The sequence below is a fragment of the Lissotriton helveticus genome, chromosome 7, assembly GCF_964261635.1.
Source record: "Lissotriton helveticus chromosome 7, aLisHel1.1, whole genome shotgun sequence".
NCBI classification, from domain to species: domain Eukaryota; kingdom Metazoa; phylum Chordata; class Amphibia; order Caudata; family Salamandridae; genus Lissotriton; species Lissotriton helveticus.
The window spans coordinates 1586225827-1586297915 of record NC_136068.1 but is presented as its reverse complement, the minus strand read 5'-3'; the positions used below and the strand labels follow the sequence as shown (position 1 = coordinate 1586297915).

Here is a 72089-nt window from a genome sequence, read left to right as displayed (position 1 = left end):
CTTTAAACTGCAAACAACTAGATTTATTATGGTTAGGCGTAAGGTGACAGTAGCCCCTGGGAGGGCCGCAATAGGCACCTCCTCCTCAGTGACCACTGTGGTTTCGTTCCTCCAGTGTGTTGCAGCAGTCATGGACAAGGAGATCTAGCTGGTTAATCGGCGTCTCTCCAGTTCTCCTGTGACTGCCCCACCCCCTATGCACGCAGACACACACGTATCACTGGTTAGCGCTGACGACGATCCCCTCTTTCCTCAGAACAACACTGGGCTGCACGGCATTAGTGGACAACTTGATATTCCACAGCCCAACGTCAACCCCTTTCTCCTGCCATTATTATTAACACCCATGGGGTATTGAAGCAAACTCGATTCAAGGGCAAGCAGCAAGTGGCGCCGGTGTCTAACCCCCAGCAAGTATATGGTAACATCAAAAGTATCCAGGCAAGGGAGCCTATTAATGGTTGAGCCAGGTGGTTCCGGGGCTGGGACTGGGACAGGCACCAAGAGGAAATCCCAAACAATGGGGTGCAAAGCCAAATTATCAAAACTTAACCCGCTCCCCAAAGACCCTGGTATCACGCCAACATTGTCCAAGTTAGATTTGATGGGTGCACTGGAATCCTTCCAGACAACGTTAAAGAATTTGTCAGACTCGAAACTGGCCCCAATTATCTGTCGTCTGGCATCGATTGAAAAGAGTCTGTCGGACCTTAATTGCCTTGCTCCCCCTGCTTCAACTGGAGGGCCAGTTGTCCGACCAGGGCAAAGCACCCTATCACTTACCACCCACTTGGACAGCTTGCCCACAATTATTAGGGGTCAGCCCCAGTAGAGACAAGTATCACAAAATCATCCAGCGCCTATTTACAATGGAAATCATAACCCATGAGGCAGATTGACTACGGAGTCCCAGTTACAGGAAGAGATCCACCCAACAGGGGTACGACCACAGAGGGGAGGGGAAGTCCACATCCAGCGTCTTTCCGTTATTCACTTGCCAGCGGAATCTAACCCTTATGGAGTGGTACTGGGGAACGTGCCAACTCTTGCACGGGGCACAAAGGAGGATTTTCCCCAGTTAAAGAACAAAGTCCTACACTGGTTATCGCATAACACATCATTAGGAATAAGGGTGGAGAAAAATATCAATATGGTGCAAAGAGTGAGTTGGATCGGTAGCTCACACAAATCATACACTGGGGATTGTGTCATTGTAAATTTCAACAGGCCTCATTTAGAAGAGAGAATCTTGTTTTCAGATCCATATCTCTCCCCCTTTTGATCCAAGTTGACCATCATGGCCTTACCACTTGGGTTTTTCTATAAACCAGACCCAGCAGGATGTGGGTGTAATCACAAGAACTTTGCCGACATAGTCCCTTTTGATGGCCCTATGCAGAGAACTTTAACCAACAGGGACATTCATTCGAATTTGCTCCAACCTAATTTATCCTGATCGGATGCCCATGCCTCGGCAGGATCTTGGTCCACCACCTCTGGAGCTGTTTAATAGATATACCTCCCTGACCACACTGGATGATTGTGACTGACTGGGTTGTTTACCACCGATGCACACAGTGAATCTTACAATTCATCAGGACTCTTCAGGGAAAAGCCTTGGGGGTTTGCAGGTATATGACCATAATGTTATATCCTGGAATGTTGCAGGGTTGGCTAATACGTTTTATGACCCATTGTGGACTGTATTTATGAAACAATTTTCTGTGATTTATTTGCAGGAAACATGGTTAGCAGATTGTAATCTATTTATGGAGGGTTATAAATCATTCTTTGTTCCGGCTTCCCCATCCACGGCGGGCAGACCCAAGGGTGGTCTGGTTATTTATATTTCAGTAGCTGTAGATTGCCATATACAGGTTTTGCCTCCACCGAGCCCATGTATACAACTCTTGGTGTTAAGAAAAGGATCCAACAATCTGTGTCTCATCAATTTTTATAACTCTGCATCAAATCTTAATGGATGGTGTAACATCACCCTGTTGGGTTCTTTTTGAAGGCAACTCTGTACAGATGAACCTCAAAACTTCATGATTGCAGTGGACTTTAACTTACATTTATGTGGAGACTCCAGGGTGTCAAGATCGGCCGACCTAGGTTGCTCTCGTGTGAGGGGAATCCATTTAAACACTCTGCCCAGGGGAATGTTATGAACACCCTCCTAGATGAAATTGATCTAATGTCCCGTATGACACTAATTGATCCTCATAGTAAGGCAGCCACCCTTTCTTTCAAAGGGAGAGGTGGTGGAACAATTATCGAATACATATTAATTTCATCGCACTTACAATCCTCCTTTCCTGGGTTTACTATACAAGATAGTCTCTTTAGTGACGACAATCCCTTGTGTGACAAATTTCGTTGACCATTACGGACACGTAAAAGGGGAGTTGAGCAAAATGGGTTAATGATACCAATAGACGGTAGAAGAAGTCTAAAGTGGACACAGATCTCCCCGGATGCCTTCTATAAAATGGTTACATACATCGCCCAGCGAACTAAGTATCTGTACTTCACTGCACTCTCCCCCGGGGGAGGTCATTAGCACTTTTAACAGTATTTCTGTTAGAGTAAGCAAGCTTTTAAGCGTCTCGGCCCGCAGAACTATCTCCCAGACCCCCGGTTAGACTCTTCCTGCTCATTGGCAGCAAGAAAGTTGCGGGATGCTCTTAACAGGAGCCCTAGAAGTCAGACCCTGGTTAAAGCATGTCGCAAAGACTACAAGCTGAAACTGGGTAAGCACAAGTCAGCTCTAAAGTAGAAAGCACGGAGGGAGCTGACGGAGGCAAGCACATTCAGAAATTGCTTTATATTTTGGAACATTAGTTAAAGACCCTTTTTAGAGCTTGTAGAAAGCAATGCAATAGGTGCGCATATCACAGAGGATGAATGGGTGCTCCATTTTAAAACTATGTTTGAGAGCCCGCCCGAGCTGATCTGTCAGCCAGGTCGCAAGGTAGCTACCCCCGCATTGATCATCGTGGTGGGGAAGTCGAGGGGGAATTGCCGGGCTTACAAGCAATAAGGCTCCAAGACCTGATGGCACCCCCCCGGACCTCTTCAAATATGACCCCTCTTTCTGGGCCCTGGTACTTGCTGCCATATTTAATGCGGGTGCAAGGACCGGATGCCCTGAGCCTTGGGCTACATCGACCATAGTGCCAGTTTTTAAAAAAGGCGACCGGGATAGCACACACTGCTGCAGACCAATATCGCTATTGGATTCAGTTGTCAAAGTGGTGGGTCATGTGCTTTTAGATAGGCTGACTAGCTGGGCTGAGGAACATGATATATTATCTAACGTACAGTATGGGTTTCGCCCAGGCCGATCCACGGGGGCTCAGTGCCTCAACCTTACAATGATTCTCAGCAAATACACGGTTGCATGCTCCAGTACCATTTATCTCGCTTTCATGGACCTATCCTTTGCGTTTCGTCGCATGAATAGGACCAAATTGTGGCAGTCCATGAAAGACTTAGGGGTAGACAACAACATCGTCCTCTTCCTAGAAGACCTCCACTGAGCAACCAAGGCTAACATTAGATTCTCGTAGGACCTACGTGTGTCACAGAATTTTAATATTTAAAGGGGTGTACACCAAGGGTGTATTCTGGCCCCTTTTTTAAATCTTTATATTAATAACTTAGATAAAGCCCTTCTAGCAACAGGGGTCGACTTCCTGCATGTAGGCTGATGTGGACCCCCCATATTATTCTATGAGGATGATGTAGTACTTATATCTAGGACCGCTAGGGGGTTACAAACCCTAGTTGATGCCTTTTCCGCCTTTATGGCAGATCGGGACTTATACATTAATAACTCAAAGTCTTATATCATGCAAGTGGGGAGATGCTAAAAAAAATGGTTCCAATTCAGGGTAGGTTTGGCCAAGGTACCCAGTACAGACGTCTTTTCATATTTGGGGGTTGTGTTGGACGACCATATGAAATGGGGCCCACTCAAACAAAGAAAGAAGGGGGACCTGGTGCGGGTGAATGCGGCCATTTTTAACTTTGTATCTAAGCTGGGAAACAGACCCATAGCAGCACTGATGAAGATTTATCAAGCTAAGAGTGTAGCGATAGCCTCCTATGGAAGTGAAATATGGGCGCATGTTACCACAGATGATCTCCATGTAATTGAGAACAGCTTTCTGAAGCGTTTATTGGGTGTTCCCCGTGGACTATCTAACTTGGTGGTACACGAGGTAATAGGGGTGCCTTATTTAAGTGACATCTTGGCACATTTTCTGGTTACAAACCTGGTTGAGCGAGGGATTCTCATTGAGCCAGTCGATCCTTAAAGAGTGCATGACCCTTGATCATGCGCTCAGATACATCAAGCGTAGCTTTGAAAGGTTAGGACGAGTTGAACTGTATACCAATCCTGAAGCAATCCCCAAACAGGATGTGGAGATAACAAGGGAGTCCTTTGGCAGTTTAAGGAAACTGGAGAGGGAAGAGCTGGAAATATGCAAACCAAGTGTCCGTAAATTTCTATTGCTAAAGACAACATCACTAGCTGTGCCTTACCTCCTGGGGTTATTAACTATTTATGAAAAAATGTTATTGACCAGGTTTCGCCTGGATCTCTTTCACCTCCTGCTTGCCATACCAAGGGGGAGCAATAGAAGGCAGATGTTAGCACCCTGTGGCTGCGACAGAGAGTCTCCACAGGATACTTTGAACTATTTTCTAAATTTTATGAGGTTCCCCGGAAGTTTTTTATTGTGCCGATTTTAAAGAGGATGAATTTTAAACATGCTCGCCCAGCTCTCCTGTACTTTCAACTGTTGAACGAAAATTGTCTTTTTTTTGTTCTTGGCTACTTGAAATCTGCAGTGAAGTCTAGGGCTTGTCTTGATTAAACATTAATAAGGGTCATAGTTTAAGTCCACTTTTAAAATACATACAGCTATCAATTTTGTTGGGGGGTTTAACGCACGAATCATGATTGTTGGTAGGATAGGATAGGATATACGTTTATAAAGCGCGCAAATGCGACAGCGTCTTGGCGCTAGTGTAAGTGGGAGGAATATCACGTGGTTACCAGGCTATATTGGTGAGAACAGCCAGGTTTTTAGATCCTTCCTAAAAGATAGATGGTTAGGCTGCAGTCGCATGGCAGTTGGCAGTTTGTTCCACAGCTTAGCTGTACGGTGGGAAAATGTTCTTCCACCCCATCTCACTCTCCTAATGTTGTCTACTTGCATGAGACAGGCATTGCTAGACCTTAATGTCCTGGCAGGGATATAAGGCCTAAATAGTCTCTGCATCTCCTTGGCCCCTCCCCATAATACACTTTATGAATAATACATAAGGCCTTGAATTCCACCCTTTGCTGTAAGGGGAGCCAGTGGAGAGCTCTGATTCCCTTAGAAATTAAACTGCCTTTGGGAATGTTTAACAGCAGCCTAGCAGCTGCATTTTGCAAGGACTGTAATTTGTTCCTCTGGGCTTTATCAATTCCCAAAAGCAGCACATTACAGTAGTCCAACTTAGAAAGCAAAAGACCCACTACCACTGTCTTTTGCAGACCCTGGCAAATTAAAGGGAAGATTTTTCTCAGCGTGTTTATAAGGAAGAAGCAGGAGGATGTAAGGCTGTTTACATGAGCTGAACAATTGAGCTGACTGTCAAAAATCACCCCCAGATTTCTAACTTTAGGCACCGGCTTAGGGCATTCCCCTGCACTTGTTGGCCACCATGAGGAGTTCCACAGGGATTATCCATGCCCAAATTCCCTGACTTCCGTCTTATCTGTATTGATTTTTAGGAAGCTATGGTTCATCCAGGTCAGAATCTCCAAAAGGCACCCATGGAACCTAGCAGCAGTGTCCTCAGGTTGTTTAGCCAGCGACCTGATTAACTGAGAATCATCTGCATAGGATACCATAGCGAAACCGTGCTTCCTGACAAGTCTAGGCAATGGGGGTGACATAGATATTAAAAAGCATCTGTGAGAGTGCTGATCCTTGAGGAACGCCACAAGGGAGACCAAAGTCATCTTATTGCAATCCCTCCCAATGCAGTCTTTGTTCTCTTCCTTCAAGGAATGATGCAAGGAGAGCCAAGGCTGAACCCCCAATGCCAATGTCCTGTAGCCGTTGGACTAACACCGCATGATTAACGGTGTCGAAAGCTGCCGACAGATCTATAAAAAAGGGGAATCGCTTTGCCCCCTCTGTCGACAGTGTTCCTGATCTCCTCAGTTGCTACCGTAAGGGCAGTTTCTGTAGAATGATGAGATCTGAAACCGTGTTGGGTCGAATCCAGCAGATTTTTAGTATCAAGGTACTCTGTTAGAGTCTTGTTCAATGCGTTCTCCAGAACTTTAAATGCTATGGGAAGGCCCGCTATTGGGCGATAGTTTTTAAGTCCTGAAGGGTCCAAGGTGGATTTCTTCAGAATAGGTCTAATTATCGCTTTCTTCCAAGCAGTGGGGTATTTCCCAGACTCTAGCACCTGATTAATCAGAGGTGTTAATTGACTTCCGATTTTTCTAGCCGCTAAATGCATAATTGTTGGGGGACAGGGGTCAATGAGGGAACCTGATTTTATCAAAACTAGTATGTCAGAAATCTCCTCGTTTGTGGCTGCAGGGAAGCTAACTAGGCTGGAATGAACTGGTTCTACCTCAGTTTGTAATTCGTTATCTGTGTCTATACGACTCTTCAAGAGGTCATCATAGATAAGGTGGACTTTATTTTGAAAGTATGTGGCCAGGTTGTTACACATATCTTGGTTCGGCTGAAACTTATCAGCTTGCTGAGGTTTAGATAAAAGTGTAATTGTCTTCAACAATTCTTTGGCAGAATTACCAGCTTTCTCTATCTTATGTATGTAAAACAGCTTTTTTGTCCTGATGATTGCCTCCTTATACTGTATAAGGGCCAGTGTATATATCAATTTACTGTCCTTATTGTAGTTTTCCCTCCAGAGTCGTTCCGCTCTCCTGCAGCTGACTTTCAAGCCCTTCAGCTCTAGGGTGTACCATGGTGCCGAGGGCTTGAGCCTCCTGGCCATCACCAATTATTTTGGGGCCACAATATCTGCTGCTGACAGAAGCCACTGAATAAAGGCTGCTACTGCCCTGTCATTGGTCTCACCTGCCCAACTCAGTGGTTGACCCAGCGCAGATTCTAAATCATTTGTTTGGACCCTATTCCAGCATCTGATTTTTGATTTCACTGCAACATTCTGCGTATGACGCCCAGGCAAAAAAGTATTAAACTTAAAATAGACTGCTTTGTGATCTGACCAAGGGATGGCACTAACCTTGGTCACATTGATATCTACACTATTATAGAAAATGCCATCCAGTGTGTTGCCCATCTGATGGGTGGGTTCCATAACCAGTTGGTCAAAACCGAAAGCTTCCATATTATCTAGTAGTCTTCCAGTATCAGTATTATTGGCTAGTTCAAGAGGACAGTTGAAGTCACCGAGAATAATCATGGAATCAGAGTCAATGCAAGATTCCATATGTGTCATCAAAGCTTGTGAAAAAGCAGCTCTGGGCCCCATGGACGATAAATAAGAAGTCCCTGGAGCTTCCAAAGGTTATGTACTTTTATAGTGAAATAAAGTACCTCTGCTGGTAGGTCTGTAACAGCTTCAATATGCAACTTTATATAATCACGATATACAATTGCTAGCCCCCCTCCTTTGTTGACTTCTCTGCCCTGGAACATCACAGCATATCCCTGTGGTAATGCCATGTTCCAGTCAGGGCCAGAAGCATGATCGGTCCAGGTCTCAGTTAAAAAGAGAATGTCAGGCGTGGTGTTTTGAATCACATCCTCGATTTATGTTTCCCTACTGATCGTACATTTATTAACACACACTGAATCTGCTGTGTTGTAACTTGCATATGTTTCCCGTGTGTGTCGAGGATTAAGGTATTAGATGTCATAACTTTGCCATCACTTCTTTTAAGAGTGGCAGGCAGTACTCCCACCCAAAAATCCCCCTGTTTATGGGCTTGGCCAGATCTATTGGCTCTATCTGCTGATCCAGTGTTGAGGCCAAATGTGCATCTAATGCAAACTACCTGTATACTGCACTTTATCTCAGACTTTTTTTTGTTTGCTGGGAAATTTATTTTAACTGTGATGAATTGTGTCGATCTTATGGTAACTTTTATGTAGTGTTAACTTTTATGGTTTTAATTTTCTGAAACCGAATTAAGTTGAATTGAATTGAATTGACCCTAGATTGCTGTCAGGCAGTTATGGGGTAGGTCTATCCTGGTGATATTTTGGGCCTAATCTTGACCTTGATTTATAGGTGAGGCAAAGGAGTTTGAACAGTGCTGTTTTCTCTATGGGGAGCCTGCGAAGTGCTCTAAGTGTGGGGGCTGTGTCCTGAAGCTGTTGGAAGCTGGTTCATAATGCAGTATGATTTTGTTAGTATGACTGTAACTTTGACTTGCCGGTTACACAAAGATTTCTACAACAAATGTATTAACCCAGTATCGGGGACTTAGGTAATACATGCATTACTGTGGGGCAGGCAAATTTATCCTCTAAGTAATTTCATGATAATTCAAGCCTTTGACCAGTGATTACACATAGCTCTCCTAGCAAGTGCATTAACTATGTGATCCATCTTATCAGTATTATACCTCGAGACTGCAAGCTCCATATCAATGAATTGAGCCTCTATAGTATTTGGTATGTGGCCAAATAAGTAAGCTGGGACAGTTTTACTTTTTTCATTAGCAATTTACTTAGGGAGGCAGATTTTGTTAAAATGATGCATAACTACTACTAGTATGCCATTCATTCATCTGCTCTTGCTCATGGCGCCGCCCTTCACCACGACTGCAGCCACCTTGATTCTGACCTTCATAACACTGCGCCTTATCTTTTCATCAAGAAGTATCTGAGTTCCCTGAGTAGATTACTTTAATTTCCAGTACTGTGAATCACAACACTAAAAAGCTTTAACTGTACTTTAGCTCAAACTGTTGGTTTTGTCAGAGCATGTTTTCTTTAGTGCTAGTTCTTCGTTATAGAGGTCTGTAATGCTTTTGTAGTGATGATAGTTCACACAAAAAACAAACTACCCTAATCTAAAAGTATCTTAAGCTCAACTGTGGCACTTACAGATATCATTCAAATGTAAATAAGGAATGAAAGTGCTGAAATAACACACCACACTAATTTTTTACACATTTTTATTGTAACTACTCATGTAGATTACTGTCACAAATCATTTCACAACTTGTCGTTTCAAATCAAACCATGTGAACAGTTCTCTGAGTCTTTAGAACAAACAAACGTAGGCAACATATAGCCCCGACAGGACCAATGGACTTTATTTGAAATTCAACCTTGTTCGTTAAAAGAAACGTACACGTATCATTTCCTGTGTGTATTGGTTATTGTGTGGTTCTTTGTTCACTGACGTCACTGTGCACACAGTTTGATTTGAAACTATGTGATATGAAATGATTTGTGACATTCATCTACATGAATGATAACAATTAGTAGAAAATTAGTATGGTGATCTACAAATTGGAGAATCACATTAGATGCTGTGTGTTACTTTAGCACTTTCATTCCTTATTTACATTTGAATGATACCTATATGTGCCACTGTTGAGTTTAAACATTCATTCCCAGGTCTTATGGGTTTATGGGCAGCTCTTGTAGCAACATTCCTAATCTAAAAGTAGGTCAGCTTCAAAAAGATTTAATATGGGAATAGTGGTAATAAAATGTTTGGGGTCCATTTACTAAAGTTTGCGTGGCTACTTATACAATGCAATGTAGCACTACGCTTGCAGGCTTTTATAAGGTATGATAAATCGGGCCCTATGTTTCGTGGTGTCTTGCGCAATGCAAGCGCAGAATCTTAGTAAATAGAACCCTTGGCATTAACATTGTGTAGATATTTCTCTCTTTCATGGAACTTTCAATTATAGGTAGTTCTATTACCATGCTCAAAGGTTTTCATTTTATAACAGTAGGAAGGATGAAAAGCGGAGTCGTCCCTTGAGTTTAGGATGATGAAATTATATATCCTGCGCTACTGTGCCAGTGTTAAAGTGTAAAGGGAAAGGACACAATCGGGGCACAAGGCGGGGGTACATGCAGGTAAACGGCGTCTACCCACTATTTTCATAGGGTGGACGCCATTCCCCTTGCCAAGAAGTTAGGCCTCACAGAAATATGTTGAATTTGTCCCAGTGTAAGACACCGGGACACGTTCCGCAGCGCCTGTACGTTGTTTCCTTTCCATTCCCAGCAGAAATGTGCAGGCAGTGAGGGAGCCTTTTTTCACCGCCAGCTGGGCCGAAGTTAAGGGGCCATCAGGCCTCCTTTTAAATATATATGCTGACTCGGGCGGCATGGAACCTCACACTTAAATGTACATTTTGCAGTGGGAAACAATGGCACGCAGCTTGCCTTCTCTTCACAGGTACTTAAGAGAGGCATGCTTTTGCCTTTGCTCTGTCCCTATATATTAAATGCAGACACTGTAAGACTGTCGGATGGGTTGGTCTGTCCCAGTATTTACACAAATAATTTAAATAGCACTATTTTATTTCTTTTATAGCGCTATGTCGTGACTCGTGAGGTCATGGTGTCATTTTGCATACTGTCTTACTTGGTCCGTCCCCCCACTTCTTTTTATGGGACTTGTGCCCTGGGCACAATCCTACATATCTTTAGCTGCTGGGGTGGCCGGAAGTGGAGTCTGTTGTAAGGAGCGTTCAGCATATTAGGTTCCTTGTTATAACACTTGAGATGCTTTCAGAATGTTGTCATTTGAACCAGGACAACTGGATGGGAGGCCTCGACTAAAGGGGTCGCTAGGGGAAGTACATCAAGTAAACTCCATAAGTATATCTCATGTTTCCTGTCATTACTTTGAGGAGAGGAAACCGCAACATGGTCCAGACCAATTGGTAGGAAGTGTGTGTGATGTGTATTTAGCCCACACTTTGATGGTACTGGTCCTCACAGTGTTGGTAAACCCTGACAAAACCAGACAAACACAGGGACCGGTCTCCATAGCATGCTTAGGTACTTTTGACCGACTGCATAAAAAATACATAAAAGAGCAAATATATTTGCTTTGGTGTGCCGCATAATGAGATGGAGAGGGAACATCCCATCGCCCTAACCGCACCTAGCATTGGTCTTGTGCTACGAACAGATGGGGTGGCTCATTTGGGGTAATTCACCTCCAGCTGGCTAAGCTGGGAAGCAGCAACCCTTATGATACCGCACCCAAATCCTCTCAGATTTCGTTTGCACCTGCAGAGATCTGTTTCCACGCTGCACTTACAAGTCTGCTGGGACCGATCTGAACGTTCATCCGACAGAAGAACCACCATATAAGATCTTCTTCACCATTAGACATGCAATAGGACTGGACTGTCACAGTGATGGTGACAATTTTCATCGCGTGTTTTTGAAAACAGCTGAGTTATGCTGACTCCAGTTCTGCTGCCCTTGCTCCTGCACTGGCAAGATTGAGCCAGATTACTGAAGAGAAACACGAGTCAAGCCACTCCCGAGATCTGAGCCGGGATGAGAAGGGAGCCTCAGGTGTTCGGGTTTCCAAAACACTAGGATGATGTGCAAGAAAAATGCTGAGTCACCATGAGAGGCCTGACGTGCAGATGAACGAGCGCCTCTTCTTATTGGTGGGTAGCGCTGTCAGTCCCTTTCTCCCACCGCCCCTCCGGATATAAATACAGGCTCCGGGGGTTCTCTCTTCAGACCCAGCTCTGAGTTGTGTTCTTGCTTCAACAGTGTTTGAACGGAACGTGGCTCCTAGTCCAGCGCTCTCCTGAAAACTTTATCCATCTTTCATCCATCTACAAGTACCGCCGACAACCCCACCATCAGCAACGCCATGGAGTCCCAGGTGCGCCAGAACTACAACCGCGAGTGCGAGGCGGCCATCAACCGCCAGATCAACACCGAGCTGTACGCCTCCTACGTCTACCTGTCCATGGTGAGTACAGGCGCCGTCTGTCCGTCTTTACTTTGCAATGTGCGCTCTGTCTGTTCTTACTGCATGTTTAACACCAACCTGTCCGTCTCGTACGTCTACATGTCCATGGTGAGTACAGGCGCCGTCTGTTTGTCCTTCCTCTCCGTAGTGAGTGCAAGTTCTGTCATTCCTGCACTCTCAACACCTAGCTATACGCCTTCTATATCTACCTGTCCATGGCTGGACAAGTCCCCAGAAGTGGGGAGAACTAACAAGGTTAGGCAGTATGCAAGTGAAATCATAACGTGTGCCATCACATTGCAAGTGACATCACAGGAAGTAACCTCACTGGAAGTAACCTCACAAGAAGTGACATCAGATATTAAGAGCCCACACATATGTTTATCAGGTATATCATGATTACATTTAAGCGCATTATGAGATTTAACAAATGAGAATTGGAGTTGGGGTTGTACCAAAAAAGGTGGCGCAATCAGATGCAAAATCTGGGCCTCAACTAATACATTTATTTTTTTAAGCCCTACCACAAAGAAATTGGCAACAAGGAGAAGTATGTTAGTAGATTGTTTATGCTTAATTGGTTGCAAAGTCTCCATTTTAAAATATTTGATTGGGTTAATGCATCGGCTGAAGGTGCCCAGAAAATCTCAGGGATTAGTAATAATGGTGAGATAACTCTGGTGGTTAATGCACTTGCTGGAGAGATCTGTGTTTTGTAAAGTCCAAGATTTGAATCAAAGTAGTAGAGAAGGCAAATGTGTCTCCTCCAAAGCACATCATCTAACACGCAGATGACAGATTTGTATGTTATGTAGATAGTAAAGTGGGTTACTGCTTTTTAACACGGAGATCCTTTTGTTACCTGCAGTTCATAAATTGTAATCCTTCTAAGAGACCACAGTGAGGTATGAAGGACATGTGACTCCTACACCTTGTAATCTACGCTGTCTCATGTAACTCATCTTGTACATTGATGTACACATGTACATGATCTACTGTCAATGTATCATGTGTATGTTACGTAAAGCGCTCTGACACCCTGCATTGAGTTGCATAGTACTATCAAAGAAGTAAAATAGTGCTACTGAAATTGTTATTTGTGTAAATACTGGGAGAGACCAACGCACCAGACATTCTTCCAGTGCATGCATCTCTTATATACAGGGACTGAACAAAGGCAAAAGCTGCCTCTCTTAAGTACTTGTAAAGAGATAGCAATTTGTGTGCCTATGTGACATTTACATTTAAGTGTGAGGTTCCAGGCTGCCTCCAGTCTGGATATTGAAACACAAGGAGGCTTGATGGCCCCTTACCTTCGGCCCAGCTGGAGGTGAAAAAAAAGCTCCCCCGCTGCCTGCACATTGCTGCTGGGAATCGAAAGGAGACAACGTGCAGGCACTGCTGGACGTGTCCCAGTGTCTGAAAATTACACCGGAACAAGTTCAGCATATTTCTGTGTAGCTCAACTTCTTGTTAGGGGGGGTGGCGTCCACCCTATGAAAACAGTGGGTGGATGCCGTGCACCTGCGTGTACCCGCAACTTGTGCCCTGGTCCTTGCTGAGTACAGGCGCTTTCTGTCCTTCTCCATAGTGAGTGCAAGCTGTTAGGCAGTGCATGTGTAGCCCTACGCCTGTCGCTTGTGCAGCCGGTAGGTGCTGTCACCTGTCTCAGACTGCCAGAATGGCACCCACCTTCAGCGGGTATCTCTACACTAGGGGCCATGTAGCTTTGGGGGGTGTGGTGCTTTGTGTGGTGCTTTGACCACCTGCAGCTCCTGTGTAAATGACGTTGGTGGGATGTGTGCACTGAAGTGACATGTTGACACAGGCAGGAGTGCACTGGTGCTGTTTAGTGCTGCTGTTGGCTGACTTTGAGAAGAGTGCCTAGAATAGATCAGCGCCTCACGCATGAACCTGGTAAATATAATTGCTCTGACCGTGTAGGGGTGAGTGGGGTTTGCAACAATGACAAATGGATAAAAACTTGAGAGATGGGTAGTAGTGAAAACTCCCACGGGGGTCAAGCTCGAGATAATCTAGGCCCAGTGGAGTAATTACTGCAGCCCTGGGCAGGAACAGTTACTTCATTATTGCAGTTCAAATCTATAGTTCTAGTTGTACTTTTCTCTCTCCTCCTCCCACCGCAACCCCACTGCCTTAATTATGTTTCTGCAAGTCCACGCCAGCCCTGTACTTCGTGCTTCGTCCATGGAGAGAGGATGATGTAGCCATGGAGGGCCCTAGGTCCTTGCCTCTGTGTCTGCTGCGCCACAGTCGGAGAGCAAAGGCCTCTGATGTGCTTATACTGCATCCGGGTGTGCAGGAAGCAGATCTGTCGTCCTGCCCCGCCTCCATGATGGATTGGGACCAGCACTCCCATCAGTGTCTGCTTGTACCTCCCTCCCTGTGATAGCGTCAGAAAGAAGTGGTATGATTACACCTTCAGAATATATTACAATTTGTGAAAAACTGAAACCCATGCTCAAAACTGTGGGGGCAAATGAGTTGCATGAAATATACGGTGAGACGCCAAACAGAATTATTTTAAGCCCTCCACAAAGTCTGAGAGGAAATACAGTAGTAGATCAGAGGGCAGATTAGGGTCGGAATGCAAAGCCATTAATTTAGTTCATCTTTAGGGGCAGTATACTATTTAGAGACTTAGATTATGAACCTAGCAAGTGCTAAAGAAACTGCCCTTGTAAAGACTGTCCGTGAAACTTAAAAAGGGTAGCTACAGTGAATGCACTAAAGATCCCCATAGGACTCCAACTCACAATGATGCAACTTTTACACTCCTGGTTTTCATTTGTTTTAATTGTTTCAAGGGCATAAGTCCAGTGAGTTCAAATGGACTGAACCAATAGGAAGAGCGATAAGAGTCTATTTTAGTTAAACAAAAATAGGAGATATTGACCCTGAGGAATGAGACGTATTCCAGGTTTCAAGGACACTGCCTTGAGACTACCACCCTGTGACCATTCACTCAATCGATGCTGTGATTGGCTTCTGACATTCTCTCTTATTTTCTGTCTCCAGTCCTACTTCTTTGACCGTGACGATGTGGCCCTGAGCCACGTGGCCAAGTACTTCAAAGAGCAGAGCCACGAGGAGCGCGAGCACGCCGAGAAGTTCATGAAGTACCAGAACAAGCGAGGGGGACGTGTGGTGCTGCAGGATCTCAAGGTGAGTGTATAGGAGGACTGCATTGGTATACAAAATTCATTGCTCATTCTCTCAAATTACATCCAACTGTAAACCTAGTTCTGTGCTTCCGCAATACACCCATTGCTATCTGGTATGGGTCTCAAATACTGAGTGGCCACAATATTGTGACCAAAATATTGGCAGTTAAGTATGTATATATTTTCTATAGCTAACTGTATGGAAGTCTTTCTTGACGATAGAAATAGCTCCAATGTACCTAGATATGGAGTTAAGAATAGTAAATATATACTTACCTATTAGTACTTACCACCTTAATATTTTTGTTTTTGATGTTTTGGTCACGATACTAGGGCCACTGATATTCGATACTCTATGGTTTGGACTACAACTCCGTCATTCCTTTCCTTAGACCTAACCATTAATCAAATTCTAACTTTACCCTGATGCTAACCCTCGACCTAGTACAACTCTACGCTGTACCTTAACAGAAACCTTTGTGCTGAACCTAAATCTAACTTTAATCTTCATGTTAATCCTAAACCTATATCTGATTTTAACCGATATCCCAACCGTAATCATTACATTGACAACTACAAAAATAGTAAATTTACCGCAAAGTTAAATCGACTTCCTTCTATTGAATCCTCAGTGTGGTACATTCTTTTTATTGCTTGCTTTTGTTGTCCTAATATAATCCCTATTGCACTTTGTACCTGCATAGAAGGAATGTACTTGGACCAAGAGAGCCAGAGCGATCTGCCTGGTCACAGGAGTGTCTTCTGTATGTGCCTTTTTGGGATCTTCCATCACCTCTTATGCTAATCCTGTTTCCCTAACTGGTTCTCACCTGAATCCCTCCTCACAACTTCTTCTATGAGCACAGTCACAGCTTGTGGGGAACCAAGCTAAACTAACTCACTCTAAAACTATTACAGAAACCAGACCGTGACGAGTGGAGCAACACCCTGGAAGCCATGCAGGCGGCCCTGCAGCTGGAGAAGACCATCAACCAGGCCCTGCTGGACCTGCACAAGGTGGCCACCGATAAAGTCGACCCCCACGTAAGTATCCATGCGCTCACTTTTCATTAGGACTATGGACTTGGTTAGTGTATGAGTGAGGCAATGCACTTCTCCCCCTTACCCTCCACTGAGCACTGCATTGTCGTTGGGAGACCTGAAGACCCTTCAAAGGACTTCCCAGGTCCAGCTTCCTTCCACCCTACTCTTCTGACCCCGTCACCCGATAGACCCTGAAAGAAGGCACCATCTCCTCGTAGCTTGGTCTAGGAAGCATTTACTGCTTATTGCTGTCAGGTTCTTTCTCCCAGTAAGACACCACACAAAAGGCCTTATTTGGTATATGCCATTGCACCAATGCCAGGGCTGGAGCACCTGTAAGGAAGCCACCTAATGGTTCACTCCAAGGCAAGAAAAATGCCTTTTTTCCTTTGTGTGGAGGAATGCTGCAGTATTAAATCCCAGGACTGTTGTTGGCGTTAACAGCAAGGAGATGACCAATGTCCAGTCACCTCACTCAATCTGTCGCAACCTGAAAACGTCTTATGTAATACATGCCGTGAGGCCAATGACAGACCAGTCTTTTGTTGCCAGCACACTAATAAGCTCCATCTTTTTCAATGCCAGCCAATCCAAGCGACTCTATGCGATGTAAGCTTCAGCATTGTCGCTTAAAAACTAAACTTCATAGGCTTGCACGCTCCCTCCCTCCCCCACCCCACCAAAGTCATTGCAGTGGTCGGTTATCCACAGTACTGGTGGGCTGCCCTGTTTAAAGAAGCTTGTAGGCTATTTACTTATTTATAAGCTCACTGACTCGTCCCCTACCCTTAATCAATTCTTTCCTACATTGGAATTTCAACGCCAGTCCTACTCTTTTCCTTCCAGGTCACTCTGCCATACTTTCAGCCATGTGTTTTCAACCTCTTTCTGTTTCTTGAGTCACACACCCTGGTTCCATCTCTTTTCACAGCTCTGTGACTTCCTGGAGTCTGAGTACCTGGAGGAACAGGTGAAGGCCATCAAAGAACTTGGAGATTACATCACCAACCTGAAGCGCCTGGGCGTGCCCCAGAACGGCATGGGCGAGTACCTGTTCGACAAGCACACCCTGGGGGAGAGCAGCTAAGCCCCCCAAGAGGGAACACCAGCCTGCTGCACCCACTCCACCGAACCTGCATTCTTCCATTATTTACACGACTGTGACATCATCGAAGGCATGTGTGGGACAGGGTTCTTCTATATGTATCCAGGCTACCTGCAGCAGCTGTGCTTGTCAACATGTTTTAAGAAATAAAGGTTTTCAGCATCTTACTCGTCGTGATGGCTTCATACATGGATGGGGGAGAGCAACATGTTATAATGTGTTATTTGTAAGGGACATGATTGCTCAAGGCATGGGTAGATGCTGTGAGTCTAGGGCCTTCACACAGAACTTGTGAGGTCCTTGTACAGGATGCAGAGGGCGTGTAAGAGTCCCGGGCCTTTGGACAGAGGAGAATTAATGGTGTCAGATCTGAAAATAGGAGCCAGGCATCGATATAGAGGCATGTAAAGGTAGAGGGCATAAGTCCCACACATAGTCACAGATGGTGCGAGAGTCCCATGCCTGGATAAAAAAAGAGTTGCAAGCTTCGGTACAGAAGGACTGAGAGACAGCGGAAGAATAATGAGAAAGAGGGCTGTGAAGAGGGAGAGAGAGAGAAAGGGCGAGTGAGAGAAAAATCAGAGGTAAATTAAGCGCACTCGATTAAGAAACAGCAGGCCAAGGGAAGATAAGTGGGCATTAACGAGAGGCCACGGGCTTGGAGGGAGAGGATATGGGAGGGGGGGAGGAGGGAGAGTAAACATAAGCGAGTGTGTGAGGGAGAGTAAATGAGAGGCGGAAAGAAACCGGAGGAAATTACACAAAGGGAAGGGGAAGGAAAGAGACGAGGGAAAGATAACGAGACAGAGAATGAAAGATGAGATGAAGGAAAAAAAGAAAGGTGGTGAAGGGCGTAGCGACTAGCGAGGGAGAGAAAACATAGAAGGGGATAAGAAAATGAGAGAAGAGAAAAGGAGGGTAGAAAGAAAGAAAACAGCAGCATTTCTTATTAACAAGACTGAAAGACAGCTGAAGATTAATGAGAGAGAGGGCTGTGAAGAGGGAGAGAGAGAGAGAAAGGGCGAGTGAGAGAAAAATCAGAAGTAAATTAAGCGCATTCGATTAAGAAGCAGCAGGCCAAGGGAAGATAAGTGGGCATTAATGAGAGGCCACAGGCTTGGAAGGAGAGGATATGGGAGGGGGGGAGGAGGGAGAGTAAACATAAGCGAGTGTGTAAGGGAGAGTAAATGAGAGGAGGGAAGAAGAGAGCGTGAGAGAGAGGGGGAGAGACAGGAGGCGAGAGCATATGGGCATTGCTGTGGGGGGTGGGTGGGCGAGGGAGCAGCAGCATTTGATGTCTGGTGGTGTGAGAGACAAATGTTGGTGTGCGAGGCTTCCTTTCAAGTCGGTTGGGGGGGTGGGGGAGCAGGGGAGCAAGCGAGTGGGTGGGAACGAGCATATGGGGTGTGAGTGAGGCCAAGGCGCGCCTGGTGAAGCTTCACGCTTCAGTAGACAACATGCATTGGGAGAAATCCGCTTGTTCAAGAGGGTTGTTTCAACTACAATAGTTCAGAGCTATAAATAGCTCGACCTAAAAACTGAGATTCACCAGTTATATGTATTTGACCTTGGCATAACTTGCACAGCCATAGATTTCAGATGTCATCACTGATGTAATATGCGAGGTCATTACCGGTGCATCATAGCGGTGAAAATTATACCTATGTATAACTGACTTGTGAGCCTGTCTTGTAATGTCCTTTCAGTGCGGGTCTGCATACTTCAGGGGAGAAGGTGGTTGGATCAGGAATAGCACCACCTGCATTCTTCCACCTCTCTAGAGTCTGTGGAGCCCCAGGAGCAGCGTCGGACTGCCCTTTTATTCCAATGGGCATTTCTCTGGTAGGCTGGACCCATTGGAGGGCAGTTCAGAAAGCCCAGGGCCACTGATAAAGCTTTTTTCAATTTTCCCAGGTCCACGAGATTAATGTGAGAGGCGGGGCTTCAAAACAGAGAAACAGAGACAGCGATGGAGGGAATGGGAGAGACACAGAGGAATAAGAGACAGGAGAGTAGAAGCGAGAAAGGATGGATTGAAAGAGAGAGAGAGAGAGCGATGAGAAGAAGGGAGAAGGTCTGATTTGAGCATTGCTGCCAGGGCTACTTTTGCTTCCACTGTCAGGCCCTAGTGAGGCGTAAGAGGCAGACGATAACCCAAGTCGCTATTCTGCCGCCATGCTCGGATGGCTGGAGAACCGAGTAAGGCGGTGGAGCAAAAAAGAAGCAAGTGGTTTACCTTGTGATGACACTACAGTTGTGAAGTCAAGTCACTGCAGTGAATATCCAGGTTTTGCTCCAGTTATTCACATTAGGAGCTTGCTAAGGAAGCCTTGTATCATAAAAAACAAATAACAAATCTTTACAATAAAACTCATGTTTATCTTTTGAATCTTCAAAACACATCATAAATGTATCCATTTATGTTTGCTGCTACATCCCCCAAAAGCACAATTAGTTTTTGTGGGGGAAGTGTAGACCTTGACGTCCACAGCAGTAGTCAATTAAGGAACCCTTCTTCCAAGTAACTTACTATATGAGTATAAACTAAGAAAAGACTATTATTTAAAAAAAATATATAAACATTCAGTAACCTCAAATACCAGACTACGGTCCAATGAATAGGCGATATGGTGATAAACAATATGCTAGTGCTAGATACAATATTATGTACATGTGACTGACAATGTTAATGTAATGATATTAACAACATTTGTATTACGTGTGTCGTGATCCACAATCAAATATGAAATAGTCCACATTTATAAATTGTCGACGTTTCGACCTGCTATGCCAAGGGAATAAGAAAAGGGTCATCATCAGGTCAGAAGTTTGAAGGAGATATCTGGAGAAAAGTACCAATTATGTGTAAGTATCCTCGGTGTTGTATTTCAAGAAAGATGTATTATGAAAACAAGGTTTTTTTGTTTACATACCAGAGGAGTTGTGGCAATAGTCCTACAAGCCTCTTGAGTATCTAGCTCAATGAGTACCTGATCCAGGCTTGTTCTATTAAGTGACCAGCTGTTGGGAGATAAGGTGTACTGTTAGAATTTAAAGTAAAAAACAGAACAAGTATATATATATCTCTCTCCTGAACCTCACTTACTAAAAAGTAAAGCGTCTTTTTGAAAAGGTCACGGGTTGGAAAAGGGTTGAATACTCATTGTGCTATACTGATACACTGGTTGCAAAGTTAAGAAAGAGGAACGCAACCAACAATGAATACCCTAGGGGAGTTTTTTTCAGTGTCCTTAGGTGGTATCATAACATGGACATCCTCATGTTATTCGAGCTAGTTTACATTAATAATACTGATTTAAAACATCAATGAGAATGGGAAAGAGAAATCGGCGGGTGGCCCAGATCCCCAATTACTGCTTGTAGATGGCTGCTAAACTATAGCGGCTCCTTTAGTGGATGGCCACATGTTTGTAAAGAAAATTGTGACCGTCGCATAGGAATTGTGGGAGAAAAGACTTGGGCCTCTCTTATTGTATAAAGAGACCAGCAATTACATCTATTGTCCATTAATCACCACTAAAAGAAATAATCCATAAGTCTTGTTAATTTAGAAACAAAGAACATCCAAAGAAATATCTCTGAGCGGCAGAATTACCATATAAAAGCTTGCTGAATAAGAATCTCCTTTTTAGGTTTCGCCTGCACAGCACTAGCGCTGTGCTTGAGAAATCTATTGTTTTTAATATAAACTTAAAAGGGACTTCCATTCTGCCTCCTCTTTTTCATGACTCATCATTGGTTCCTGTGCGTGCCACTTACCTTTACTCCATTTCAATTGATTGTAGCATATTTTCATGCATTTACCAATGTTTTTTCCTCATCTGCTTCTCTTATCAGTTTCCCGCCACCGAAATACTGTTAGCTTCTGTGTTGGCGGAGCTATATTTTCATAACTTTTTGCCTTTTACTATTGCAGCATATTTATATAACAATTAAATGATTATTATTATTATTATTATTATTAAATTAGTTTTGTAACACGCGCAGCTACCCAAAAAGGGTTTCCCGGCGCCTAGCACACAAATTGCTAGAAAAGAGCAGTCAAGAACCATTTGCTACTAAAAAAGCCAGGTTTTAAGATTTCTTCGAAAACTGAGATAGGACGGGTCATTCTTCAGGGACACCGGAAGAGAATTCCAGATTTTAGGGCCAAGACAAGAAAAGGAACGGCCTCCCATTCTTGCAAGTTTAAATCTGGGAATCACGAAGTCTCCATGGGCTGTAGAGCGCAGGGGACAAGAAGGAATGCAAGGATGGATGAGCTCTTGCAGATACGCTGGTGCCACACCTTGTTTGATTTTACAGATGTAACACAGGGTTTTAAATTTAATTCTTTGATCAATTCGAAGCCAGTGAAGGTCACGTAAATACGGCGAGATGGAAGCATGTCTAGGAACTTGACAAAGAAGGCGTACTGCAGAGTTCTGGACTACCTGTAGCTTTCTCAATACCGTTTGGCAGCTACTGAGATAGAGAACTTTGCCATAATCGAGGCAAGAGGTGATGAGTGCCTGGACTACCGTGCGTTGGGTTGAGGCAGGAAGCATCCAAATGATCTTACGAAGCCACCTCAAGATCGTGAAACAGATGGCAGCAACACTCGCCACCTGTTGTCTCATAGAGAGACTATCATCAATAATGATGCCCAGATTACGGACATGGGTGACAGGTAGGAGAAAGGAACCCATTTCCTGTGGCCAGTGGTGAGGGCCCCATAGGTCCTTGTGCTTGCCCAGGATAAGGACCTCAGTCTTATCCCCATTTAACTTCAAAAAGTTAAGCGCATTCACTCTGTTACTTGCCGTAGGCCGTACTGAAGGGCAGATGTCGTAGCGTCTTCAGTGGTGGACAGCAAAAAGACAATCTGCGTATCATCTGCATACGAATATAGGGAAAGACCCGCCTCTTCCACAATCTCTGCCAGAGGTCTGACATAGATGTTGAAGAGCAGGGGGCTTAAAATGGATCCCTGTGGGACTCCATATGCTGGTACGCAGATCTTAGATGATGCCTTAGCAGAAAAGACTTGAAAAGTGCGACCATTAAGGAATGAAGCAAACCAGGATAGGGCAGTGCCATCCAGCCCAAGAGACCTAAGGGCGTTGAGCAAGATGTTATGCGACACAGTGTCGAATGTGGCACTCAAATCTAACAGAATGAGTGCTGCAGTTTCCCCTTGATCTAAATGCTGACGCAGTTTCTCAGTGACCCCAAGCAGAGCGGTTTCAGTTGAAAAGTTGGCTCTCAACCCGGATTGTGAATAATGAAGAAAGCCAACTTTGTCTATGTGTTGTGTCAGTTAAGTATTGATATGTTTCTCCAAAATTTTGGAGATAGCTGGAAGCAGAGATATAGGTCTAAAGTTAGATAGTACAGAAGGATCTGCTCCGGCCTTTTTCAACAAAGGGATGACCATGGCTCGCTTCCATTCGGGGGGTACCAAGGCCTCCCGCATAGAGGCGTTAAGAAGATCGATAAGGACGCCTTTGGATGTGGCTGAGAGCTGACAAAGGATGTTAATAGGCAAATGATCAAGAGGAGACCCAGATTTAATACTGTTTAAACAATTTTGGAAAGACGTCTCTTCAAATGGGTGCCAGGAAAAAATCTTGGCTATCTGGTCACAATTACTGTGATATGTAGGGTCCAATGCAGAAGCCATACTACACGAGGCAGAGGAAGGAGCAGAGAGTGACTTGTAAACGAGTTCGACCTTCTGGATAAAGAAGTCAGCAATGTTGTTACATTGATTTTCATCAAGGACAGGAGGGGGAGGGATGGTATCAGAGCAAGCTAACTTCTTCACTACTGAAAATAGAGCCCGAGGATGATTGGATGCCTTAGTTATTGTGTTAGCAACATAAAGAATGCGTGCCTCTTCACACGCCGAATGATAACTTTTAAGAGCAGCTTTGTAAGCATCTTTACAAGTTAAAGAATACGATCTCTTCCATCTTCTTTCTAGTGCTTTACAGTTAGACTTAATAACTTTTAGATCGTTTGTAAACCATGGGGCAGGGGGGGTGAGTAAAGCTGCGTTTGGGTACAGGGGGCAGACAGATGTCAATGGCATTGGTTAGCCAGTCAGAGACAGCAGTATTTAATGAAAGCAAAGGTAAAGTGACATCAGGTATGCTAGTAGACATAATAGTGTTAAAAGACTCCATATTCAACTTGCCCCAAGTTCTAAGACTACCGGAGCTAGTAGGAAGGGCCACTACCCTCGATGAAGAAGGCTGCAGGTTGAATGGAATTATAAAATGGTCGGACCAATCTAACTGGAGCGCAGGAGTACTACAGTCATAGCACAGATTAGACAAAATTGGATCCAGACGGTGTCCCGCCTTATGAGTAGGGCCCTGATTGCATAACCGTAAGCTTAGAGCCTCCAGATCAGATAAAAAAGTGCGGCAGATGTTATTCTGATTATCTTCTAGGTGAAGGTTCAGGTCACCTAGGATTGTAAAATTCGCTGCCTTTAAAATAAAGGGAGCGATAAGGTCAGGGAAAGTGGAGACCCAGGGGCCAGGCTTCCCCGGAGGGCGATAAATTAAAATGCCAGACAAGGTCAGCTGAGGGGGTACCGAGAGTTTAACCCCTTCGACGCGCATGACAAAGCCAGCTCGTCATGGGCGTTACCTGCGCTACGCGCATGACGAGCTGACTTTGTCACGTAACGCGCGATTTTCAAAATCGCAGCGCGCAGCGGGAAAACCGCTAGCGCGCATGCGGTTAAACAGAGCCGCTTCAGACTCTGTGATGGAAATAGCTTCAAATTTACAAAAATGAGTAGATTTATAAATTATAGCAATCCCCCCGCCTTTGCCTGTGTCACGATCTTTCCTGGCGATGACATAGCCAGGAGGAAGAACAGTGGCAATGTCGGGGCCGGAACTGGCACGAAGCCATGTTTCGGTCAGAAAGAGTGCATCTGGATGTTCAGTACTAAGAAGGTCAAAAATATGCTGCTTATTTTTGCCCAGAGAATGACAGTTAAGGCTTAAAAAATACAAATTCTGGCGACATGCCATTTTGGCAGAGGTGGTGCTGTGACAGACCGGAAGGCCAGTTCTGGAAATGGTGTTTATAAGACGCATAGGACCCAATGTAAAATTGCAATAAATGCAAGTAAAGCCGCGATAAGGAGGAGTACATACAGCGCATTTAGGAGAAATATATTTACTAAGTCTGTGAAGTTGCGCAGCTGAGTATGTAATTCTCTTACTTACAGTGATCGCATTTTGACCATAATTTCTGGCCGCTGGGCGCGTCAGGGCGCGGACGGTCGCAGACGGGCTTGCCTCCGGCACTCCATCGGCGCGCCCGCTGCGCACGCGCTGCGCGCTTGCATCTGTCCACTAAAATAGAGTCACGGACCATATGTGCGGCTAGAATGGTGCTCGAAATGATACCAGCGAGAGGTGTCTGTGCGGCTAGAGAGGCTGAAAGTCAGGGGGCGGCCATGCCATAGAGTATGGGATCATGCAGACCCAGGCAAACAACTACCACATATACAAATTTAAAAACGATTTTAAAGCAAGAGCATTCCAAATGAAATACAACAAAAAAGAAGTATATATAGAACTAAGTAAATATGCGAAAATGACGTTCTTTTTAAAAGAGAGAGAACACAAACTACAATTAAAATTAGCGTTTGACAAGCATTTAGTGAGCAAAATGTAACTGACACTCACTCACTCAAAATGATTTGCATAGCATCACAGGATATTGCGTGGCGCCCCACGACTTAAGCCGGGATCCCCAGCTCTTGAGACAACAGCTCTGGCCGCTGCACCACATGCTCTCCACTCCTGTGTAATCTGTCAGGGAGCTCTTTACTTCTCCCACACGATGATTGATAAAAACAGATCTTTATTCATTACATAGGTGAAACCAATGCATTACCATTGCTTGTTATATAATGCAACATGATAATATCCTTTCACTGTTGCCTAACAGTTATTGTTTCTGAACCTAGAGGCCATAAAACTGGAAAATCTAGGTATGCAAAATAGTATTAGAGTTACACAGAAAGTTGGTCATTCATTGAAGGTGAGTTTAGGCAACCAGCACGTAAAGTCAAGTAAAGCAGTTCAAAGGATCGCTATTTTCTAAGATTAAATGAAAGAAAAATGAAAGCAAAACAACATGGCAAGGCGTAGTGCAAAGATCTAATCAATGGGGTCAAAAATAAAGATAATAATAAAAAGCCTTTTCTTAACGACCGCATATTGCTGTATAGTATACAACCAAAATAGAGGAAACACTACCACTTACTAAACAATCCTAGAAGAACACAATATTAAAGTTGCCTTTGTTATGGAAGCCTGGACAGATCAAGCCTCGGGGCCTGACCTGGTGAAAGCCACGCCTCCAGGTTTTTCCTGCTACTCCTTAGATAGACCCCTATGGAAAGGTGGGGGTTTAATGGTCATTTCTCATGACACTTTGAATGCAGTTTTCCATCCTGCATCCAATACTTCCTGTGAAGCACTTTTCTTCAATATCAATGCTCAGGGTTTTGGTACCTTTAAGGGAGTGCTTCTTTATCGTCCGCCTGGCCCTAGACTAGTGTTTTTGGAATCGATTGGCACCCTGCTTGAAGATGGTTTGAGCTTAAACTTTTTCACGGTACTTGGCAACTTTAATTTCTATCTTGAGGATCTTAATGACTCAGATACCATCTGCCTGAATAGAGTAATGGAAACCGGCGAGCTTAAGCAGCTTGTGGTGGGTCCCACACATCTTAAAGTGCACAACTTAGATGGGATATTCTCTAACAATCCTCACATATCCTATTCCCTTTGGCCTGGTCTGATCACAACGCCATAATCTTTGAGATGAGGGAGCCTTTAGATCCTATCTCAAATAGGGTCAAGTCGAAGATGCAGGAAAAAAGGGTGTGGAAAAACTTAGAGGGTACACAATTAGAGGAGGCCTTGATGAGTACCTTACCTCCTCCCATCTTAGAGACTGATAAAGCCGCCAAGGTTTATACTGATTGGATAGATTCAGCTTGCAAGAAGTTGGCTCCAATCACTAAATGGACTCCTACGCAGGTTTATCCTTCGGCTCCGTGGTACTCTAATGAGCTCAAGCTGCAGAAGCTGGCTTGTAAAAAACCTGAGCGAATCTGGAAAAGCGGATACAACATCACGAATAAAATAAACTATAAGCATAAGCATGGCCTTAACCCCTTCCGTGCGGCGCACGTTCAGCGGACGTCGCATGCACTACCTCGGTAGTGCTGCGCACGTCCGCTGAACGTTCCGGCCCCGCCCCTGCAATAGAACGTTCCGCACCAGCGCGGAACGTTCGGCGCAGCAAAGGGGTTAAAGTCTATAAAGAGATGTTGTTGGACACAAAAAAGAGCTTCTTTTCTAATAAAATTCTTCTTGCCAGATCAAACCCCAAAGAGCTTTTCAAAACAGTAAAAAATTTAACCACGCCTAACGTTATTAAAAAGGATAGCAGTCCAGAACTGTGTGAAACGTTGGCCACGTTTTTTCTTCAAGAAGTGGAAGGTATTTTCTCCACCTTTTCTCCGGAATCGTACAAAAGTAGGTTTACTTCCTGGGAATTCTATCCAAAAGAACCCGATCCCGGATTAGTCTTTGACCAGTTTTTACCTCTTAGGCTGGAAGAAACTGTTAAACTCCTTAGCTCTACTCGATCAGGCTCCCCCAATGATCCCTGCCCAGTTTCAATACTTAAATTACTTCCGGAAATTATCAGTTCCGTTTTATGTCCACTGATTAACAAAAAATTTCCTCTGGAGTTTTTCCGACTGATTAGAAAAAGGCATCTATTCTACCTCTTTTTTAAAAAAACACCTTAGACCCTCTCGATCCTGGCAGCTATCGGCCTATTTCTCGGCTTCCGTTGCCCGCAAAAATTATAGAGAAAGCCATGAATATTCAACTGAGCTCTTACTGCAATAACAACAATGTTCTTGACAAGACTCAGTATGGCTTTAGAGCCAATCACAGTACAGAACTTGCTCTAATTAAATTGTGTGAAGAGATAAGGGAGGCTCTTGACTGTGGTAGGAAGGCTGTTTTGATAATGTTAGATTTGTCAGCAGCTTTCGACATGGTTCATCACAGGGTGTTGATGGATCGGTTGTCTGGGGCTGGAGTTTGTGGTGTGGCTTGGAAACTTCTTCAATCCTTCCTAGCCGATAGAACCCAAACTGTTGACCTGGATAATCATAAAACTAGGCCATTTGGTCTCCCTTGTGGGGTCCCTCAAGGGTCCTCACTGAGTCTCACCCTCTTTAATATTTATGTGATACTGTTGGCTGAACTGATCAGATCCATTGACAGATAAGAATTTAGGTTCCTGAGGCGGAAGCCGGGAACGTTGTAACCAGTGAACTAGCGATTTTTAAAATTTACAATTTGCATTTTTAATTGACTTTTGGGCACTTACTTACCCACTCTAATATCTGCACGCACACCTGCCTCTTCATTTTGGCCATCAGCAGCCGATTAAGCTCGGCATCAGACAACTCCACTTTGAACGCCATCTTGGGTGAGTCAGAGGGGAGCAGATTACTTGCTCGACCCTCCCACCCTCACCAGCATAAAATGACTCCCCCATCCCGGACGCGCAGTGGGCGGGCGCAGCGGGCGCGCCGGCTGCACGCCGAAGGCTCGCCAAAGGCAAGCCCGTCTGCGCCCGTCCGCGCCAGTTCCGTGCCTAGTGCCACCCCCCCTCGTCCCCTTACTACGTGTCCTCTATCCCCCCGAATACAGTACGAAGCTTCCTATCTCAAAACGCTTAATACCTCTATTACATCCTGCTTTCCCACAAACCTGTGTCTTGTAAATGACTTTCCCTATACTTGCCCCCATTGCTCCTTCCAAACTTCAGATAAATTCTATTCACAGGGCTCCACCAAATCTATACATATGAAGTCTACTAAAACCATCAAAGTGGCACTTCTAAATGTACGATCTCTTCCCAAACACAGGTACGAAATAGCCGACTTCATTGATAACTGGGATCTAGATATTTTATTTTTAACCGAAACCTGGGGTGACCAGGCCTCCGATTTTACCATGGCTACGCCGGAGGGTTTCGCAAATATCAGACAAGGTGGCGGAATAGTGATAATATAGCGCAACACTTTTACTATACGAACAGAGCCAATAATTGTCAACACATGTGAGGCTATGAACTTCACATTTTTTACCCCACACTCTAGCTCCTTTCGAGGTGTCCTTCTTTACCGACCACCTGGTTCTCGCTCTGCATTTCTATCGTCCTTAAGTCATTTCCTTGAGCCTGTAGCAGGTGAAAACAACTTCACCATTATAGGTGACTTTAATTTTCATCTTGATCTCTGTGACGATCCTGATACCAGCACCCTTTGCACTGAAATGGAGGCAGTAGGATTAAACCAATTTATTCATTCTCCTACGCATATAGCAGGACATACATTAGATGGAATTTTTTCCAATCTCACATCTCTCTCTATAGGGAAAATACTGCCCCTCACATGGACTGATCATTCAGCTGTATGTTTTAACATTCTTCCCTCCACGTCCCCCCCCCCTCCAAATCCTATAATACCAATACTTTCAAATCATGGAAAAGTATCAATATTGATGACTTCAAGAACAAATTACATGCGATGCAGGATATTAACACTTCTAATCCTGAAACTGCAGCCATCATTTATACCAAATGCCTTCAAAACCTAGTTGACACCATGGTTCCTACTAAAACAAGATCTACCAATAGAAAATCTAACTCTGCCCCATGGTTCACTGAGTGTCTTAGGCTAGAAAAACAAAGTTGCAGACGACAAGAATGCAAATGGCGTCAAAAATACGACCCCCTTGAAAAGATCTGCTATAAAGAGAAATTAACTAAATACAAACACATGATCATCACTCAGAAAAGTTTATTCTTTAACAACCAAATAGAGTCAGCACAAGACTCAGTTAAACAACTTTACCAGGTTGTATCACATCTCACAGGTCAGGATAAATCTACTCCTATAGAGGCCTCTCAATCCATGTGTGATGCCTTGTCAACTTATTTTCAAGACAAAGTTTGTGACATTTATTCAAAGTTCAATAATCTTAACCATGATACCACTATTTTCCATTCTACCTCTGACCCCAGTCTTACTAATTTACCCACTTTTTCTTATGATCAAGTCTCACCAGAACTCTTTCACAAACTCATGATGACCATTAATTCTGGCTCTCCCAAGGATCCTTGTCCTCCTTCAATACTCAAACTGGCTCCTGTTATTCTATCCCAAACACTGTCCGATATCTTTAACGCCATGCTCACTTCAGGTATTTATCCTTCTATATGGAAAAGAACAGTAATAAAAACCTTTACTTAAAAAATCCACGCTAGACCCCTCCAAGGTAACGAACTACAGGCCAATAGCATGTCTCCCCTTTCCCTCCAAAATCATAGAAAAAATTATGAACAGTCAGATCTCTGAATTCATCGACAATAACAACTGTCTTGATGATTCGCAGTTTGGATTCAGAAAGGGTCATGGCACGGAGACGGCATTAATAAAAGCGGCCGATGAGATCAGAATGATCTTAGATAAAGGAGGTGCAGCGGTACTTATAATGCTCGATCTTTCTGCAGCCTTTGACACGGTCGATCATTCCATCCTGATCGACCGTGTCAAAAAATCCGGAGTATCTGGGACCGCAATTTCCCTTCTTTCCTCATTTCTAGCTAACCGGGAACAATCGGTGACCATGGGCGGCTACTCCTCCTGTTCCTTCTCTCTCCCCTGTGGTGTCCCCCAGGGATCCTCGCTGAGTCCAACACTTTTTAACATTTATGTGGCGGACTTAGCGAGGATCATTAAAGCTCATCGCCTAGCAGTTATATCTTATGCTGACGATACGCAGCTTGTCCTGGCCATTAATAACAATGGATTGGAAGTAGCTAATAACTTCCAACGGGGAATGCTTGCCATTAGTAACTGGATGAGTATACATTGTTTAAAGCTCAATTCAGACAAAACTGAAATCATGGTATTTGGTAAGCTCACCCCTAGCTGGTCCCCTACCTGGTGGCCTCAAGAACTCGGACCTTCTCCCGTCCCTGTCACCAAGGTCAAGAACCTAGGAGTGATCTTTGATAACAAACTCTGCTATGTTATGTTATGTTATGTTATATTTATTTTTGTATAGCGCGCGGCGACTCAAAAAGAGTATCCCGGCGCTTTAGCAGCGAGACCTATGACGAAATAACACAACACAGCAGAAAAACAAAAGGGACCTAAATATAAAGAAAAAGAACAGAGCCTATGAAGGCTCCTACACACATCATGCAAATTCCATAGTATCGGCTTCATTCTTCACGTTAAAAATGATTAAAAAACTTCAACCTTATCTTCCTGTAAATACTACCAATACCTTGATTTCCACTTTACTCATGTCTCGAGTTGATTATTGCAATGCTCTCTTGCTTAATGCACAAGAACAAGTATTAAACAAACTCCAGTTAGTACAGAACGCAGCCGCCAGACTTGTCACCGGAACACCTAAGTTTAAACCCATTTCAAAGATCATCCGAAAACTTCACTGGCTACCTGTGAGGCAAAGAATTAAATTCAAGGCTCTGTGCATAGCCTTTAAATCCATTCATGAAAATGGCCCAATTTTCTTAAAACACGCCCTCTGTCCATATAGACCATGTCGCTCTCTTAGATCCGCAAAGGCAAATCTCCTGGAGATAGCTAAAACAAAAAAAGCTACATGGGGAGACAGATCCTTCTCAATCGTCACGGCCAAACTATGGAACGCCCTACCCAATCAAATTAAGACCACTCCAACATTAACTCTCTTCAGGAAACAGTTAAAAGCCTTGTTATTTAACCAATAGTTCACGCTAATTCAATTACAACCCTAGTTCTTTATTCAATCTTCTGTCTAGCGCCAAGACACCCCCGGGTAATCGCGCTCAACAAGTTGTATGAAATAAATAAAATAAATAAAATATTCAGCTAACCTCATATGCTGACGATACTCAGATCGTTTTATCCATTAAAAACGGTCATGAAAAGGAGACTGGAGCTCGCTTCCACAACTGTATGCAAACCATAGTGGGTTGGATGGCTTTGAATTGTTTAAAGCTGAACTATACTAAGACCAAGGTGATTGTATTCGCTAACAACCCGCATATCTGGACCCCAGATTGGTGGCCCTCAGAGTTGGGAAATCAGCCTACTCCATCCCTGAAAGTAAAAAATGTAGGGGTCATTGTGGACAATAGATTGACTTTTAATGACCACATAAGCTTAGTTGTTTCCTCTTGCTTCTTGATCTTGCGAATTCTGAGGAAAATTAAACCCTTTCTCTCTCAAATGGATCTCAGGACAGTAGTCACAGTCCTTGTTATGTCACATTTAGACTACTGTATTGGCCTTTATCTGAATGCCCAAAATCAACATCTTAATAGGCTCAGACAGCCCAGAATTCAGCCGCTAGGCTTCTGACGGGTATACCGAAATTTGCTTCAGTAAAAAGGGAGTTAACTCGGTTACATTGGCTCCCGGTGAGGCAAAGGGTTCGTTTTAAGGCCTTATTTATTTTTATGTGCTTCTACAGCGCCTGAATAAACCCCCGAAGGGGTATCTCTGCGCTTTTGCCATACAAAGAAACAGATATTATACCAAGTCAGTGCCAGAAGTTACTGGGACTTCGGGAGTGATTAGCTACTAGAGAAAAGATGGGTTTTAAGGGTTTGCGTAGTATTTAAGGCTCTCAACGGTATCGGTCCTGACCATTTAAGGCAAAAATTCAAATGGTATGCCCCGATCAGGACCCTGCGGTCCAAAGGAGCTAAAATTGTCCAGATCCCCATTGTTAGGAAAGCCAGCTGGGGAGGTAAGAGCTTTGTTACCTGTGCGTCCAAGGCCTGGAACGAGCTTCCGTTTTTTCCGAGAAATGCTGGAGACCTTCTCTCCTTTAGGAAGGGTCTGAAAACCTGGCTCTTTATTCATTGAACCCCCCTTCGACTATCCTTTAAGCAGAACTTAGCGCCAGGACACCAAGGGTAATCGTGCGCTTATATAAATTTAATTAACACAACATAACAATCAATAACCACACAGTAGTTCCAAAAAGGGAGCGTTGTGTGTCCTGGCACGTATTTTGCGATTTGGGAACTGTAGACAACCAGCATGATGTGTACTTATTTGTATTTTGAAATGGAGGAAGTGTACCATTCAAGATAATATGACAATGAAAGAGTGCGCATGCTAAATAGATGGATCTGACATATACATAGGATAAAACTATGGTCTGTTCGAGTGCATCATCTGGTTTTAGGGTACAGCATACACACCTTAATCCGATAGTGATAAAATATATGTTTTTATACAGTAATACATATATAATACCAATATCACAAAATTAAACATATAAAATGCTACTGCTGAAGAAACATGCCGATGTCAAAACAGTGTGGCGGGATGAAGACCAGCAACCACATAATGGCACATGAAATGTTTCAGGGTATCCAGAGTGGACCATTTTGTTCATATGAGGGCAGCATGAGTCCAATCTGCCAGGGTATTCAGACCACGTGTCTCATTTGTCGATCCAAAATAATTCCCTTCTGGAGAGAAGACTGGCTTTGTCTCCTCCACGTGGTCCATGTGAGACCTGTTCAACAACTTCCCACTTCAGATCGACACTTGTGTTGAAGCCTTTGGTAATGGTCAACAAGTGGTGCGTCTGCTGTGCCACACTTTATTCTGCTCCTGTGTCGCAAGATTCCTCACTTCACTTCATGTGTCGTCTGTCCAATGTGAATTAGTTGGCATGGACACCAGATTGCATGATGACATCCTGTGTGTTACAGTTACTAAAGCTGGTTAGAGTAATGTCGACGTTATTATGGCTGAAGTTGTTGGTATTTTGACAAAACTGACATGCCACACATTGGTCACATTTGAAGTGTCCCATTTTTGCCAGGAGACACCACAGTGTGTTAGGGTAGTTCCGGGTGGTTTGGGCAATGCACTGCTGACAAGGGCATCTTTAAAGTTTCTGCCCTGTTTAAAAGAAAACAGGGGTAGGTCTTTGGTCATGAGATGTTCAAGGCCCCAGTATCTTGTTATGATCTTTTTCAATTCATTATTGACCGAGCTGAACATGGCGACATGCACAACTCTATCAAGCGAGCTCTCTTTTGGCTGTGGTTCCTGTAAGTCTTCCTTATGTTTGTGCCACACCCTCTTTCTGGCATGCTTCACCAGGCGTCTCGAGTAACCCCTCTCTATGAGTTTCTCTATGAGTGTATCTGGCTCCTTGAAGTAGTCAAGTCTTCTGGTGCAGTTTCTGCGGATGCGCAGGAATTGTCAGAAGGGTAGATTATCCCTTAGACTTCTAGGATGACTGCTGCTGTAGTGTAATAGGGAAATATTTTCGGTAGGTTTTCTGCACTTCCAGATCCACACGGACCCCAAGACCACCCTAAGAGGCACCCTCGTCTACAGACCACCTGGACCCGCCCACAATTCTGCGACGCCATCGCCAACTTCATCAGCACGCACGCACTGACCTCCACCGACAACATCCTCTCCAGAGACCTGAACTTCCACCTGGAGAACAAGAACGACAGCAACTCCTCCACCCTGATAGACAACCTCGCCAACCTCGGACTGGAACAGCTCATCACAACGCCGACCCATATGGCCGGACACACGCTAGACGCCATCTTCTCCTAAAGTCCCCACGTCTCCTTCAGCCACGTCTCCGAACCCAGCTAGACCGACCACTACTGCATCCACTTCACCTTCCGGAAACCCGTCGCACATCACCGCATCCTACAGATCCCCCGTCGCCACTGGGGCAAAATCACCGAAGCACAACTGCAGATAAACCTCGCACTCAATCCTCCGACCAAACCCGACAACGGTGCGCGCACCCTCAGACGATGGATGGACGACTGCGCCAACACCCTAGCCCCGTTGAAAAAACAAACCCTCAAGGTCACCAGCAAGAGAGCCAACTGATTCACCCCGGAACTCCTAGTGTTTAAGCGCACCTGCCGGAAGCTGGAGAACATATGGCTCAGCGAGAATTCACCAGAGGCGCCATACGCAACCACCACCGCCTCATCAGGACCGCCAAGAGAACCTCCTTCAAAAACCGCCTCGACAACAACGTACACAACAGCAAGGAGCTCTTCAACGTTGTTGAAGGACTCTCCAACCCCAGCTCCAACGCCAACGACATCCCGCCGTCGCAGGCCCTGTGCGACTCCCTCACCACCTTCTTCCACCGCAAGATCGCCGACATCCACGACAGCTTCAACCCCCAGACGACCCAAACAGACCCCAACACGCCGGACCCACCTCACCCCACTGACCACGACCCCCTGACAACCTGGGCCTACGTGAGCATCGAAGACACAATCAAGACCATGGGCACAATCCACTCCGGCTCGCCATCTGACCCTTTCCCACACCACATCTTCAACAAAGCCGGCAGCTCCATCGCACCCCACCTGCGCAACATCATCAACCTCTCCTTTGAGACCACGACCTTCCCTGATAGCTGGAAACATGCCTAGATCAACGCCCTACTTAAGAAACAAAAGGCGAACCCGAACGAACTCAAAAGCGTCCGGACCATCTCCCTGCTTCCATTCCAAGCTAAGGTCATCGAGAAGATAGTCAACGTCCAGCTCACCCACTACCTCGAAGACAACAACATCCTAGACCCCTCCCAGTCAGGATTCCGCAGCAACCACAGCACCGAGACCGCCCTCATCACCGCCACAGACGACATCAGGATCCTACTGGACAACGGCAAGACGGCTACGCTCATCCTTCTGGACCTCTCCGCCGCCTTCAACACCGTCTGCCACCGCACACTCTACACTCGACTCCAGGACGCAGGGATCCGAGACAAGGCCCTGGACTGGACTTCCTCCTTTCTCTCCGGCAGAACCCAGAGAGTCCGCCTTCCCCCGTTCCGATCCGAAGCCTACGAGATCATCTGCGGTGTCCCGCGGGGCTCCTACCTCAGCCCGACGCTGTTCAACATCTACATGGAGCCCCTCGCACGCATTGCCCGACACCACGACCTCAACATAATCTCCTACGCCGACGACAAGCAACTGATCCTCTCCCTCACCAAGGACCCCCTCACCGCCAAATCCAACCTCCAACAGGGAATGAAGGCCGTCGCCGAATGGATGGAAGACAGTCACCTTAAGTTAAACACAGACAAGATGGAGATCCTCATCCTTGGACCCAACCCCTCAGCATGAGACGACTCCTGGTGGCCGTTTCACTGGGGACATCCCCCGCACCCACCAACCACGCACGCAACCTGGGAGTCATCCTCGACTCGAAACTCACCATTACCAAACAGGTCAATGCTGTCTCCTGCACCTGCTTCAACACCCTCCGTCTGCTCTGCAAGATCTACAGATGGATCCCGACTGATACACGGAAAACAGTCACCCAGGCCCTAGTCAGCAGCAGACTCGACTACGGAAACGCCCTGTACACCGGCGCATCGACCAAGCTCATCAACAGACTGCAAAGAATCCAGAATGCCTCTGCACGCCTGATCCTCGACGTCCCGCACCGCGACCACATCACCCCCCACCTCAGGAACCTGCACTGGCTCCCTGTCAACAAAAGAATCTCCTTCAATCTCCTCATCCATGCACACAAGGCACTTCACAAGACCGACCCGGACTACCTCAACAGTCGACTCTCCTTCTACGCACCCAACAGGAAACTCCGCTCCGCAGACCTCTCCCTGGCCACCATCCCACGCATCCGTAGAGCCACAGCCGGAGGCAGATCCTTCTCCCACCGCGCCGCCACAACCTGGAACACCCTCCCCCTCATCCGACGACAAACGGAAGACCTTCTAACCTTCAGGAGGCAACTTAAGACCTGGGTGTTCTGCCAGTAGCAACAGCACCATCTCTCCCCCCCCCCCAGCGCCTTGGAACCCTTGCGGGTAAGTAGTGCGCTCTACAAATTGTATTGATTGATTGATTGATTGTATAGTGACACCTAGATTTTTTTCTTGCTCGATTTGTACTCTGATATCCAAAGATGGATACTATTTTTACTTTGTTCCATTGTGAGTTGTATTTCTCTAGACATGGTTGTTCAAACAGGTACTGAGCCATGGTTGAAATTGATGCACTTCAGCCAGTATTCCCCAGATTAAAAATACATCGTCAATGTACCTGTACCATTTCCTTATTTTATCAATAAAGGGATTGTCATTTGTGAAAATTCTCTTCGCATCTCATGGACAGGTTCACTAGATTCAAAGAGACGCCCGCGCCCATGGCTACTCCTTTACCTGAAAATAAAAGCAGTTGTCAAACTGGAAATAATTCTGGGTCATAGTGATTTCCATTAATGTTATCAAAAACCAGCTGGGTACTTGCATGAGCTGTGCTCATGAGTTCAATAAATCATATATTACTCTTGCTGCTTCGGTCTGGGGGACGTTGGTAAACAATGATTGTATATGCATTGTGACCGACAGATCAGTGGATACATTGAATGTCATGTCCTCTATCCTGCTGATAAAATGCATGCTGTCTCTAATATACGAGACAGTTAGAGGTACAGATTGTTTAAGAAACAGATCCAAATATTGACATAATGGTTCTAAAATAGAACCACAGCCTGTTCAGTAAAGAAGTGAAAAAGATGATAAAGAGACACTTTGGCCTTGTAGAAGAACATGTCACGACCAAAGATCTACCTCTGTTTTCTTTTAAACGGGGCAGAATTTTAATAGATACCCTTGTCAGCGCTGCATTGCGCCAACCACCCAGAACTTCACCAAACAGTTTTCCTTTTTTATTTTCAAAAACAAAATCCCAAAACGGGATTTTCTTTAAAAAAAAAAAAAAGTAAAGCTCCTCTCATCATGAGAGTCATCTCCCATTGTGGGGCTGGGGGCATGGTAGGCGCATTATTTGCTTTTTGTGGTCCCTCAATGGACAGTAACAAAATGGCTATATGTCTGCCCATACTGATTGGGTGGAAGGACAAACAGCCATGTCTCCAATGGCGCTTACTCCGTCGGTTCGTCAGATATGTTTGGCTGTGGCGGTGACAGAGTAGTCACAAAGGTAGCCAAACCAAAGGTTCGCCCACATATAAATTTGGCAGGCGGACCATTATGTTGGAGGTATGTTTACTCCATCACCATTCTGGCAGAGCATAAACACTGACAAAATATAAATTAGGCCCTTAGTCTTGAATATTATATTCCGTTTGTAATGCTTCACTGGCGAAAAGCAATGAGGCTGAAGTTTCAGCGAGTACAGTAAATGAGAAACAGATGATTGCACGTTAAAAATTTGCAATTCGTGATTTATGGATATAATCTTGAAGTCTATGTGAATAGTTCTCATTAATTCTTCAAAACCTATGTCAGAGATACTGCGTCCTCATGTGTCAGCAAGTTTGAACCCGTTGAATAGAGGGAAATTGAGAAACATGAGCCAAGTCACACCCTTGAATGGAAATACAGGAGAGGGCTGGGGGCTGACAGGTGAACACCTGTTCAAAGCACAAACATCAATACGAAGTGTCTGAAAAGTGCTCAGTCACCATGAGCTGGGTGTCGTGAAGACGTACGAGCTCCTCTCCCTATTGGTGGATAGAGCTTTCCGTCTCCTCTCCCACCCCTCGCAGTATAAATACAGGCCCTCTTTGTCCCTCCTCGGACCCAGCTCTGAGACCGAGTTGTGTTCTTGCTTCAACAGGGTTTGAACGGAACGTGGCTCCGAGTCCAGCGCTCTCCTGAAAACTTTAACCATCTTTCTTCCATCTACAACTACCGCCGACCACCACCCCACCATCATCAACGCCATGGAGTCCCAGGTGCGCCAGAACTACAACCGCGAGTGCGAGGCGGCCATCAACCGCATGATCAACACCGAGCTGTACGCCTCCTACGTCTACCTGTCCATGGTGAGTGCCTGCCTGTCTCTACTCCCGTAGTGGGGTCTATGTGTTCATATGTTCTTATTGTACTGTCAACACCAACAGTGGCGTAGCGAACCCCCTGGCCACCCGTGGCAGTACCTGCGTCTGCAGCTCCAAGACGGTAGGTAAGAGCGGGGGAGGCCACCGCCCCCAAAACTTGTGCTGCCCGGGGTGCACCGCCCCCACCCCCTCTAGCTACGGCACTGAACACCAAGCAGTGCTCCTCCTACTGCCTGTCCATGGTGAGTACAGGGTCTGTCTGTCGTCTATACTCTCCGTAGTGAGCTCTGTATGTCCTTATCTCCCTTTAGTGAGTACTCACCAGTGCTTAATTTGTAAAACATTAAGTGCCAGGGCCCTTCTTAGATGGCCACTGCAGCCTTCACCATTCATTGCCCTTGCCAGCGCTGCCAATGACAGTACCAACATAATACCTAACCTTCGCACTCCTATGAGTGTGACAATTCAGACTATTTCTGTCCACACAAACCTATAATAATGGTGTAAGAGGCTGGTATTATTAATTTTCAATGCCATTTGACTTAATCAACACGGTTGTTGTGCACATGTCAGACAGCGCCACCATGTGATAGACTGTCACTAGAACTGGTGCTGACAATTAAGTGCCGGTGCAGAGCACCAGAAACCACAGGCTCAAATTAAGCACTGGTACACGCTCTGTCTGTCCTTACTGCATGTTTAACACCGAGCTGTGCGCTTCCTATGTCTTCCTGTTCAGGCTCAAACAGGATCTGTCCTCACTGCTCCATAGTGAGTAACAGCTGTGTGCTAAACTGTATGTCTGTCCAATCCTGTATGGTGAAAAATTAGATGTAGGCCCAGTGGCGGCTCCTCGAGGGAGTGCTGCGGGGCGGTGGGGCGGCGGAGGGGCAGGGGAGGGGCAGGGTGAAGGGTAGTAAACTCCTGCGTATGGCCGAACGGAGTTAAGTTAATCCTTACTGCACAAATCCTTGCTGGACAGTAAACCACTAGCTGCATGCCTGCTACTTCTATCAATCCATGATGCGTACAGGAAGTGTCTGTCTGTTTGTCTATCCTACACTGTCATCACAGAGCCATGCGCCTCCTACTTCTAGGTGCTCATGGTGAGTACAGTCTTTGTGCTCACATTATTCTGTCAACCTGTCTGTCCATCCTTTATGGTCAACACCGGGCTCTGTGCCTCCTACATTTACCTTTGCATGGTGCTAACAGGCTGTGCGCCTTACACTGAACTGTCTGTCTGTTGCCTATTTCTGTTTTTGGGCTGTTAAACTTGTTCTAATGAGGTCTAGTCTTTGCCCAGACAGTAGTCCTATGAGTAAAAAATGACAAGCGAATGAAGTAATACTTTAAAAAAATGTACTGCATTATGCCACATAAGTTGTCTTTTCTTGCCGCATAACTGCTCAACCCTGCCGCATAATTCCAGTCACCCTGATTATGGATAATTGATTACCTCATTTAAAGCAATAATATGCACCGACAAAAAAACATACATTGGGAGCAAAAAAGACAAAGCAATATGCAAAAGTGTATCATATTGCTTTGTCTTTCAGAATTCAAAATTTTGCAAAGCTCAAAACTTCCTACTAAAATGTTCATTTTTCTGTATATCTTTTGTTTGTGTATTGAATAAAATATTTCATAATTTATACATTAGTTTAATGCATACTTGTTTCTGCAGTTGTGTGTATTGTTTGGAGGTTCTAATCACAGATATTGTTTAGGTGGGGGTCCTCAGTGTCCAGTAGTCATTCACTGGGGTCCCAATTAAATCAAGATGTTAAGAGCCGCTGCTCTAATGCTTTCAATGCCGAGATGTACCCCTCCCTGGTCTACCCATCATGCTATGCATCTGTCATCCTCGTGGTGCAGTCTGAACATTGGTGGAGAAGATATATGTTATGTTATATATGGTATTTGTAAAGCGCGCGGCTACTCCTAAGAGTGTCCCGGTGCTGACTTAACCCTATTGACAGAGCAATTGGAAGCGGCTACGTGTGGCTTGGCTGTTGATGAAACAACCAGGTTTTTAGCTTTCTCCTAAAGCTAAGGAGAACCTGTTCCTGTCTCAGGTGAGGCGGCAAGCAGTTCCAAAGCCTAGTAGCGGTCACCTGGAATGAGCATCCGCCCGTACGCGAACGGGCGTACTTTGGGACGATCGACAGCCTCTGCGTTGAGGATCGCACGGTTCTAATAGGAGCATAAGGCTGGATTCGGTCCTAATATAGGGGGCCCGACAGTATGAACAGCTTTGAAGACCAGTACCAGAGCGTTGAAGTTCACCCTCTTTCGCACCGGGAGCCAATGCAAGGACATCAAAAGAGGTGTCATATGAGCCCCAAGTTCAACCAATATGTTTCGTTTGGGGGTACATGCGTAGCCCATCTGTCACTTCCTAAACCACAGCCCCTTCTGATAGCCGCCACGAAGCCTGTGGTGTTTCTATATATGATTTTTGAGGGGGCCTCAGATGAAATTGGTGGAAGGTCACCTTCAACGACAAATCGTGAAGATGTGTGTGTAAGCACAAACACACATAAAGCACTTTGCATGCTGGGCCATGTGGTTTCAATGTTCACATTACATGGTGCTGTGATCTGCTGCTGACTGTCTCTCTTCTCTTATTTTCTAGTCCTACTACTTTGACCGGGATGACGTGGCCCTGAGTCACGTGGCCAAGTACTTCAAGGAGCAGAGCCACGAGGAGCACGAGCACGCCGAGAAGTTCATAAAGTACCAGAACAAGCGCGGGGGGCGCGTGGTGCTGCAGGATGTCAAGGTGAGCGCGCACATGGTACTGTAGGATGTCAAGGTGAGCGCGCGCATGGTACTACGTAATGTCAAGTTGAGCGCACCTGGTGCTGCATGATATCAAGGTGAGTGCGTCTGTTACTAAAGGTAAGGGCATGTGGTACTTTATTTATTTTATTTTATTTATTTATTTTTTGAGTTTTATAGAGCGCGGACAAGACCCTTGTAGGTATCAGAGCGCTTTACAGTACATGGGGATAATAATAACATACATACAGGATAGGTCAATGAAGAGTACATAATACCATAGGACAAACATAGAGAAGTGACCTGATGAGTGAAGGTAATACAGTAAGGGTAAGTAAGTCAAATAAAAATAACAACATTGAGATCGACAAAAAGCAGAGCAATAGAGTGCCAGACAAGAGCGAGCTGAGGAGACATGGTAACGATAAATAGGTTGATTAGGTAGACTAGTTTGATGCCATGTACGTATGTTCTTGCGGAATCATAGGTCTGTGATTAAGAGAATTTTGCCATAAGAATGCCTTTTACTTCCCGTTTGAAAGCTGCAGTGCAGGGGTTCAGCCTTGTTTCCGGGGAAAGGGCATTCCATATCCTGGGCGCCATTCCAGAGAAGGAACGTTTGCATGTTTTTTTCTTGTTGAATCTTTGTGGCTTCAGTTGGAGGTTTTCAGCACTTCTTGTGGATCTTATCCCGCCAGATATTATAAGTTTCTGTGTGAGATAGCTGGGTGCATTGTGGTGTATGGCCTTATGCGTCATGCATGCTATTTTCAGGTGAATTCTGGCTTCAAATGGCAGCCAGTTTAGAGATTTATGGTCAGGGGAGATGTGGGCCCTTCTTTTTGAGCCAGTGATGAGTTTCTCTGCCGCATGAGTAGAGGCTCTTAGGGGAGCCATAGTAGCTGTGGGGAGACTGCATAGCGAGACACTTCCGTAGTCCAGCCGAGGTAGAACTAGAGCTTGAACCGCCATCTTGATGTCATTGGCCGGTAGGAAGGGTTTCAGTTTCCTCAGTGTGTTAATCTGAAAGTTTGCGACCTTTGTTGCGTTACTAATGTGTTTCTGCATATTGAGGTTGCAGTCAAGGGTTATACCCAATGATTTAGCTGAGTCCACAATAGTTGGTTGAACGTTGAATGCAGTAAGTTGTTTGATCCAATCATACATTATGGGGACTTTGGCAGGTGGGGCAATTAGGAGGAATTCTGTTTTTGAGGCATTCAATTTGAGGTGATACTCTGCCAGCCATGTTTGGGCGGTCTTAAGGGTAGTGTTAAGCAAATTGATGTCTTCAAGAGTGTTGATCTTAAGGTAGAGTTGGGTATCATCAGCGTACATGTGGAATTGCACGTTGGACGCTTGTAGCAGATCGGTGAGTGGTTCCATGAATAAGTTAAAAAGTGTTGGTGATAGCGAGGATCCTTGTGGTACTCCTAGCGTAACTGGAATGGGTTTAGAGAGGGTGTTGTTGACCTTAAATTTTTGGGTCCGGTTTTGCAGAAATGAGGTAAACCAGTTAAGCACTGATCCAGATAGAGCTGTTGAACCGTAGAATGGGCCTATCAAATTTTTGTGTTTGACTGTATCGAAGGCTGATGAGAGGTCTAGTAGGATAAGAAGGCATGATCCGTTTTGATCCAGTATTTGAAGGGCCTCATCAATGATGTGTGTCATGGCTGATTCCGTGCTGTGATCTGCTCGGAAGCCGGATTATTGTTTGTTGAGAAGGTTGAAGTGATCAATATGTTTTGTCAATTGGTGTTGAACACAGTTTTCCAGAAGTTTGGCCAGTGTGGCAATATTGGAGATAGGTCGGTAGTTGTTTAAGTCCGTAGGGTGAGCTGTGGGTTTCTTAAGGATGGGAGAGACCTGCCCCACCTTAAGGGAGTCAGGGATGCAACCTTGTAGGAGTGAGCTGTTGATGATTTTGGTCCAGAGAGGGCGAAGCAATGGGGTAAGTTCTTTAACCGCATTTGCGGGAAGATAGGGTCTGGAGGTGATTGGCGGGCTTCAGGGAATTGAGAAAATTGCCTATAGCATCTTCAGAATAGGTGTTAAAGGATGACCATACTGCGTCGTTTTTTAAAACATACTTTGAAGGTGTTTGTAGTGTTACATATGTGGGTAGAGGGGAGGTTTTGGTGTGTGAACAAGAGTGAGAGATTAGGTCATTGAGGATATCTTTCTTGATGTTCTCAGTCTTTAGATTGAAGAAGGTAGAGAATTCTTCACATGTGGGTTGTGGATGAGTTAAGGCTTGTAGACGTTGAGGTGCGTCCTTAGATTGGGTTTTGATTATTTTGAAGAGTTTTTTGGGTCGATTTCTTGCTTGGTCATGTTGGTGCCTGAAGAAGTCTGCTTTTGTGCACCTTATCTTTCGGTAGTAAGCATTTCTCTTTCTTTTTAGAATAATGAGGAGCTTGGCGGATGGAACCGATCTTCAGTTGCGTTCAGTAGTTCTGAGACAACGTCTATCATCATTAAGTGGACCATTGAATCAGGGTCTAGAGTCTTTCGTGGAAACTCTCTTTAGTTGAAGGGGAGAACATTAGTTAATTATCAAAGTCATAGAGTTGAGATAATGGTTGGTAAGATCATGTACGTCGGAGGCACCAGCAGGAGGCAAGAGTAGATTGTGGCTGGAAATGGGTAACGTGTTTGGGTTGAGTTTTTTCCAGTCTCTTTTCCAAACTTTGGGTTTTGTGGATTGAGCCGAGTTGAGTTAAACTGTTTCATTGATAAAGAAGGTGATGATGTGATGGTCTGACCAATCACAGGGGAGGATCGACTCCAGGTGCGTGGAATCGCTCTTGGAGATTATTAGGTCCAAAGTTGCGCCTTTATTGTGTGTAGGGCTGTTGAAAATTTGGTTGAGGTCTAGGGCGTTGAGGAAGTTTTTGAGACTGTTGACCACAGTATCGTTGAGGTCATTCCAGTGGAGGTTGAAGTCACCCAGGAAAATGTGGGTGTTTTGTCGTCCGGTGTATGTCGTGACCATGTCCATAAGGTGTTCTGTGAAGATGAGGCTGTCACCAGGTGGGTGATAGATGGTGTGTAACGTACAGACAGGTTTGCCATTACTGTTGATGTCCAGGCACATGTATTCGCAAATGGGAGTGCAGTGGATATGGCTCTATTTACGGTGATGTTGCTCTGGTGGATGCATGCAACTCCTCCTCCTGTCTTGCCACTCCAGTCCAGTCTGATGATGTCATAGTTAGGTGGGACTGGGATGTCAATGGGAGGCGAGTAGGATCTGTAAGCCATGTTTCAGTAAGAATTATCAGATCCAGGTCAGTAGAGATGAGGTCTGCTGCGTCAGTTGCGTGCTTAGAGGCTGATAGGCAATTCAGGAGTGTGCATTTAAGCCGCGGAGTGGCGGGGAAAGTGGTGTAGTCCAGCGTGATTGGGACTTTACTAAGATTGTTGTCGTTTATTCCTCTATTGTTATGGGTGGAGGGCCTATTGGGGTCGGAGGGGATGGGGATGTGTCTGGGAGAGGCGGGACTCGCGATGGAGGGTTCATAGGAGAGTAGAAGAGAGCGAAGATCATTCTCCGAAAAAGGGTTGGTGGAACGCATTGGGCGGGAGGATAGATTACGGGAGGGTATTGATTTCCAGCAGGGAACATTACGTATGGGGATGTTAGGTAGGTGAGCTGGGAGCTTGCTAGATATATATGTTTTGTAGGATCTATAGACCCCTGGCTGTCTCGATAGCATCACTTTAAAAACGTGGAGATCCTCTTTGATTGAGTGAAGTGTGGCCATGATCTCATCTAATCTAGTATCAGATGTGGTAATGATTGGGGTGGGAGGCGGTGACATGGGTATGTGTGTCTGAAGTGTGGGCTGGAAGGGTGTATGGACTGCTATGGGGGTGAGTGGGTTAGTATGCGCATTTGAGTGTGGAGTGTGTGTGTGGACTGGTTGTTGATGTGGGTGGCTGAGGAGAGGGTTGGTGGTGGGCTGGTGTGTGAAGTGTGGTTGTGGCGGTGCGATTACGGTGACCCGTAAAGTGCAGGTGACTGAGTTAAGGGGGAATGGCTGGCCTGGGTGGGGTCCTTGCTAGGTGTGTTATTGCGAGTAGGGGAAGAGGTAGAGGGCACGATGATTGGTGAGGGGGTTGTGTTAGCGGGATGGGGAGCTATGGTGGTTCCTGAATTAGGTTCCAATGCTGTATGGGGGGAGCTGTGATCGCTCCTGGAGTGGGTTCAGTAGCTGTTGGGGGTGTGTGTGTAGTTTCGGTAGTGTTGGGTGGGGGTAGGTTGAGCGGGAAGGAGTCAGTTTGAGGTGTGGTATTGTGACGGGGAGACTGGGTAGAGGGAGAGATGACGGGGGCGGTGGTTGTGTAGGAGGGGTGAGGAGCTATGGTCGTGCCCATAGTGGTTTCAGTAGCTGTGGGGGGTGCGGGTGTAGTCGCAGCCATGCTAGGTGGAAGATGCGTGCGATGTTTCGGTGAAATGCCACTCGGTGTATCGGTGGGAGTGGTCCTCAGGGTAATCGGGGAAGAGGAAGCGATTGGAGTAGGAGAGGAAGCAACTCGGGTGATGGTAGTGGGGGTGGATTGGGAGGCAGCTTGGGGATTATCCACTTGTTCTTTAATAATGGGGAAGATGTTATCTAGGAGATTTAGGCTACGGTCCGAGGCTTGTATGAGGATGGTACCGTTGTTGTAGATAGGGATGGTTGCTGTTGCTTGGAAGAGTTGGGAAGGGGCAATAGAAATAGCTAGACCATGTGCTGATTTTCCCAAGGAAGAGACAGTAAATGTGGCTAGGAGTACTTTCCTCCATTGGGCTCTCCGTTTCGTGTGAAAGATGATGTCCATGGTTGTATGCCCGTTGCGTGGGGAGAAGCAGGGATCAGCGAAGAGGGTTTCAGGGTGTGATTTGATAAAATTGTGTTTGAACCGTTTGGCCAATTTTTTTGAGAGGCCGGGGGGATAGATGATGTTGTATGTGTGCGTGCCTGTGAGTTCCATGATATGTGTAGTCCGATAGGTGCCTTGAAGAGGGTGCCAGAGAGAGTACGAATAACTAGGACCCAGGAGGAATGCGAGGAATCCAGGGAGAAGGATGGGGGGCAGAGGAAGGTTAGGTGGGTTGAGGAACGTTAAAGTGAATGAATGTGATTGATTTCTAGAGGGCTAGGGGGACGATAAAGAAGTAGATTACATTGTTAGAGGTGTACAAAGAAATTCTGACCTTAAATAAGTCGAGAGGGTGGTCGGAGGACGTAGCTTATGTGTTAAATCCTTGTGGTGGAGTCGTTCCAATATGGCCACCTCCTTGGAAAGCGCCTCCTAGACCACTGTGTAGTCCTATGTCTTTTTCCATTAACTGTGGAACTCCCGGTGACATACATTTTTTGCAAACTTTGAATTGGTGAGCAGTGAGAGTGTGTGCAAGAGTATGCTGTTGCTCACAGCTGTTATTATTCACACAACTCTGATGATGCACCTCACGCACGGGGCTGACACAGTTATTATTCACACAGCTCTGATGATGCACCTTAGGCACGGGCTCACAGCTGTTATTATTCACACAGCTCTGATGATGCACCTCACGCACGGGGCTGACGCAGTTATTATTCACACAGCTCTGATGATGCATCTCAGGCACGGGCTCACAGCTGTTATTATTCACAGAGCTCTGATGATGCACCTCAGGCACGGGCTCACAGCTGTTATTATTCACACAGCTCTGATGATGCACCTCACGCACGGGGCTGACACAGTTATTATTTACACAGCTCTGATGATGCACCTTAGGCACCGGCTCACAGCTGTTATTATTCACACAGCTCTGAAGCTGCACCTCACGCACCGGGCTGACGCAGTTATTATTCACACAGCTCTGATGATGCACCTCAAGCACGGGCTCACAGCTGTTATTATTCACACAGCTCTGATGATGCACCTCACGCACGGGCATGCAGTTATTATTAACACAGCTCTGATGATGCACCTCACGCACGGGCTCACAGCTGTTATTATTCACACAGCTCTGATGATGCACCTCAGCACGGGGCTCACAGCTGTTATTATTCACACCGCTCTATTTTGTGTACCTTTGTAACTGTATATATGTAACTTGTTAGTGTGTTTAGTGTATCTTGTGTACCTTTTGTAACTTACCTAGTTCTTTTGTAAAGCGCTCTGACACCTTTTGGGTAAAGTTTGCGCTATATAAAACTTCATTAAAGAAAGTAAATAGTAAAGGTAAGTATTAATTAATTTCAGCAGTGGATATGCGAGTTCCCTACCCCTCCGTCATTAGTGTAATGTTGTGAGGGTACAGACCCGCAATAGCGCACTGACTACAGAGATTGGAATCGCGGCAATAACTAGGGTGGGTGAGCGTGTGCCCAGTCTGTTTCTTTATTCGAACGGGATGCCTCTGTAGTCTGCTACGATGGATGACGTGCGAGAAAGCAAGTCAATGCTGCAGCAGGGTGCCACTCGAACCACTGCTTCTTAACGGAACGTTTAGTGTCGAAAATGCTACATATGCCTCAGAGAACCGTCCCCGTATGGTACATGCCCTGACAACGTCCCTTAAGGATGCCACGCATATCCCAAAACCCGGGAACGGGGGCAGCAGCCATAGCTTCCTGCACGGAGTATCAGTTACGAACATACCCGGGAGAGGTCCAACGATCGTTCACTCTGATGATAAACGGCCATACCACACTCTTTAACGTTCCTCCCATCCTGAAAGTCGAGCCACAGGCTGGCCTAACATCCCCGCTCTGGGAGAAGCGATTAAAAACAGGTCAGTTACCGACTAACATTAAGAAACCCCTAACCAAGGCAACAAACTCGCTTCAAACTGGGCGGCTTACACAGCCTGTATGAGAGCGGCTGGAGAGTAGCACGTGCGGACCTGCCCCAGCATCAAATTAAATGGCATGAACGGACAGCAAAAAGCATGAAAACCACAACACGAAACCGAAACCTTCCGTGGGGCGGGACTTCCGTCTTCGGAAGCCTGCGCACGCGCCCACGAAGTGCCACGGAGAGAAGCAGTGCTGGTGACGCGGGGCTCCCATGCCCGAGGGAGATGCCCGCGGAGGCTGCAGAAGTCCAGAATGGCGGTAAGTGGCGCTTAGTTGTAGGGGGGAGGGGGGTGCGCTTGTGTGTGTGTGTGTGCGCGCACCTGTGTGTTGCCTGTGTGTATGTGTGCGGCGGCGGCAGCTGAGGGGGTGGTCTCTATGTGTGTGTAGGTGCGCTCATGTGTGTGTGTCTCTGTGTGTGCGGCGGGGGAAGCGGGGGTGTATGTATGTGTGTGTAGGTGCGCTCGTGTGTGTGTCTCTGTGTGTGCGCATGCGTGCAGGGGGAGGTGTGGCTGTGTGTTACGGCTTTCCAGGAGACAGGAGCTTTCCACAGCGAGCGCGTTCTTGTGCACATGGCCCGCTCAAATCGCCTTCTGGCAGAGGAAATGCGCGTGGCCAGGTGCTGTCTCCTGGAAAGCTGCGTCGCTCACAATAGGTCTCTGGCGAGACAGCGCTTCGCGCTGTAAATCGCCACGAGACCTAATAAAAAAAAGAGAGAGAGAGAGATTGGATATCTCCGCGCTCTCAGCGTTGTTATGGGCCGAAGTAGGGGGCGGGGCTTAGCAGCGGCTTTCTCCGCTGAACCAAGCGGTGTTTCCCACGGTCTGTTTGACCCCCGAATCTCTCGATCTGTGCTACGATATGGGCATGATGGTCGCGCAGCCGCTGGGAGAACCCGACTCGCTTGGGGCTGCCGGCAGCTACATCCATGGGCCCCCGCCTCCTCGGTTGACGTGGAAACCAGGAGCGAGGAGCTCTCGGTGCACTATGGTAACACTGCAGTGGTGCGGGGCGAAACCTCCCACGTTGCGGCCAACCCCCTACCTCGTAGGAAGTCAGCAAGGGCTAGCTCTCGCTACGCCTAGCCTCGTCTGCCGATACGTCTAGGGGTTGACGGGTCTTACTTCTGCCGCAGCGTAGGTCGGCTGCAGCCCCGTTCTGTGTCTGCCACCTCATCCCAGGGTCGGGGTACTTGCTCCAGTCGTTACAAAGGTCGCGCCCCGTCCTGTGGCCGCAGAGGTCCGCTCCAGCCTCGCTGAGGGTAGCCTATTGCCTCGACCGGAGTGGAGAGGCTAAGTTTGTGTAGACGAAGGTGGGCTGTGATGAATTCTCCCACCTCAACGCCAGTCTCTCAGCTTCGGTGATGGCGGCCAGTCAGTCGTCCATTCTGATGGCTATATCCAGGTGAGCGCCGATATCTGGCCCAATCCTTCCCAAAGTAACTTCAAATGCAGTGTGATTGATTCCGGTTACTCTTGTAAGATCTGTTCTGTTCCAAGACTGCCACTAACAGGGATATTCCACTTGAGGGATCCTAAGTGCTCGGAGCTCCTCCGGGGAGCTCCTACCAGTCGGCCATCTTGACTAGCTTACTGTAGGATGTCATCTTGACTAGTTTACTGTAGGATGTCAAGGTGAGTGAATGCGCGTGTGGTACTGACTAGGCGCCCCCCTCACCTAGAGGAGGGGCGCCCTTAGTCCGTCGTGAAACCGAGCTTCAGTTGGAGGGGCTGGTTTCAGTGGCCAGACTTCTTCATGACATGTTGGTACACGTTTCAAATCCGAAACTTATCGCATTTAGGTTTATAAGGCGGCATCCCTCGGGTCTCCTCCTCTTTGTCTCCTTGAACCCAGGAAAGCCGCAAGAGTGTTGGAAACAAGCGAGGCGTGTGGCACGGTGGGTTTAGGAAGGCAGTGAATGCGCGTGTGGTACTGCTTAATGTCAAGGTTAGCTTGCGTGGTACTTCAGGATGTCATGGTGAGTGTGTGTGTGTACTGCAGGATATCAAAGTAAGTCTGCGTGGTACTGCAGGATTTCAAGACGAGTAAGTACATGTGGTACTGCCGGATATGAAGGTGAGTGCGTGGTTCTTCCAGGATGTCAAGGTGAGTGTGCACGTGGTGCTGCAGAATGTCATGGTGACAGGGTCGCTCCTCCGCTATGGGGGGAGAGTGTCGCCCCACTACTTATAAGCAATGCGAAACATAAAGAGTTATTTTAATTTTATGTTTGACATCCCACTGCTTTGCGGTGGGCGGGTGGGCAGGGCTGCTCTGCTCCCAGAGCACGGCAGGGGAAGAGTTGTTTGCCCACTCCTGAAGTGCGCGATGATGGTTTGGTAGGCCCTCTCGGGCCGCCAAAACCAGTCATGCGCACTTCCCTCCATGCAGGCTGCATTACAACCTGCATGGAGAACATGTCCATCCCTTCAGCCCCTGGCTGAGCGCCATGTCACGGAGCTTAGACAAATCACAACATTGCAGTGTTGTGTTTGGCTTAGGTGCGGAAGACTGGCTGCCTGCCTCCTGTTCCCGTTGGAGGCTGCAGGAGAGCAGGAGCAGAGAAGACATGGGACCTGATATCGAGGTAAGTTTTTTTTCCCTGACCCCACCCCATGGCGGGACACCTGGCCCCCTCCCAACTACCGCGCCCGCCACCCGAGAGCCATGCCAGCCACGACTGCATGATGAGTGCGCACAGTTCTGCAGGATATCCAGGTGGACACACGAGGATGGCACCTGACCGTTCATTACAAATAATAAAGCCCACCATCATTCTGACGGTTTAGTCTTCGTCCGCCAAACTCTACATCAGGCCAAAGTGTCTTCCGAGTGCCCAAGTAATCTCAATTTGGTGAACAAAAGTTTGATCACAAACAGGCACGTCTGGTACAAGTAAGAGCTGTGGGGTGATGGGGTAGGGTGGGGCAGAGGTAGTTGGCAGGATAGGGAAAATAAAAGAAATAAATTAAGAGAACCACTTACCTTGCACTCGCCGCATCGGTGATGCGGCGAGCGCAAGGTAAGTGGTTTTATTTATTTATTTATTTTATTTTCTCTATCCCGCCATCTGTTAACTTCCCCACCACCCCAACCAACCGCTCTTGTCTGTAGCGGCCACGCATGAGCATAAATCGAGATTACGAACTGTTTTGCACCTTGGAACGCATACAGTATGATCACAATAAGGTAAACAAAAAAAAACATGTTTATAATTCTTCACCATCCCTTAATTACAACAAAACAAAAAGCATTGGCAAAGCCAATAGTTCTTGCTTTTGGCTTTGCCAATGGCGTACAGCACTGGTAATATGCTGTACAGCATGGCCAATTGTTTTTTTGTTTTTTTACTTTGAAAAAAAACACCTGTGTCATTTTGTATATTGTGCATGTGCAACTACATAGGCACACATGCATCATTAGGTCTCTCGAATTTAAGGTATTTATATTTTAGTAATTTCCATCTGTATTTATCCATTTTTATTTTTTGCTAATTTTACCAGTATTTATCCATATTTATTTTAGGTTTTGTGAAAAAATTAAGCTGAAATGTGTATATTTTGCATTTATTTAACCAGTTAACGTACACTCGTGCCTGAACGCCTGACAGGTTTCAATGATATATACACACTCAGATGACAAAATATGCATTTATAAGAAATCATGCAATTATTAGTATCAAGATTGTCCAAATCTACTGCTGTTTAAGGCTCTTTATTACATTTTCTTTCATTTTTAAATCCCCTTGCCTGTCAATCCGCACAGTTATTGATCTGGCAGTCATGACTGATATAATTTAGAATAACTCAAAAATTACCCAATTTCCGTTTTTATCCACATTTAAAAATAAATACAGACAGGAAAATAAATGCTTTTCTGTCTGTATTTATCAGTAAAAAATCAGTAAAAACGGAAAACCGGGAGCCTTAATCATAATGCATGTGTACCTACAAAATGACACAGTCACTGTTTTTTAAATTTACAAATCTGAGATGAATGGCAAATAAACATGAAAAAGAACTAGCGCAAAAGAGCTCCTTTTTCAAGGTAGAGGGGCTGTAACAATTTGCTGCCTTTTCCATCATAATACATAAAAAAAAGTTGTGGGCATAGGGGGGTTAGGAGGCAAGGGAGAAGCGGGTGGGGGCAGCAACCGATAGTGAACAGAGCAAGGGGAAAAGCAGCACATGAGTGAGAGCAACACAGGCACAGGTCTAGCACATAAGCGAGACATCAACAGGGAGCAAGGGGTAGGCAGGGAGTTTGCCACGACGAGATGCTCATGAGATATGAGCAAAACAGCACCACAAAGTGTGGGATGAGATGCACGCGAGAGCTGTAAAACACATACACGCTCTTTCATGGAGTGCTTAGTCAAAAAGAAGAATGTAGTTCAGTGAGGAGGGCAGTGAAAGGACAGAAGCCAGCCAATCAGAGATTGGCCAGGCACCCCCAGCAAATAGCGGAGGGGCGCCATTTGTCACTACACGGGCAGGAGCCAAGGCGGGAGTCTGTTGTTTTACATCATCAGGAGGTGCCCAGGACGGGAACATTCAAGGCATCGTGAGGCAAGGGATCAGCCTATTTTCCTCTCCACCACGCACCAGTACACCTGCTGGTGGTCTTAACTTTTCAAACCTATCCCAGGATGCCTAGAGCTAAGCATTTTGGAGGGATATGCCTGGTGACAGGTACCCCCGCAGGGACGGAGCACTACGCAGGGCCCTGGTTGGTATTGAACTGCAGGTATTGACCATTCCTATGAGGTACAGAGGGTAAGTGTGAGTTGCCACTAAGGGGTGCTTGCCAATAATCCCTGGGATGCCCTTGGTTCAGGGCTGGGGAAATGGATAAGGAATAGAGGGCTTCTGGCACTAACCATAATTATTGCATTGCTTGTACAATCGTTGCATTGTTTTGTGAGCTGATCTAATGATATATATTCTCATAACTGAAATGCCTATTTAACTATGGGTCTCTTTTCTCACTGAAGCTGTGTTTCAATAAAGATAAATGGCTACACCTTGGTTAAACCACAATCAAAGTTCTCTCACTGTGAGTCTTTTCTGTGGGAGGGGCAGCGACTTGCACCTTGTGAGCGCACTAAGGATGAAGAGAAAATGCCCTGGGGAGGGACAAATACAATATGGACAAGTGGGACAAGGAGAGCCTTCCAATAAGTAGCAAGCAACGGAGAAGGACAATAAAGCCACCCAATGGTATGAAATGAATCATTCTTCGGGTCCTTGATAGGGTGCTGGGCAGAAGGGGCCTACGATGAGCCAGTAAACCTACTCCCACAACAAGCTGTCTTTCCTTTCAGAAAAATAACGGGATGTTGGTAACATGCTGATTGGGTTCCTGCTTTAAATGTGAGGAACAATAGAAATAAGTCAATATAAGTAGCAGTGGTGGCCGGCACGGATCGGGCGTGGTGGAGCGGGGGCAGGGGGTGGAGGGGAATGTTAAAAAAAAAAAACACTTACCTTATCGACGCATCTAGCTGCCTCTCCACCATGTCAGACTAAGCTAGAACAGGAAGCAGGAAGCACTCAGGCTCCATTGGCCAATCACAACTCTGCAGTGCAGCGTTGTCCGTGGTCTGAGCGCTGTGCTTCGGCGCTCAGAGGGGTACTGGGGGCCTGGGCATGTTCTCTACCCAGGCTGTAATGCAGATGGGGTGGAGAACATGCTAAGTGCCCAAGACTGTTTGGCCGGCTCTAGAGGGCCGGCCAAAGCATCATGCTCATTTGGAGTGGGCAAACCACTTCTTCCCTGTCCTGCTTTGAGAGCAGAGCTGCCCCGCCCTGCAAATCAGCAGTAACAAATAAAATTATAATAACATTGAGTTATTATCTTATTATTTCTCCTTTAGTTACACTACTTAAAAGCAGTGGGTCGACCCTCCTCCGCCTTTGCGGAGGAGCCGCCTCTGATATGTGGTTGATACAAACATCTTGCAGTTAGAATAAGGAACTGAGGCTGTAAAATTAATAATATTGGTAGGGCTGTACCTTCGATACAGGTTAATTGTGGGCCAGGTAGGGCTGTATCAGATACGGGTTTATTGTGGCCCAGGTGGGGCTGTATCAGATAGGGGTTTATAGTGGCTCAGGTAGTGCTGCACCTTCAGATACAGGTTAATTGTGGGCCAGGTGGCACTGTATCAGATACATGTTTATTGCGGACCAGGTAGGGCTGTACCTTCAGATACAGGTTTACTGTGGCCCAGGTAGGGCTATATCAGATACGGGTTTATTGTGGCCCAGGTAGCGTTGTATCAGATACAGGTTTATTGTGGCCCAGGTAGCGTTGTATCAGATACAGGTTTATTGTGGCCCAGGTAGCGTTGTAGCAGATACAGGTTTATTGTGGCCCAGGTAGCGTTGTATCAGATACGGGTTTATTGTGGCCCAGGTAGCGTTGTATCAGATACGGGTTTATTGTGGCCCAGGTAGCGTTGTATCAGATACGGGTTTATTGTGGCCCAGGTAGCGTTGTAGCAGATACAGGTTTATTGTGGCCCAGGTAGCGTTGTATCAGATACGGGTTTTTGTGGCCCAGGCAGCACTGTACATTCTGTACCTTCAGATAAGGGTTTATTGTGGCCCAGGTAGCGCTGTACCGTCAGATACGGGTTTTTGTGGCCCAGGCAGCACTGTACCTTCTGTACCTTCAGATAAGGGTTTATTGTGGCCCAGGTAACGCTGTACCTTCAGATACGGGTTTTTGTGGCCCAGGCAACACTGTACCTTCAGATATGGGTTTTTGTGGCCTTATTAGGGCTGTACCTTCAAATAAGGGTTTATTGTGGCCCAGGTGGGGCTGTAACTTCAGATACGGGTTTATTGTCAAGTTTTCGAAGCTGGTAATTAATATTTTGTTATATGGTGTGCAGTGCATGGCCCAGACGGGGTAGTACCTTCCGATACAGTTTAGTCGTGTTTGGGGTATTTACATGGTAGCTCTTTTGACTACATTCATAATTTTAATTGTTGCAGGACTTTTCATGTCAGTTTATTAGTTCATCTTTAGGTCAGGGCCAGTTTTTTGTGGAATATGTAATCTTAGTTGATGTATTTATGCGTTTTAAACAGAGATGTTGAATAGAGGTTCAAACAGGGCATGCCTGCCCTCTGCAGATCAGTCACAGAATTCAGTGCCCTCTGTGTAACACTGGGCAGTGTACACGACCCTGTCCTCATTTCCATCTTCTTTCCAGCCCCTGAATCTTGAAGTACTGAGCAATTTCTTCTGGGAAGTCCGTGCCCGCGGGCTGAACCCGGCCGCAGGCTCTTGGAAGATGTTTGTGGTTTCCTCTAGTATCCGACCAAGGCCGCGAATTCCCCAAATGCTGTCGGAGATGCAGTCTGCCTGACTCGCCGCTACCCTGCGGCCTGTGCGGGCCACGGAAGCTGTGGGTTAGGGCTAGGGTGACCAACTGGCATTGGTGCAACTTCAGGACTGGAGGTCATAATTCACGACAAAACTTCAGGACAATTGGATACGTTTTACATACACATCAGAGGACGCGCAATAGTATATAAGTAAGCCCAGCCATATCCAAACATATTCAACCATTTGCAAACCTATCCATCATGAATCCTTCCATCTATCATTTCACTCATCCATCCCTTCATCCATCCTTTCACTCATCCATCCATTATCCATCCATCCACCCTTTCACCCTATCCATCTGTACACCCATCCATCCACTCATCTACCCACCCATTCATTTACTCATCCATCCAGCCATTTACCCTTTCACCCATCCAGCCATCCTTTCACTTACTCATCCATCCACCCAGTCACTCATCCTTCCACCCGTCCACCATTTCAGTCATCCATCATCCTCCCTTTCTCTCTCCATTGACCCTTTCACTTAGCAATTCTTCCTTCCATCCATACACCCACCCATCTATCTACTCATCCACTCATGAATCCATTCATTGACCCTATCACTCATCCATCCTTTCTCTCATCCATTTATCCTTTCACTCATTCACTCATCTATTCATCGTTTTGTCCTTCTACCCTCACTTTCACTCACTCATCCATCCTTACATCCACCCTTTCACTCATCCGTCCACCCATTCACCCTTGCACTTATCAATTCATCAATCCATCCATCATTTCACTTATCCATCCACCCACTCAGTCACTCATCATCCACCTTTTCACTCATCCATCCTTTCACTCATCCATCCACCCCTTTTCCCATCCAGCTCCCCTTCCACCCATACATTCAGCTACTTAACTTTTCATTCTTCCATCCTTCAACTCACTCATGAATCCATCCTCTCTCATTATCCATCTATTCAATCTTTCATTCATCCATTCACCCTTTCACTAATTCATCCAGCCATCCACCCATCCCTTCACTTACTCACTCGCCCACTTTTTCATATTTATTTTGAGCTGAGCCTTTTTGAGAAGAGGCCCATCAAGAACTTCACCCTCGCTGCAGGGGCCATTCCAGGACTGGGACAGAAGTCACCACAGGGGGGGACAGGAGCCATCACAGGTGGGGGGAGGGGAACAGGAGCCCCCACATGGGGGGACAGGAGCCATCACCGGAGGGGGAACAGGATCCACCAGGGTGGGCACGGGGGTGGGCATGCAGTATTCTAGTATCATCTTGGTCTCTTCCAGGGTGGGATAGGGCTCCTCACCCCCTCCTAGACAAGACAACGAGAAGACATTCTCTCTTTCCAAAATGTTAGTTTTGCCATCCCCCACTGTGATGTACAGTACTTAAAGGAGATACTCCAAGAGAACTGATTTAACTGATTGTCCTCCATACTTTGTTAATCAGTGTGGGTGCGATTGTGCCATTTCTTTATTTTATTACATTATAGACTGCATGTTTGAAGAATCGAGGTTTGTTTACAATTTAGTGACAGTAATTAAGCTCTCTGAAGAGAACCACATGCTGCCTCGGTGTAATCAGGGCAGGTTCTAGGATGTTTGGGGCCCTAGGCAGAAAGGAAATGTCTCACACAAATTGCAGAGACATGACACATTCAGGGCTGTTTGCATCTGACCTGTTGAATAACTTATTCGTGGAGTGTTATCCTATTCTATAATACTCAATTTAAACAAGGAGCAATAAATAGTTTGCAGTTCTATTTAATGTATATAGGATACATAAACTCTGCAATGTTCTCAATACATTTGATTCAATTTGGTTAGAAAAAGATGAATTGCAATGACACAGTATTACAGAGGTGGAAGGCGTAACACAGTAAGCCTCCTGTAGAGCGGTGGATCGGCAGCCGACACGTGTTTCTTCACATAGTAACTTTTCTAAGGCTTAAAAAACAATCCAGAAAATGTGCTCGAATGTCGTAGACACACAGGTTCTTCTTGTCAGGTTGACCGAGTCCTATTCAGTCACTGCGTCAATGTCATCCGTAGCGAGAACCGCACCACACAAATTCAGTTGGTCGAATATTTGTCAATCCAATATAAGGGTATTGTGGCCCTTGCGATTCGGTCAGCTTGTTTTTATAGAGAGTGGTCCAATATTGCCTCTAAAAGAGGTAACCAATTGGTAAAGTCTTTATTTCAATTCTTTGATTCTGTACGTACGAACTTGCTATTGGATTGAAAGGTTCATTTTATTACCTCATGGACAAATTTTTCGGGACGGCTTTCAAACACGGCGAACTTTGGAACGAAAGGGGAATATCACAGCCCTTTGGTACCTCGAAATTCTATGGGCTTACTTTGGTCCATGAGGTAATAAAATGAACCTTTCAACCTAATAGCAAGTTCGTACGTACAGAATCGAAGAATTGAAATAAAGACTTGACCAATTGGTACACTGAATTTGTGTGGTGCGGTTCTTGCTACAGATTACATTGACGCAGTGACTGAATTGGACTCAGTCAACCTTACAAGAAGACCCTTTGTGTCTACGACATTCAAGATAATTTTCTAGATTGTTTTTTAAGCCTTGAAAAAGTTACTATGCAACGAAACACGTGTCGGCTGCCAAGCCACCGCTCTACAGGAGGCTTACTGTATTACGCCTTCCACGTCTGTAATACTGTGTCATTGCAATTCATGTTTTTCGAACCCAATTGGATCAAATGTATTGAGAACCTTGCCGAGTTTATGTATCCTATATACATTAAATAGAACTGCAAACTATTTATTGCTCCTTGTTTAAATTGAGTATTATAGAATAGGATAACTCTCAACGAATACATTATTGAACAGGTCAGAGTGCCAAGGTTTATCTCTATATATAACATGTACACTGGGTTCAGTTGAACAACAGTGGGTTGACACCTGAGGTAGTGGGTGTTTTGTTCTTAACCTCGAGGGGCACCAATATTATATGCGAGTTTCCAACCTACACAAAGATTGATGTGCTAACTTTGAAACCACCACTGCCGTTTGTTGATTGTTGTAAACCTTCAATTACTGTTGGGCTTGATCATCTCAATTGCTTGCTCATTGCTCAGGGGGATATAGTTCAAAGTGAGGGGTATTTTCTATTTCTGGCTACACCGGAGCCAGGGTAGAAGCACACAAGGGAGAAAGCACTGAGGAGCAGGGGGCTGGGGGGACAGGTATTTGGGAAGGGGGGGCTGCATAAGAGGGTGCAAGCTGGAAAGTACTTGCACTCTCATGGAGTGCTTAAGAAAGAAGAAAAAAGTAGTTCTCTAAAACTGGAAGGATAGAAGACAGCTAATCAGAGAGAGGGGAGAGTGGCTTTGTTCCAGGTGAGGGACAAATGCAGGATGAATAATCTGGGCCATCAAATAAGAGGCAAGCAAATGAGAGTCACAATAAAGCTAACAAATGGTAAACAGTAGATGATTATAACCCTTGTAAGCTTTTGGTAAGCCCACAATAGTTATTTTGTAACCTGACAGCTATGCTGTCTGGTTGGTTAGAGCTAGTAATCCATTTATCTCATAGCTGAACAACAGTTTTGTAACGACTTACTAGAATTCCTCTTTTGTTGTCAATTTGAGTGTTGGTGTTTTGAGCTTCCAGACGGGCTAACCTACTCTATGTAATTTTCACAGAAACCAGAACGTGACGAGTGGGTCAACACCCTGGAGGCCACGCAGGCGGCCCTGCAGCTGGAGAAGACCCTCAACCAGGCCCTACTGGACCTGCACAAGCTGGCCACCGATAAAGCCGACCCCCATGTAGGTTTTCGAGGCGCTTGCTCCTGGTCTGGAGCAGTGGGTGGACAAGCCTAGTTGCTTATTTTTTTTTCACCTTGACTTTTGCAGTGTCTTAGGAAGGGGTGAAGAACACTCTAAATTTAATAGGGAACTGGTTCCTTTCACCCTTCACCTCAGACCACCTCACTCCCTACGAGCTGATACTTCGCGTGCAACAGTATTGAGGGTGCCAGTTCTTGTAACTGGGCTCAGACACCACCTACTATTCACTACTGCATGGATCAGTGTCTCCCAGCCAGACACATGACAGAGTAAAGAGCTGAAATATTAGCATCAAAGAGATGAGCAACGTCAGTGACCTCACAGACCTCTGTCACTGTCCGCAAAATTGTTCTGTGATAGACACTTGAACTAGTTGAAAGGAAATTTTGCACACATTCCAGTGCACCCACCACCTCACCAGACATGAAGGGTGTGGTTGGAATACTCCTTTAGTCTGCACTCCAATGTGTCTTATTGCAACACCTCCCCATGACTCTCGTAGTACATTAACTCCTCTCACAGTAACCCCTAACCCCTCCGTGGTAATCACAGTAGCACCTCCTATTAACTCTAGTAATATATTATCACCTCCGTGGAGCTCTCACAGTAGGCCCTCTGCAGAACTTTCACAGTAACACCTAATAACTCTTGCAGTACATAAACACCTCAGTGGTACTTTCACAGTAATACCTCTCAATAACTCTCACAGTAACAACTCTCAAAACCTCATGTAGTGCAGTAACACCTCTGTAACACTTGAACAGTAACAACCCTGTAGAACTTTCACAGTAACACCGCCTAATAACTCTTGTAGTACATAAACACCTCAGTGGTACTCTCACAGTAATACCTCTCAATAACTCTCACAGTAACAACTCTCAAAACCTCATGTAGTGCAGTAACACCTCTGTAACACTTGAACAGTAACAACCCGTAGAACTTTCACAGTAACACCGCCTAATAACTCTTGTAGTACATAAACACCTCAGTGGTACTCTCACAGTAATACCTCTCATTAACTCTCACAGTAACAACTCTCAAAACCTCATGTAGTGCAGTAACACCTCTGTAACACTTGAACAGTAACAACCCTGTAGAACTTTCACAGTAACACCGCCTAATAACTCTTGTAGTACATAAACACCTTAGTAGTACTCTCACAGTAATACCTCTCAATAACTCTCACAGTAACAACTCTCAAAACCTCATGTAGTGCAGTAACACCTCTGTAACACTTGAACAGTAACAACCCTGTAAAACTTTCACAGTAACACCGCCTAATAACTCTTGTAGTACATAAACACCTTAGTGGTACTCTCACAGTAATACCTCTCAATAACTCTCACAGTAACAACTCTCAAAACCTCATGTAGTGCAGTAACACCTCTGTAACACTTGAACAGTAACAACCCTGTAGAACTTTCACAGTAACACCGCCTAATAACTCTTGTAGTACATAAACACCTCAGTGGTACACTCACAGTAATACCTCTCAATAACTCTCACAGTAACAACTCTCAAAACCTCATGTAGTGCAGTAACACCTCTGTAACACTTGAACAGTAACAACCCTGTAGAACGTTCACAGTAACACCGCCTAATAACTCTTGTAGTACATAAACACCTTAGTGGTACTCTCACAGTAATACCTCTCAATAACTCTCACAGTAACAACTCTCAAAACCTCATGTAGTGCAGTAACACCTCTGAAACACTTGAACAGTAACAACCCTGTAGAACTTTCACAGTAACACCGCCTAATAACTCTTGTAGTACATAAACACCTTAGTGGTACTCTCACAGTAATACCTCTCAATAACTCTCACAGTAACAACTCTCAAAACCTCATGTAGTGCAGTAACACCTCTGTAACACTTGAACAGTACCAACCCTGTAGAACTTTCACAGTAACACCGCCTAATAACTCTTGTAGTACATAAACACCTCAGTGGTACTCTCACAGTAATACCTCTCAATAACTCTCACAGTAACAACTCTCAAAACCTCATGTAGTACAGTAACACCTCTGTAAGACTTTAACAGTAACACCCCTGTAGAACTCTCACAGTAACACCTCCTAATAACTCTCATAGTACATAAATACCTCCATAGAACTTTCACAGTAACACCTCCAAAGAGCATCTCGTAGTACAATATACATTGATTCATACTTTATTCGGCCATATCTGACCATAAAATACAGAAGCAATAAGAGCAATTGAATGATTATAAAACAAATAACTCCATCAACCTCAACATAATTTATAAGAAAATTATCCAATAACCATTAAGCATAATAGCTAATGCTCAACAAAATAAAACTACTGCACATAAGTCCTTTAAAACAATTCACAGATCTGCATATAAAGTCCATAGTGCATCTATTAATTATGAACTAATCAAGAACAGTAAATATCTAAAGTCAGAATAAAAACATTTTAAAACAGGCGGTACTATTCGTCCATAGTTTTCCTATCTGAAACAGCTGCTTTAAGGAAAGAACACACCCTGACACTGATACTGAAATATCTAATGATTGCAATTTGTGCAAGGCCTGTTCACAGCTTCAGTAACCCTAGGATTTAAAAAGAGGTTTAAAAAAAGTCTCCAGGCATAACTAAAACAATTACACAAAAGGATGTAATGCATTAGTGATTATGAGGAAACCCCATTACAGGGACAAGCCCTGGAGGGGCCTCCCAAGGTGTCAGTTGGCATTCTAATACTCATAAGCCACCATACCGAGCCTGATCTAAAACAGAAGAGAAGGGACCTTTCCCATTACGTTGGTTCAAGAGAAAGAGAATCAGTATGGCCTGGCAGTTCGGGCTGGACTGTACCAATTGGGCGCAGGGTCAAGACTGATTTGCATATGGCTGGGTCCAAACTGGAATGGCATGGTGAGCAAAAAAAGATGGATTTAGGCCCAGATCTCTGTACTGGGGTGAATGTATTACATTGTTCTGCATTCTGTGGGATGGGTATGCCCAGACGTGGGTCCCTTGCTCTCCATGCCACTGGAGTCAAGCTGTCCTGGCTAATGAGGGCTGAAAGCCCAAAACCAGTCCTAGATGCTTGTTCCCAGTCCAGGGAGGACCTGGCCTGGCAGTTCAGGCTGGACTGGGCCCATTGGGTGCAGGGTCAAGACTGACTTGCATATGGCTGGGTCCAAACTGGAATGGCACAGTGAGCAAACAATGATGGACTTAAGCCCAGATCTCTGTACTGGCGTGAATTTATGACATTGTTCTGCATTCTGTCCATCAATTGTTCTTTTTGCATCATGTTTGTTGGAGACAAAACCGTTTATCACAAAAATAGTTTGTGAATAAAAGACATTTCCAACCAAGGGATTGCCTAGACACCAACTATGGCCATGGTCTCCCTGTTACAAGTAATCTGAGGCCTACTACACCCTCCGTTTTAGTATCAATGGCATGACAGGATTACCGAAGGGGAAGACCAAGTCTTGCCTCTTACTCGCCCTCGCACACCCCGAAAGATGTCATGCTTCATCATCAGGCTTTTAGTGCTCCTCGTCAGACCGGTGCTGCAATGTCTGACGGACCCCCAAAGGGTCTCTTTAGCGGAGATCTTTTAAAAGAGAAACAGCTGTATGGTGTGTGCGGGTTTGGGGGCGGGGCAGGTGTGGAAAAGGATCCCGTGAAGGGTAGTGAATAAGTGGGTGCGGGAAAAGTTAAAACTACCTAAGGCCATCCACTGGATGGTAGTTTATTCTTGTGGTGTCCTTGGTAGACTAAAAAACCAAAAGGTTAGTGAGTTACATGGGGCTCAATGTGCCAGTGTAACTAGTCACAAGGTCAACATGTTTCACGCTTAAACGTCCTAGTGATCAGTCTTGTTTCTTCAGGACCTAAAAATGAGGGGTTAGGAAAAGTGCACGTCAGGGAAGGGGAAGTAGGTTACGCAGTGGTAACCCTGTAAGGCTTGTGGTGTGGCCTGGTGAGAAGTCCTAGGGTAAACTAATGATCACTATAAGTTGATCCATCCACGTGGTGCCCTCGCAGTGTAGGTGCTGGTCTTCCCCTTCGGGATTGGTTTCCTTGAAATTGGGGATATACATCTGCCTCTTTTCCTCTTCTCTCACCTCTGCCTTTCTCTCACCTCTTTTCTCCCCTTCTATGATGGGTGACATTCATGCACCCATTATCATGGAACAGTGTCCTCTTTGATTTAACCGTAACAAGAGGAGCACAGACATTGGACCTTAACAGGCTACTGGTCCCCCCCTTCCCCTTATTGATTCATGACAGGATTGCCACCAAGGAGAGAAGTAGGTGCCTAGCTGAGCTCATGAGAATTAGTATATGGTCCTTTCAGTAGCAGAAATGTGCACAGCTTCGGCTCAGCAAGCTGGTTTTTAACTTTCAGGTCTTGAGTGCCAGGATGGAGAACATGGGGGCTCAGAGATGAGCACATCTGATAAGCCAGTGAGCAAGAGCAAGAAAACCTGGCAGTAGCAGATCAATGACTCCAAAACAGACAAATACATTTATGTGCTTCTACAGCGGTCACTAGGCGCCCATATGATAGCTCGCTCACTTTGCTCTAGAAGTACTCGTTCTACTATTCTGACCTCTTTTGATGGATTTACCCCTTTACTGTCTCATTTATTCTTTCCCTAGTGCTGTCTTTTTCATCAACTCTGTTTTAATCACTTAAGTAACGGGCACACTGGTTCTATCTTTTTGGTTATTTACCCTCTCTTTTCGCAGCTCTGTGACTTCCTTGAGTCCGAGTACCTGGAGGAACAGGTGAAGGCCATCAAAGAACTTGGAGATTACATCACCAACCTGAAGCGACTTGGCGTGCCCCAGAACGGCATGGGCGAGTACCTGTTCGACAAGCACACCCTGGGGGAGAGCAGCTAAGCTCCCCAAGAGGGAACACCAGCCTGCAGCACCCTCTCACCGCCCAGCATTGCAGATGCCAGATTCTCCTAGTGCCTAGAAGTGATGTCTCCTCTAAGGAGGATGGATGGAATGGTGTGTCAGACTTGGGAAGAAACTGATATGTTGGCGATTTCCAGGCCTCGGGAGCAGCAGATGCTGTGCCAGTCAGCATGTTTCCAATAAATTAATAAATAAAGGTTTTCAGCATTTTACTCTCTTGTCTCGAAAGCCTTATTTACAATAGAGGCGTGGGGCATCCTCTTATAAAACATATACAAAATATGCAATTGTTCAAGTTAAACAAACACGTATGTAATCAAATGGAGACAGGTACACTACCTTTAACCTGTGGGTAGCTTATCCACCATGAAAGTGTAAAGAATTGTCCGCACACAAGGTTTGCGTGTTAACTTCTTTTATTAGAATAATTGCACCAACATGGGCTCCGCGTAGCGAAGCGCAAGGAATGCTGCCACTCTGCTTGTCATTAGCTGTCCAACTGTCAAAACACTGACAGCGGATGGCAAGGGAGGCGCTACGGTGTCCTAACAGGGACACAAGAACAGCATAACAACAACGGTGTCCTTGCAGGGACACACAGGCAAACATAACACATCCTCCTCCTTTGGAAGGAGAGAAAGAAGGAAAGGAAGGAGGGCAGAAGAAGAAGAGCAAGGAATACGAGGTGCAAGAGGAAGCGAGAGAGAGTGAACCAGGAGAGAGATAGAAAAAGAGGGTGAGAGAGAGAGTAACGATTGGCATAACAATGTACTAGCGGTGTGAGTAGGGTTACTCACAAATGTAACCTGCCAGTTTGATGGGAGGTAGCAACCTCCTGCCTGCTCTGCTAGTAGTGGTGGGGCGCAAGGTGTCCTGCATGGGTGTGGCAGTTAGTTGCCTTCCAGGTTTGTTCACAATGTTCCCCTCGGGTAAAACACGCACGGGTGTGGTGGCAGGCTGCACGGCCGTTTTGGGTAAGAAGGCATCAGTGGTGCGGGATTCAAAGTCAGAGTCATCGTCAGATAAACCTGTGAATTTATAACCGGCAATCCTATTCATGGGGAGCTCACTGGAATCATTGCAGGGCTTACCATTGGTGGTCTCCTTCAACGTTTTATTGTACAAGGAGAGGGCAGAGAAGTGCCACACTTTGCAGTCACTCAAGAGACCGGAATTGCAGAACACTTCGCGTACAGTTAAAGGTGGAGAGTACCTATCTTGACCTTTGCCTATGTGCCCACTTTTCTTGACCCTGACAGAGTCGCTGATGTTGAGCTCAACAGGTTTGCAGCCATGTTTCAGGTCGTATATGGCCTTACTACTGGACTGAACCCGTATCAAGTTCTCCTTAACCCGGTCAGCTGACCAGTGCACTCTTTTCATGGCCAGTGTCCAACCCATGTTATCCTTGGACAAAGGTGTACTTCCCCCCATAAGTTAAAATGGGCTGTGGCCAGTGGAGTCCATGGGTGTTATGCGGTATGCCCAGATCGTTTTAAGAACTTCTTGTCTCCAACTCAGGCTGTTGCTGCAGGCCAGTTGCACTATACTCTTAAGTACTCTGCTAAAGCGCTCAACAGCACCGTTGCCCGCTGGGTGGTAAACAGAGGTTGTTTTGTGTTTAATTTGGTTCCTCCTCACATAAGCCTTGAACACTTCTGACGTGAATTGAGGTCAATTGTCGCTTACAATCTGTTTTGGGAGACCTTCATGAGTGAACACATCGTCTAAAAATCTGACTACACATGTGGAATCCGCTTTCTTAACAATTTTGAGTTTGGGCCACTTGGAAAAATGGTCGATGATTACAATGATATACCATTGCTCGTTATGCTCTAATATGGGACCCATTATGTCCACCCCAATCCTCTCCCAGGGCATAGAGGAGCATGGTATGGGGTGAAGTGGTGGTCTGAAGGTGATCTGCGTTTTGTCCGAGTTAATACATAGGGTGCAATCTCTGACCATTCTCTCTACTGCCAAACTAATACCAGGCCAACAATAGCTGTTTTTGACCCTGCTCTTAGTTTTCCCTATGCCTAAATGTCCTTCATGGCACAAGTTCAGTATTTTCCCCCTGAGACTACTGGGAGGGATGGTTCTACCCCCTCTTAATAGCAGACCATTTTCGAGTGAGAGATCATCCTTGACCTCCCAGAAGTGTTGCAGGGGCTCGGATAACTTGCCCTTACATGACCACCCATTGTTTAACATTTTCACCACTTGTTTTAAGTCTTCGTCCTTGTCCAGCTCACTTGACCATATTTCCTTAGAAATACCACCAATTTTACCATCTTTGGTGGCTATGCATGACTCATCTACCTCCGGCTGATTGTCGGTGTCCTTAAGCTCAAGTGACATTCTACTCAAGAAGTCTGCGACAACATTCTTCATACCTGGCACATACTGCCTCATGGGAACAGTCCAGCCCGAACTGCCATGCCATGCCTTCCCTGGACCGGAAAAAAGCATCCAGGGACCGGTTTCTGGCTAATCAGCCGTCATCAGCCAGGCTAGCTTGAATCCAGTGGAAAAGTGAGCAAGGGACCCATGTCTGGGCATAGCCTGCCAACTTAGGGTGAACAAAGCAATACCAAAGGGGATGATGGGCGGAGCATTGGAGCAAATCAAACACTCACCCCCAGTCAACTTATCTGGGTTTAATCCATCATCATTCTTTAGCTCACTACACCACCCCAGTTCAGACATGGCCATATACAAATCAGTCTGACCCTGTGCCTCATGGGAACAGTCCAGCCCAAACTGCCAAGCCATGTCTTTCCGGGACCGGAAACAAGCATCCTGGGACCGGTTTCTGGGTAATCAGCTGTCATCAGCCAGGCTAGCTTCAATCCAGTGGCAAAGTGAGCAAGGGACCCACGTCTGGGCATACCCTGCCAACTTAGGGCGAACAAAGCCATACCAAAGGGGATGATGGACGGAGCGTTGGAGCAAATCAAACACTCACCCCCAGTCAACTGATCTGGGTGTAATCCATCCTCATTCTTTATCTCACTCCACCACCCCAGTTCAGACATGGCCATATGCAAATCAGTCTGACCCTGTGCCTCATGGGAGCCATCCAGCCTGAACTGCCAAGCCATGTCTTCCCTGGATAGGAAACAAGCATCCTGGGACTGGTTTCTGGCTAATCAGCCATCATCAACCAGGCTAGCTTGAATCCAGTGGCAAAGTGAGCAAGGGACCCACGTCTGGGCATACCATGCCAACTTAGGGCGGGCAAAGCGATACCAAAGGGAATGATGGACGGAGCATTGGAGCAAATCAAACACTCATCCCCAGTCAACTGATCTGGGTTTAATCCATCATCATTCTTTATCTCACCCCACCACCCCAGTTCAGACATGGCCATATGCAAATCAGTCTGACCCTGTGCCTCATGGGAACAGTCCAGCCCAAACTGCCAAGCCATGTCTTCCCTAGACCGGAAACAAGCATCCTGGGACCGGTTTCTGGCTAATCTTCCTTCATCAGCCAGGCTAGCTTGAATCCAGTGGCAAAGTGAGCAAGGGACCCACGTCTGGGCATACCCTGCCAACTTAGGGTGAACAAAGCGATACCAAAGGAGATGATGGACGGAGCGCTGGAGCAAATCAAACACTCAACCCCAGTCAACTGATCTGGTTTTAATCCATCATCATTCTTTAGCTCAGCTCACTCTACTACCCCAGTTCAGACATGGCCATATGCAAATCAGTCTGACCCTGTGCCTCATGGGAACAGTCCAGCCCGAACGGCCAAGCCATGTTTTCCCTGGACCGGAAACATGCATCCTGGGACCGGTTTCTGGCTAATCAGTCGTCGTATACTCAGATGTGAGTCCCTTGCTCATTGCACCATCAGGATTCAAGCAAGCCGGGCCGACGACGCCTGAAATGGCAGAAACCGGTCCCCGGAAGCTTGTTTCCTTCCCAGTACAAGAATTGGCTTGGTAGTTTGGTTTGCCCTGTTCCCATCAGGCATTGGGACAGGAACAGACTAATTTGCATATAGCCAAGTTCTGAGCTGGGATGGTGCAGTGAGCTAATAAACGGTGAAGGGTCAAGCCCTGATCTTTGGACTGGGTAAGAGTGGTCTGCTTAATTCAGGCACTCTGTTCATCACCACCCCCTTTTCTGAATCATTTTGTCCACCATAAGCGTGGAAGGGTATACTCAGATGTGAGTCCCTTGCTCATTGCACCATCAGGATTCAAGCAAGCCGGGCCGACAACGCCTGAAATTGCAGAAACCGGTCCCCGGAAGCTTGTTTCCTTCCCAGTACAAGAATTGGCTTGGTAGTTTGGTTTGCCCTGTTCCCATCATGCACTGGGACAGGAACAGACTAATTTGCATATAGCCAAGTTCTGAGCTGGGACGGTGCAGTGAGCTAAAAATCGGTGATGGATCAAGCCCTGATCTTTGGACTGGGTAAGAGTGGTCTGCTTAATTCAGGCACTCTGTTCATCACCACCCCCTTTTCTGAATCATTTTGTCCACCATAAGCGTGGAAGGGTATACTCAGATGTGAGTCCCTTGCTCATTGCACCATCAGGATGCAAGCAAGCCGGGCCGACGACGCCTGAAATGGCAGAAACCGGTCCCCGGAAGCTTGTTTCCTTCCCAGTACAAGAATTGGCTTGGTAGTTTGGTTTGCCCTGTTCCCATCATGCACTGGGACAGGAACAGACTAATTTGCATATAGCCAAGTTCTGAGCTGGGATGGTGCAGTGAGCTAAAAAACGGTGATGGATCAAGCCCTGATCTTTGGACTGGGTAAGAGTGGTCTGCTTAATTCAGGCACTCTGTTCATCACCACCCCCTTTTCTGAATCATTTTGTCCACCATAAGCGTGGAAGGGTATACTCAGATGTGAGTCCCTTGCTCATTGCACCATCAGGATTCAAGCAAGCCGGGCCGACGACGCCTGAAATGGCAGAAACTGGTCCCCGGAAGCTTGTTTCCTTCCCAGTACAAGAATTGGCTTGGTAGTTTGGTTTGCCCTGTTCCCATCATGCACTGGGACAGGAACAGACTAATTTGCATATAGCCAAGTTCTGAGCTGGGATGGTGCAGTGAGCTAAAAAACGGTGATGGATCAAGCCCTGATCTTTGGACTGGGTAAGAGTGGTCTGCTTAATTCAGGCACTCTGTTCATCACCACCCCCTTTTCTGAATCATTTTGTCCACCATAAGCGTGGAAGGGTATACTCAGATGTGAGTCCCTTGCTCATTGCACCATCAGGATTCAAGCAAGCCGGGCCGACGACGCCTGAAATGGCAGAAACCGGTCCCCGGAAGCTTGTTTCCTTCCCAGTACAAGAATTGGCTTGGTAGTTTGGTTTGCCCTGTTCCCATCATGCACTGGGACAGGAACAGACTAATTTGCATATAGCCAAGTTCTGAGCTGGGATGGTGCAGTGAGCTAAAAAACGGTGATGGATCAAGCCCCGATCTTTGGACTGGGTAAGAGTGGTCTGCTTAATTCAGGCACTCTGTTCATCACCACCCCCTTTTCTGAATCATTTTGTCCACCATAAGCGTGGAAGGGTATACTCAGATGTGAGTCCCTTGCTCATTGCACCATCGGGATTCAAGCAAGCCGGGCCGACGACGCCTGAAATGGCAGAAACCGGTCCCCGGAAGCTTGTTTCCTTCCCAGTACAAGAATTGGCTTGGTAGTTTGGTTTGCCCTGTTCCCATAATGCACTGGGACAGGAACAGACTAATTTGCATATAGCCAAGTTCTGAGCTGGGATGGTGCAGTGAGCTAAAAAACGGTGATGGATCAAGCCCTGATCTTTGGACTGGGTAAGAGTGGTCTGCTTAATTCAGGCACTCTGTTCATCACCACCCCCTTTTCTGAATCATTTTGTCCACCATAAGCGTGGAAGGGTATACTCAGATGTGAGTCCCTTGCTCATTGCACCATCAGGATTCAAGCAAGCCGGGCCGACGACGCCTGAAATGGCAGAAACCGGTCCCCGGAAGCTTGTTTCCTTCCCAGTACAAGAATTGGCTTGGTAGTTTGGTTTGCCCTGTTCCCATCATGCACTGGGACAGGAACAGACTAATTTGCATATAGCCAAGTTCTGAGCTGGGATGGTGCAGTGAGCTAAAAAACGGTGATGGATCAAGCCCTGATCTTTGGACTGGGTAAGAGTGGTCTGCTTAATTCAGGCACTCTGTTCATCACCACCCCCTTTTCTGAATCATTTTGTCCACCATAAGCGTGGAAGGGTATACTCAGATGTGAGTCCCTTGCTCATTGCACCATCAGGATTCAAGCAAGCCGGGCCGACGACGCCTGAAATGGCAAAAACCGGTCCCCGGAAGCTTGTTTCCTTCCCAGTACAAGAATTGGCTTGGTAGTTTGGTTTGCCCTGTTCCCATCATGCACTGGGACAGGAACAGACTAATTTGCATATAGCCAAGTTCTGAGCTGGGATGGTGCAGTGAGCTAAAAAACGGTGATGGATCAAGCCCTGATCTTTGGACTGGGTAAGAGTGGTCTGCTTAATTCAGGCACTCTGTTCATCACCACCCCCTTTTCTGAATAATCAGTCGTCGTCATCATCAGCAAGGCTAGCTTGAATCCAGAGGCAAAGTGAGCAAGGGACCCACGTCTGGGCATACCCAGCCAACTTAGGACGAAAAAAGCGATACCAAAGGGGATGATGGACAGAGCGTTGGAGCAAATCAAACACTCACCCCCAGTCAACTGATCTGGGTTTAATCCATCGTCATTCTTTAGCTCACTCCACCACGACAGTTCAGACATGGCCGTATGCAAATCAGTCTGACTCTGTGCCTCATGGGAACAGTCCAGCCTGAACTGCCAAGCCATGTCTTCCCTGGATCGGAAACAAGCATCCTGGGAGACCGGTTTCTGGCTAATCAGCATCATCAGGCAGGCTAGTTTGAATCCAGTGGCAAAGGGAGCAAGGGACCCACGTCTGGTCATACCCTGCAAATTTAGGGTGAACAAAGCAATACCAAAGGGGATGATGGCAGGGGCATTGCAGCAAATCAAACACTCACCCCAGTCAACTGATCTGGGTTTAATCCATCATCAGTCTTTAGCTCACTCCACCACCCCAGTTCAGACATGGCCATACACAAATCAGTCTGACCATGTTCCTCATGGGAACAGTCCAGTCCGAACTGCCAAGCTCTAGGATAAGCAAGAAGGAATAGAAAGCTGCTGTCCAATAGGAAGCAAGGAAACTTGAGCAATGTGCAAGCCAAACAATGGTAAGTTGCAGTAAGCCAGGAACATGCTCTAAACACCCCCTTTTTTATTTACAAGAGATTTTGCAAGGACAGTGCATACCATGCTTGCACTGTTCAGGCAAAACCTAAAAAACATCTTTCAAGGCAACAAGAGTGAAATGGAAAAACCAAATGGTAAGCAGTTGGTGGGCTCCAAGCCCCTGTACGTGCTTGTCCATAATATGTCTTTTGCAACCTGACATGTGCTGCTTGGAAGGCTGGACCTAAAAAGAACCTTTTTCAGGTGGGTAACAAAACACACAGAAAGAGCAGATATTGCCGATTTTTAGTCCAAGAAGCGCCAAAATTAAAAAGCTATGGCTAGTTAAAAGGAGAAACTAAAATATATCTCTGGAAAAGTTAGTATTCACATTGACCCTCATAAAACAGTCACTTAATGTTTTACTAAAACGTACAGTTTTGTATATGATATGGCTGTCCCCTTAGTGGTTCTTGAAGATGACAATAGTGTAAAACACACTAATATACAATGGCAGGGTATCCAGATTGCCGCACCACTACTTATGTTAAGTTATGTGTACTAGAAAAACCACAAATAATATTTCTTATCTTGTTTTATAAATTTTGCCTGCCTCTAAGAACCAGCCACCATAAATGGTCCTTAATAAAACATTCAAACACGGAGAAAGAGAGGCACATGAATAGAGACGTTACAACATAATTTTTGAAAAAGTCCATAAGCCAGCAAAATCACGATGACAAAGGCATATCGTTTCTTTGTGTGGTCGTATTTCTTTTTAATT

At 45.9% G+C, this 72089-nt stretch overlaps 2 protein-coding genes across 2 annotated transcripts; both read left to right on the top strand.

The window, feature by feature from the left end:
* Positions 1-11747: 11747 nt before the first annotated feature.
* On the top strand, positions 11748-17495 carry LOC144770540 (ferritin heavy chain B-like). The gene is made up of 4 exons (XM_078655143.1): positions 11748-11994; positions 15034-15180; positions 16098-16223; positions 17155-17495. The coding sequence occupies exons 1-4, from the start codon at positions 11893-11895 to the stop codon at positions 17308-17310; spliced, it is 531 nt and encodes a 176-aa protein (XP_078511269.1). The 5' UTR covers positions 11748-11892; the 3' UTR covers positions 17311-17495.
* A 20562-nt stretch (positions 17496-38057) lies between these two features.
* On the top strand, positions 38058-64266 carry LOC144770542 (ferritin heavy chain B-like). The gene is made up of 4 exons (XM_078655144.1): positions 38058-38317; positions 40971-41117; positions 58995-59120; positions 63878-64266. The coding sequence occupies exons 1-4, from the start codon at positions 38216-38218 to the stop codon at positions 64031-64033; spliced, it is 531 nt and encodes a 176-aa protein (XP_078511270.1). The 5' UTR covers positions 38058-38215; the 3' UTR covers positions 64034-64266.
* Positions 64267-72089: the final 7823 nt, after the last annotated feature.

What these genes read in the sequence shown, in the direction of transcription:
- LOC144770540 (XM_078655143.1), top strand. Translation starts at nt 11,893, where the DNA reads ATGGAGTCCCAGGTGCGCCAGAACTACAACCGCGAGTGCGAGGCGGCC. An exon ending in CCTACGTCTACCTGTCCATG is followed by an intron (nt 11,995 to 15,033) that starts GTGAGTACAGGC and finishes TTCTGTCTCCAG; the next exon opens with TCCTACTTCTTTGACCGTGA. An exon ending in TGGTGCTGCAGGATCTCAAG is followed by an intron (nt 15,181 to 16,097) that starts GTGAGTGTATAG and finishes AAACTATTACAG; the next exon opens with AAACCAGACCGTGACGAGTG.
- LOC144770542 (XM_078655144.1), top strand. Translation starts at nt 38,216, where the DNA reads ATGGAGTCCCAGGTGCGCCAGAACTACAACCGCGAGTGCGAGGCGGCC. An exon ending in TGGTGCTGCAGGATGTCAAG is followed by an intron (nt 41,118 to 58,994) that starts GTGAGCGCGCAC and finishes TAATTTTCACAG; the next exon opens with AAACCAGAACGTGACGAGTG. An exon ending in CCGATAAAGCCGACCCCCAT is followed by an intron (nt 59,121 to 63,877) that starts GTAGGTTTTCGA and finishes CTCTTTTCGCAG; the next exon opens with CTCTGTGACTTCCTTGAGTC.